Consider the following 69382-nt stretch of genomic DNA (forward strand, 5'->3'; position numbering starts at 1 on the left):
TGGTAGTCCCTTCTGAGGGCATGAAGCCTGCCAAGTTTCAAGGAGATAGGTTGAGGGGGGGGGGTTGGAGAAACTGCACCCTAAAGTCTTGAAAGCAAAAGTCATGGCATGTGTATGTGTTAAATCACAGTGAGGTCAAAACTGCAGGCTTGCTGAGGCCATGACACCTGCCAGCTGTCAAGGAGATAGGTGCAGGAGCTTCCTGGTTCTGGGGCCCTGCACCTCTAGCTGCTGACAGGCAAAACTGGTGTCATGGGTGCTTCTGCAACTGACTGTGTGTGTCTTGGGGCAGAGGGGGGTGAAAACTGCAGGCCTGTTAGGCCCTACTGTGGTCACGAAGTCTGCCAGCTATTAAGGAGATCGGTGCATTTTGCCTGTCAGCAGCTAGGGGTGAAGGCCCAAATTGATTCGGCTAAATCTGATTCCTGATTCTGATTGGCTGCTGCCAAATCAGCCAAATCTCCGAATCACACAGGCCCATCCCCCACCTTCTCTTCCAGCCCCTGCAATGGCTGTTCCACCTGCCCCAGCTTCTGGCACTTCAAAAAAAGAAAAAAAGAAAAAGCCCCAACTCACCAGCTGCTGCTGGGCCGGGGGGCGGGGGGAAGGGGGGCAATCCCTGCTGCCCTTTGCCAATGAATCCAGAGGGTTTTTTTTCTTAAAGGGCCAGGGGGAGCAGGCAGGGGTCCCCTCCCCAGAGAGCTTTGAATCAATTCAGATCTTTTTTTCTGGTAACTTGATTCAATTTGGAGATTCAGCCACCAGCTCGCACTTGAAGCTTTGCACAGCCCTAGTAGATATGCTGAAGGTTAAGGATAGGATTCTGAGTGACCTAGAGAAATTTGAGGATTGGGCAGCTTTTCTGCAGAGCTTCTACCCAGCTGGTCCTAGGGTATTGCTCTATCCTAAGCACAGGAATTTTCATTTGTGCTTGTTGAACCACAGGAGATTTTTTTCCTGGCCCAATCATGAATTTGCATTGTGGTGAAAGGTGACAAAACAGGCACTGTTGAGATCTAAACTCAGGTCCCCCTGTTTATAAGGTAGGTGCTTTAACCAGCTAAGCCACAGAGCTCATATACAGGAATGCTGCTTCTCCACCCCACTCTAATGACCTATTTGGTGACTAAGAGTTGTGGGGCTAGCCCATTGCAGAACTTGTGGCTGCCACCTATGGGCAGCAATGAGACCTAAGGCCACTAACTGAATACTGGGGACAACAAAATGAAAAACCAGGGTGTGCTCATGAGGTCATAGGGACAAAACAAGTGCACCCTGGGGAGACACCGAGCAGAGTACCCTGGCCAGCACCCAAGGGCTCTCAAAAGCAGCTAGAGAGCTGGTGGCTACTGCCCAGTGGTGCTCCGCCCAGATAAAGCAATGTAAGAGACCCAGGAAGAAGGCCCCACAGTCCTCAGGGACCCTCCTGGCCAGAGCCTTCCTCCTGGTCAGCCAGATGGCCAACTTGGCAAGGGCCAGGAGGAGGTTGGCCAGGAGGTCCCAGGTCTTAGTGGGGCCACAGATGGGGAATGCATAAACAAACGGTGTGGAGAGAAGTGCAGCAGGAAGTTCTGGAGGAGGAGATGCAGGGGCTGCAACCTGGCACACTGCAGGACCAAGTGTGCCAGGATCTCCCTCTGCCCACAGAATGGGCATGTATCAGGGGCCATCTTAAAGTGCACCAGGTACACGCCTGTTGTGACAGCTCTGTGACAGAGCTGGCAGCCTAGGTCCCCAGTGGCATGGGGGATCAAGGTGGAGTACAGGCTCTGCCACCAGGGTCCGTCGGCCTTGCCCTTGTTGAGGGTGTCCTGCCACTTGGTGTCTGGGTGGGACCTGAGGGCAGCGTGCAGTGGATGAGCATGTAGAGCTAGCACCAGTGGGCTGTGGAAAAGCGGACCGGGCACGTGTCCCCCAGCTGGCTCAGGTGGTGGAACAGGGAGTGCTGCGGGACCAGCCGGAGCACAGGCCCCACCAGCAGCTCTACTGGGCCAGAGGACATGGTGTGGGGGTGGGCAGAGACCACCCTTGCTCAGGACGTGCTCCAAGTGGGCAAGAGCGTCAACAAGCAGGGCAGCTTTCACTTCCTGGACTAGGCGTAAGCAGGATGTGCACCCTATGGCCAGACCCATGCACCGGGCCAGTGCAGTGGGGCCCAGCCACTTCCACTTGGCTTAGTGCAGAAGGTGTCTGAAGCGGGTGAGCCCCATCCAGCCCATCCTCTGGCATGCCCAGGGCGACACTGCTGCTGGGACTGCTAGCTGGGGGTTCCACAGCAGCGGCTTGGCTAGCAGATTATCACCCCAGGCCACCTGCAATGGGGACCTGGAGATGGACAGAAGCCCCCAGGCCCTGAGGAGGTCTTGGTAAAAGACTGACAGCTCCCCCAAACCCCACGTGGGGTCCAGCCTGTGCAGGTAGAAGAGCTGCTGGTCATATCGGAGCCCGCAGAGGTGGTGCAGGAAGGCACGCCTTAACTGGCTCCTGGACTGTGAGGAGCATGTCATTGGCATATATTGACAGGACCAGCCAATCCCACCGTGTCATGTATTAACAGATTCTTGACTAACAGATTAAGGGAGGTGATGCTCCCCCTCTATGCGGCATCGGTCAGGCCGCAGTTGGAGTACTGCGTCCAGTTCTGGATGCTGCACTTCAAGAGGGACATGAAGGATCTGGACAGGGTTCAGAGGAGGCCACTCACATGTTTAGTGGTCTCTGTGAAAGACCCTACAAAGGGAGGTTGAGAGATCTGGATCTCTTCAGCCTTCACAAGAGACAGCTGAGGGGAGAATTTGTAGCCACCTATAAATTTATCAGGGAAGGACAGCAGGGAATTGGAGATGTGCTGTTTACCAGAGCACCCCAGGGAGTAACTAGGAATAATGGGTGCAAACTAGTGGAGAGTAGATTCAGGTTAGACATTAGGAAGAATTTTTTTACAATAAGGGTGGCCAGGATCTGGAATGGGCTTCCAAGAGAGGTGGTGCTATCACCTAGCTTGGAGGTCTTCAAGAGGAGGCTGGATAGTCACCTGGCTGGGGTCATCTGACCTCAGTCCTTTTCCTGCCGGGGCAGGAGGTCACACATGATGATCCATCGGGTCCCTTCCAACTCTACAATCTATGAATCTATGAATAAAAGGATTACATTAAGTTTCACTCTTTAGTTCTTGTTCAGGGTGTGAACTGTTTCACACAGAAGAAATAAAGACTCTTCCTCAGCATGAGACCTAGAGCAGGGGTGGGCAAAATGCAGCCTATGGGCTGGATCTGGCCCACAACATGATTCTTTCCAGCCCATGGAGGGTCCTGCAGCCCTGCCTGGCTGACAGATGGGAACAGTCCAAACCATGGCACATGTGGCCAGTCCCACCACCCCTGGGCACATCATGGGGCTGGGGCAGTCACAGGCTCAGTTTTCCTCTGCCCCAGTGGCAGCAACACTGACAGCGGCAGCCAGAAGGAGCACCCACTGCTGTTGCTGCCTGACATGGCCGCAGTGCTTGGGCACCCCGACCCAGCCACCTCTCACTCACTGCTCGGGACACCGGATGGAGTGGACTGGCAAAGAGATGGGCAGGATCTCCATGCCTATGGCCTAGGTCCCATGAAGGCAGGACTTGGGAGGAGTGAGCTAATAAGGAAAAATTCCTCTTGCTGTGGAAAGGGGCCATGGTGTTTCCTCCCCCTCCAGGTACCTAGGCCATATATTTCTTTGTCCTTTGACATTTTGTATTTTGTGTCTTTTTATATTTCCCCAACCAGTATTGTTTGCTCTGCTGTTTGCGTTTTATATTTTGTTAACCCTGTCTTTTGTCAATGATTGTAAGTGTCTAACCTTTGTTGAATCCTGCCCGCTCAGGGCATTTTACTGTCCACTATACCCCCTGATTAGGCCTGTTATGTTCCCAGTATTGTTCCCTCATTAAAAGGTATGTGGTTAAGTCCCCAGTGGTGGTGTGGCTCTCCTCTATAGGGGGAGGAGAGTCCCTACACCTCCCACAGCACTTATAGATTCATAGATTCATAGATGTTAGGGTCGGAAGGGACCTCAATAGATCATCCAGTCCGACCCCCTGCATAAGCAGGAAAGAGTGCTGGGTTCAGATGACCCCAGCTAAATGCCTATCTAACCTCCTCTTGAAGACCCCCAGGGTAGGGGAGAGCACCACCTCCCTTGGGAGCCCGTTCCAGACCCTGGCCACTCGAACTGTGAAGAAGTTCTTCCTAATGTCCAATCTAAATCTGCTCTCTGCTAACTTGTGGCCATTGTTTCTTGTAACCCCCGGGGGCGCCTTGCTGAATAAATACTCACCAATTCCCTTCTGTGCCCCTGTGCTCAACTTATAAGCAGCCACAAGGTCACCTCTCAACCTTCTCTTGCAGAGCTTGAAAAGGACCAGGTTCTTTAGTCTCTCCTCGTAGGGCTTGGTCTGCAGGCCCTTAAACACACAAGTTGCCCTTCTCTGGACCCTCTCCAGGTTATCCGCATCCCTCTTGAAGTGCGGTGCCCAGAATTGCACGCAGTACTCCAACTGCGGTCTGACCAGCGCCCGATAGAGGGGAATTATTACCTCCTTGGATCTGTTCACCATGCATCTGCTGATGCACGATAAAGTGCCTTTGGCTTTTCTGATGGCTTTGTCACACTGCCAACTCATGTTCATCTTGGAGTCCACTAGGACTCCAAGATCCCTTTCCACCTCTGTGCCACCCAGCAGGTCATTCCCTAGGCTGTAGGTGTGCTGGACATTTTTCCTCCCTAGGTGCAGCACTTTGCATTTCTCCTTGTTGAACTGCATTCTGCTGTTTTCTGCCCACTTGTCCAACCTGTCCAGGTCTGCCTGCACCTGTTCCCTGCCCTCCAGCATGTCCACTTCTCCCCAGAGCTTTGTGTCATCTGCAAACTTGGACAGAGTATAGATTCATAGATGTTAGGGTCGGAAGGGACCTCAATAGATCATCGAGTCCGACCCCCTGCATAAGCAGAAAAGAGTGCTGGGTCTAGATGACCCCAGCTAGATACTCATCTAACCTCCTCTTGAAAACCCCCAGGGTAGGGGAGAGCACCACCTCCCTTGGGAGCCCATTCCAGACCTTGGCCACTCGAACTGTGAAGAAGTTCTTCCTAATGTCCAATCTAAATCTGCTCTCTGCTAGCTATTGGCCATTGTTTCTTGTAACCCCCGGGGGCGCCTTGGTGAATAAATACTCACCAATTCCCTTCTGTGCCCCCGTGATGAACTCATAGGCAGCCACAAGGTCGCCTCTCAACCTTCTCTTGCAGAGGCTGAAAAGGTCCAGTTTCTCTTGTCTCTCCTCGTAGGGCTTGGTCTGCAGGCCCTTGACCATACGAGGGGCCCTTTTCTGGACCCTCTCCAGGTTATCCGCATCCTTCTTGAAGTGTGGCGCCCAGAATTGCACGCAGTACTCCAACTGCGGTCTGACCAGCGCCCTATAGAGGGGAAGTATCACCTCCTTGGACCTATTCGTCATGCATCTGCTGATGCACGATAAAGTGCCATTAGCTTTTTTGATGGCTTCGTCACACTGCCGACTCATGTTCATCTTGGAGTCCACTAGGACTCCAAGATCCCTTTCCACTTCCATGCCACCCAGCAGGTCATTCCCCAGGTTGTAGGTGTGCTGGACATTTTTCCTCCCTAGGTGCAGCACTTTGCATTTCTCCTTGTTGAACTGCATCCTGTTGTTTTCTGCCCACTTGTGCAACCTGTCCAGGTCTGCCTGCAGCTGTTCCCTGCCCTCCGGCATGTCCACATCTCGCCATAGCTTTGTGTCATCTGCAAACTTGGACAGAGTACATTTGACTCCCTCGTCCAAGTCACCGATGAAGACATTAAAGAGTATCGGTCCAAGGACTGAGCCCTGCGGGACCCCACTGCCCACAGCCTTCCAGGTCGAGACCGACCCATCCACCACGATTCTCTGGGTGCGACCCTCCAGCCATTTCGCCACCCACCAGACTGTGTAGTCATCCAAGTCACAGCCTCTTAACTTGTTCACCAGTATGGGGTGGGATACCGTATCGAAGGCCTTCCTGAAGTCCAAGTATATGACATCCACCCCTCCTCCTGTGTCCAGGCGTTTCGTAACCTGGTCATAGAAAGAGACTAGATTGGTCAGGCACGATCTGCCTGCCACGAACCCATGCTGGTTTCCCCTCAGCATAATTTGTCCTGCCGGGCTCTCACAAATGTGAGCCTTGATAATTTTTTCAAAGGCTTTGCCAAGGATGGAGGTGAGACTGACTGGCCTATAGTTGCCCAGGTCCTCCTTCCTCCCCTTTTTGAAAATGGGGACCACGTTGGCCCTTTTCCAGTCCTCCGGGACTTGGCCCATGCGCCATGAGTGCTCGAATATTCCCGCCAGTAACTCTGCAACGATGTCAGCCAGTGCCTTCAGCACCCTCGGATGGAGCCCATCCGGGTCTGCCGACTTAAAGGCATCCAGTTCCTCCAAGTGACTCTGCACCATCTCAGGGTCTACGTATGGAAGTCTGGCGCCTTGCTGGTGTTTCTCTACAACCCCAGTGAGAGACTTGTCGTGCTCCTCGCTTAGGAACACTGAGGCAAAGAACTCGTTGAGGAGTTCAGCCTTGTCCCCCCTGTCCATCACCAATTGCTTCTGCCCATTTAGCAGGGGTCCTATTCCTCCCTGGGTCTTCCTTTTACTCCCTATATATCTAAAAAACAATTTCTTGTTGTCTTTTACTTGGGTTGCCATCCTCAGCTCCATGGTAGCTTTGGCCTGTCTAACTGCCTCCCTACAAGTGCGAGCAGAGGAGGTATATTCGTCTTTGGTGATCTCTCCCTGTTTCCACTTTTTATGTGCTCCCCTTTTGGCCCTTAGGCTGCCCTGGATTTCTCTGGTCAGCCATGGAAGCCTCCTGACCCCTTTCCCTTTTTTGCCTCGCTCAGGGATTGTCTTGCTTTGTGCCTGAAGGATCATTTCCTTAAGGCACAGCCACACTTTTTGGGCTCCCATCCCTTCAAAACTCCTACTCTGCAGTGTGTCCTTGACTAATCGCCTGAGCTCATTGACATCAGCTTTCCTAAAGTCTAGCACTTTCACCCTACTAGTTACGTTACCCACTCGACGTCTTATGATGAATTCTATTATTAGGTGATCACTGTCCCCCAGATGGCTACCGATCTGGAGGTCCCCTACCATGTCATCCCCCGTTGCCAATACCAGATCCAGTATGGCATTCCCCCTAGTGGGACCGTGTACCTCCTGTGTCAGGTGGAGGTCCTGTACACAGGTTAGAAACCTTCATGAGCGGTGGGACTTTGCTGTCTGCGACTCCCAGCAGATGTCCGGGTAGTTTAGGTCCCCCATGACTACCACCTCTTTAGCTTTTATGGTCTCTGAGAGTTGCCTCAGGAGCCCCGAATCTCTTTCTTCCCCTTGATGTGGGGGTCTGTAGCAGACCCCTGCCACCAAATCCCTTTCTCCTTGCCCTCCATGTAGCCTAACCCACAATCCTTCTACTTCCTCATCCTTGGATTCTGTCTTGATGATGGTTGATGTATATTGCTCACTGACATACAGCGCAACCCCTCCCCCTTTTTCCCCCACCCTGTCCTTTCTGTACAATCTATAGCCCTCAATATGTACTGCCCAGTCGTGGGATGAATCCCACCAGGTTTCTGTTAGCCCCACTAAGTCATAGGTGTTTAGTGCAAGCAGGAGCGCTAGTTCATCCTGCTTGTTTCCCATGCTCCTAGCATTAGTATATAGGCACTTGAGCCCTGAGACTGGTGCCTTTGCTGCCCCCCCGCTCCGAGTCCCAAGGGGCCCTTTGATTCTTACCTTCTCGTTTCTTACCTGTGCCGTAGTGCTGGCCTCCCCATGGCTTTCAGGTTCCCAATGCTCTCTTTCTTCAGGCTGGGCTGTCCTTGTGGGTCAGGCTGGGCTGTCCTTGCACCTTCTTGATCTACCCCCCCAGCACCTTCCTTTTCCCCTGCCCTGCTCCTCCCCTTCCCCCCGCCCACACTTACCTGCTGGGGTCGGTGTCAGTGTCTTTGTCTGCATGTCTGTGGGTCTGGGGGGCTGTTGTGAGGGGCATCAGGAAGGCTGTTGAGACTGTGGGTGGGAATGCAGGGCACCAACAGCACTGGGAGGGGCTGTGGGAGGCCTTTAATTTTTATCACGGATTTTGGGTTTTTAATCGGAGAATTTGTAGTTTTTAATCAGAGAAAACCAGGATCCCTGGTGATCAGGTGCAAAGAAGATAGTGAGAAGAAGGAATTTTGCATATCCTGCCATTTGCACTACACAATGCTTCAAGGCAGAGCTACCACCTACATAATGCTTCAAGACTGAAATAACAACTTGGAGATACCAACTTTACTGGAATGATCTCAAGTTGAGATAACCAGAAAAAACAACCTCTAATTAAAAATTGAGCATTGAAAAACCCCAATGTTGAACCAAGACCTGAAATCCCTATTAAAGTGAGATGCAGACAGGCCAAGATGGGGAAATCTGCTCTCTGAAACCTCGTGGAGCACAGGCGCATCTGTTCACCCTGGCTCATCACCCTCAGTGAGCCTGGACTGGCCACCCATTGCTAACATTGAGTAACTTCTGCTGGTAACTATAACATCTTACTGGAGTGGTTTTGTCTGTATGTCTGTCTATGCCTGTTTGTAGGTATGCTTGTGTATGTCTATTTGTATGACTGGTGTGTCCAAACTTATGTATCTGCTTCATGTAATCAATAAATGCAGCATTTTGCCTTATCCTGCTTTATAAGGTCTCACTCCTGATTTGAGCAATTGGCAATTTAAAGTAACACTTTTCACCCCACGATCATCTCCCGCCTCTTCTTGGCCTCTTGAGGGCCCATACCAAGTGTCCCTGCCCCTGAACGGGGCCATCCACTTTGGCCACTGGGACAAGAGGTGCCAGCAGTACAGCTACATGGCAGAGACCCTCCCCCATGTGCTGTGCATCTGCCGGCTGCACACCAGAGCCTGGCAGCCCTGACACAACACAGTCCAGGACCACCTTGTGAAGGCCATCCCTAGTACAGTGGGGGAGATCCCTGTGAACCGCACTGTCCTGGGCTGAGAGGGCCAGATACACCCCAACATTGTCATTACCCATGAGAAGGCCAAGAAAATCATGATTGTGGATGTCAGTATCCCCTTTTAGACACCAAGCCTTCACCGATGCCTGGGCTTGCAAGCAGGAGAAGTACGCCCCACTGGCTGACATCCTGATGTGACTGTCAATGCACTCATCATGGGAACGCTTGGAGCTTGGGACCCCAGCAACAAGAGTGTCCCATGTGTCTGCTGTATCTCCTGTCACTATGCCAAGCTGATGCGCCACCTCACGGTGTCTGACAGCATTCGTTGGTCCCGATACATCTACATTGAGCACATCATGGGACATCACAAGTTCACCGACTCTACCAGATGAACCGCCACCACCAGACTGGACCCAGAGGGACCGCCTGAATCCCCCTCTGCACCTGATGGACCCCGAGAAGAATCTTCAATGATGGACCCCTCCATTCCACCCAAAGAAGACCCCTGCAATATGACTTTGTGGGCAGAGCAACTTCTTCAACCTACTCCTTCCACCATTGTGGATCATTGTACCAGTGTAGGGATTGTGTGCGTCTTTCTACTTTCTCTCTCAGCATCATGACCCCCCTTCCCTCCCCTTGCCCCACCTCCTCCCCCAAACCCCAGGCTTAGTTGGCTAACATTGTATTCTCTGTAACCTAGTTTTGTTCCCCTCCTCACCCACATCCCTCTTATGTTAGTCCCTTGCTCAGACAACCTGTATTTTCCTTGTGGCTTTGTCATTTTTTGGTTCAGGAATCTTAACATTTACATCTTAACATTAACATTAAAATTCAGTTGCTTCTCAGCCTTTTCACTCAGATCAAGTGTAGCCTATGCTTATGTAGGGGAAATGCCATGATCACCACAGTGGCTTCCTAATGGCACCCAGGGAAGACTGCTCCGCTGGCATGGGATAGTACCCGCATAGGTGATGCATAGTTAACCTTGGCTTTATGCCCTCCTTATGGAACTGGGAAACTCCTGCCTAGTTTGCTTCTGGGGCCTTATGGCTATCGGCAAGCAAAACTTGGGGGAATACAAACCCAAAGCCTCTGGGCATGGGCCTGCAAGTAGGATGCCACCCAACCATTTTGGGAACATTTGAAGCCCCAGATGGGGGTGGATGATGTTTACTGGCAGTATGGTTCTGGACTGACTCATGGATTTGGGCTTGATTTGGCCAATTTGGCTAGGAAAATAGACAATTAAAAAAAAAATCTCCCTCCTCTTTCCCTGGGGCCAGGGAAGGATTCCTGCAAGAATCAATACAGAGAAAGGAAAAGGAACAGCCAAATGCCCAGATTATAGCACAGACACCACCCACATGGGCATCTGCTATGTCCATCCACCCCCTCTTGGGCTCCCACATTCCCAGATGCTTTTAATCACTGCAGGATCCCCTCAGCACCCACCCAGGGAAGGAGGGAGTCTCATGGAAAACAGGAGCTCACAAAGGGATTTGGGGTCCTTGTGGAAGCAAAGACAAAGAAACAACCACACCTTAGGTCGCCCAATCACTTCCCCATGGTTACGTTTTTTCCTCTCTTTCCTAGTGCAGGCTGTTTCTTTCAGTTCTGGCCAGTGCTTATTGGTCAGTTTGGACCATGAGATTGAAGAGCATCCAGAACCCTTGACTTGCTTCTCTTTGGAGTGAACTGGAATGAAGGGAAAGGTCACCATTACCTTTTCTTTTCTAAGGCCTCAACAAGTAGTTTACTCCTTGAGCCTGGGTGGTTCAGTGGTAGAATTCCTGCTTGCCATGCAGAGACATGGGTTTAATTCCCTGGGTTCAGTGCAGGTGCTGCAGGTAAATCCTTTGCATAGCTTGGCAGCCTAAAGTAGTCCTTCACAAAGGTGCCAAATTGTATCTTTCCCTCATCCCTTGAACTAAAAAAAACAGATCTTCCAAAACAAAGACAGCAGAATAAGTTAACCCATTATTAATTCCTTTTTTTAAACTTCTGCATTTGTCTAATGATTCATATGCAGATGTACACACAACTAGCAGGGTTAATATTGTGTGGCACTATTAAAAAAAAAATCTCATGGCACCCCAGAGTGCCCACTCACCCCTGCTCAGACTTACTCCTCTAGATTATTTCAAAAGCACGGAGAACATGCTACAAATACAAAGATGGACAAAAATGCATCCTTCACCTCATGTCTTACCTAGCAGGAACGTGAATAGTGCAAGAAAGAGAAACCCCATATATTTAATATCTTAATTTTTTTTCAGTCCGCACAAAGAAGGTGAGCTGTCCATTCAGATATTCATTTAGGAGAAAGAGAAGGAGAGGAGAAAATGAGAGGTAAGGCTAAAGGTGGATTCTGGCCAGGAAGGCCAGCACCCTGGACATTAAATCCTGCATTTCAGTTCAAAATTGAGTGGAGCCACAGTGCAGCTCTTTCTGTCCTGAATAACCTCTCCTTTGCTGCACTCCCCTATCACTGCCATTTTCTATTTTCTAGCCCCCTTCACACCTTGCTTGCCTCCCTTTGCTTTTTTTTTTGTTGTTGTTGTTGTTTTTTTGTCTTCAGCAAAACTCTGAGGGCAATTACAGAAAGGGTGTTGACTCTGTACCTCTCCCCAGGGATGGCTCTTTCCACAAAAAAATTCCACATAGGTTAGCACAAAAGGCCTTTTTATACAGAAATAAAATTACTCTTTGGCAAAGGAGAAGCTCTGCCCCATCCCTTCCTCCCCACCACAATCACAGAGCACTCTTCACTTCACCGGTAGATGAGAAACCCCAGGGAGACCCTTGTCTGGATGTGGACAGACATTACTGCAAACCCTACAATTAAACCCTGCTGCACAGCAAAGGACATGTCTGTGCTGCCCTGGGGCTGCCATCAGGAACAGGTCCCCTCCACACGCTCTTGCCCTGTGCTCACTTCAAATCAGGGCACCATGGTCCTTGGAGAGGGGAACTTGAGTCCATGACCTCAAAGCAAATAGTCTGGAAACAGGCTGGTACATGGCCAGGGCCTCCCCAAGAGGATATTGTCATCTTGCCTATAGGCTTGGGGGACAGAAGAGGCATTGGGACAAGTGTGCTGTAGGAGTGGGGTGGGGAAGGGCCTGGGAACCTGAGTGGACTTAGTCCATGGTTAACTCTGTGTGATGTGGGGACAGCAGGCTGATGAAATGTGGATCTTGGAGCTGAGTGTGGGGCTGGGCTGTGTGGCGGGAGGTGGGGTTGACAGTACACAACTCTGCCCTGGCTCACCGAAACCAAGTGCCCCTGTGTTACAAAGGGATGTATTTGGTACTTGCCACAGGCAATGACCTGGTGAGGGGTCTGTGGTTACTCAACCACCTGGGTGACAGTGATCATCGCCTGCTGGAATTTGCTATCCAGCACGGGGTGGTGAAAGCAAGCAGTAAGGCAAAAAGTCCTCAACTTCAGGAGGTCCAACTTCAATGGGCTAAGAAGATTAGTAGGAGAGGCATTGGGGTCTCAGAGCTTCAATGAGACGGGAGTTCAAGACGGGTGGTTGTTCATCAAGTAGATGATCCTCTGAGCTCAAAGGGAACCAGTCCCAATGCACACCAAGGGAGGCAGGAGTGCTAAAAAGCCCCCACGGCTTGGCAAAGATATCCAGGAATGCCCGAGGACAAAAAAAGGAGGCATACAAATAGTGGAAGCAAGGGGCTGTCACCAAGGAGGATTACTCCTCCTTTGCTCGTGACTGCAGAGAGGCTGTTAGGAAGGCCAAGGCAGAGATGGAGCTAGAGCTAATGACCAAAGTAAAGGATAATAAAAAGTTCTTTTTCAAATTCATAGGAAGCAAGAAGAAGGCACAGAGTAATGTGGGGCTCCTACAGGACAAGCTTGGCAATCTGGTGGTTGCAGCAAATGAAAAAGCTGACCTCTTTAATGAATTCTTTGCCTCCATATTCCTGAACAGGGATTGGGACATTTCCCCCACTAGGATTATGGATGGACCCAGAGGAGACACTACCATGCCTAGGGTCAGGGACAACCTAGTTAGGGAATTGTTGGAGGGGCTGGATGTGTTTATATCAGGTCCAGATGCTCTTCACCCAAGGGTGCTGAGGGAATTGGTGAGGGTCATAGCGGGGCCCCTGGCATGGCTGTATGTGTGCTCATGGGGCTCTGGCCAGGTGCCAGAGGACTGGAAAAGGGCCAATGTGGTCCCCATTTACAAGAAGAGGAGAAAGGAGGACCCCGGCAATTATAGGTCAGCCAGCCTCACCTCGGTCCTTGGGAAGACCTTTGAGAAAATTATCAAGGAGCACATCTGCAAGGGCCCAGCAGAGGAGGTAATGCTCGGGGCAACCAATGTGGGTACATTGAGGGCAGGTCCTGCCTAACTAACCTGGTTTCCTTTTATGATCAGGTCACAAAGTCCCTGGACGAGGGCGTCAAGGTGTATGTTGTCTACCTGGACTTAAAGAAGGCCTTTGACACCATTTCCCACTACATTCTCTTAAAAAAACCCAGGTGACTATGGCATTGATGCCTACACAGTCAGATGGGTGGCAAACTGGCTAGATGGTTGCATAGAGAGAGTGGTGGTGGACAGGTCACTTTCAACCTGGAGGGATGTGGGCAGTGGGGTCCCCCAGGGCTCGGTCCCGGGACCTGTACTGTTCAGCATCTTTATCAGTGATCTGGATGTGGGTGTGGAAAGCACACTGTCCAAATTCGCTGATGACACCAAGTTGTGGGGCGAGGTGGGGACACTGGAGGGGAGGGACAGAATCCAGCTAGATCTAGACAGGTTGCAGAGGTGGGCGGACGAGAATAGGATGGAGTTTAATGCAGGCAAGTGCGAGGTGCTGCATCTAGGGAGAAGGAACCAGCAACACACCTAGGGTGGTGGTGCTCTCTCCTACCTTGAAGGTCTTCAAGAGGAGGCTGGATATATATTTGGCAAGGGTGTTATGACCCTGGCACTCGTTCCTGTCTTGTGCAGGGAGTCAGACCTGATGATCTGTTTAGCTCCCTTCTGACCATAAGCACTATGAAACTATGGTAGCCGTGTTGGTCTGAGACAAACAGGAATGCAAAAATCTAGAGCTCTTGGTTCAGAGATGATAGCTTTCACTAGACCAACTAGGAATTTGAAAAAAAAAAATCTCTTTTTTTGCAAGCTTTTGGGCTCAATGGCCCTTCATCAGGTTCTGGGAAAATTAAAGAAGGTAAAAAGTCCCCTTAGATAGGAAATAAACTTCATTTTTGTACAGATGGAGCTGGAGCTCAACGAGTTCTTTGACTCAGTGTTCCTAAGCGAGGGGCACAACAAGATTCTTACTGGGGTTGTAGAGAGGCAGCAGCAAGGCGCCAGACTTCCATACGTAGATTCTGAGGTGGTGCAGAGTCACTTGGAAGAACTGGATGCCTTTAAGTCGGCAGGCCTGAAGGCACTGGCCGACATCATTGCAGAGCCACTGGCGGGAATATTCGAACGCTCGTGGCGCACGGGCCAAGTCCCGGAGGACTGGAAAAGGGCTAACGTGGTCCCCATTTTCAAAAAGGGGAGGAAGGAGGACCTGGGCAACTATAGGGCAGTCAGTCTCACCTCCATCCTTGGCAAAGCCTTTGAAAAAATTATCAAGGCTCACATTTGTGAGAGCCCGGCAGGACAAATTATGCTGAGGGGAAACCAGCATGGGTTTGTGGCGGGCAGATCGTGCCTGACCAATCTAGTCTTTTTCTATGACCAGGTTACGAAACGCCTGGACACAGGAGGAGGGGTGGATGTCGTATACTTAGACTTCAGGAAGGCCTTCGATACGGTATCCCACCCCATACTGGTGAACAAATTAAGAGGCTGTGATTTGGATGACTACACAGTCCGGTGGGTGGCGAATTGGCTAGAGGGTCGCACCCAAAGAGTTGTGGTGGATGGGTCGGTCTCGACCTGGAAGGGTGTGGGCAGTGGGGTCCCGCAGGGCTCGGTCCTTGGACCGATACTCTTTAATGTCTTCATCAGTGACTTGGACGGGGGAGTGAAGTGTACTCTGTCCAAGTTTGCAGATGACACAAAGCTATGTGGAGAAGTGGACACGCTGGAGGGCAGGGAACAGCTGCAGGCAGACCTGGACAGGTTGGACAAGTGGGCAGAAAACAACAGGATGCAGTTCAACAAGCAGAAATGCAAAGTGCTGCACCTAGGGAGGAAAAATGTCCAGCACACCTACAGCCTAGGGAATGACCTGCTGGGTGGCACAGAGGTGGAAAGGGATCTTGGAGTCCTAGTGGGCTCCAAGATGAACATGAGCCGGCAGTGTGACGAAGCCATCAGGAAAGCCAATGGCACTTTATCATGCATCAGCAGATGCATGACGAATAGGTCCAGGGAGGTGATACTTCCCCTCTATCGGGTGCTGGTCAGACCGCAGTTGGAGTACTGCGTGCAATTCTGGGAGCCACACTTCAAGAAGGATGCGGATAACCTGGAGAGGGTCCAGAGAAGGGCAACTTGTATGGTTAAGGGCTTGCAGACCAAGCCCTACGAGGAGAGACTAGAGAACCTGGACCTTTTCAGCCTCCGCAAGAGAAGGTTGAGAGGCGACCTTGTGGCTGCCTATAAGTTCATCACAGGGGCACAGAAGGGAATTGGTGAGTATTTATTCACCAAGGCGCCCCCGGGGGTTACAAGAAATAATGGCCACAAGGTAGCAGAGAGCAGATTTAGATTGGACATTAGGAAGAACTTCTTCACAGTTCGAGTGGCCAAGGTCTGGAACGGGCTCCCAAGGGAGGTGGTGCTCTCCCCTACCCTGGGGGTCTTCAAGAGGAGGTTAGACGAGTATCTAGCTGGGGTCATCTAGACCCAGCACTCTTTCCTGCTTATGCAGGGGGTCGGACTCGATGATCTATTGAGGTCCCTTCCGACCCTAACATCCATGAATCTATGGAGCTGGAAAATCTATCCCTTTGGGTCCATGAGCGTGTCTCTGTGAGAGTGACACTTTTTTTAGATGATCTTGGATTCTAAACTTCATTGCTGAACAACAAGAAAGATTTTCATACCTCCCTGCTTGCCGTCAGACACCACCCGGGAAAGAATCATACCTGATCTACACAACAAAATGAAACTCAGAAGTCCTTTCTCAGATGGGCATTGTAGCTTAGCTGGTTAAAGCAGCTGCCTTGTAAACAGGGGATCCTGGGTTCAAACCCTAGCAGTGCCTACCTCCTTTTTTTACCTTTCAGCACAATGCAGTCTCGTAATTGGGCCAAAACAAATCTCATGAGGTTCAACAAGGACAAGTACAATGTGCTGCACTCAGGATAGAGCAATCCCATGCATCGGGATGGGCTGGGGGCTGACTGGCTGGGCAGCAGCTCTGCAGAAAAACTACCCAATCCTTCAATACCCAATTCTTCAATTTCTTGAGGAGCAGGCAAGTCTGGAAGCAGCCCAATCCTCCAATTTCTCTAGGTCTCTCTGAATCCTAGCTCTATCCTTCAGCATATCTATTGCCCTTTCAAGAACTGCAACTGCATGTTTGTTTGCACGAACAGGATTTATCAACATTTTTTAAGTGTTTACAGCTTGTTAAAGTAAAACTGCTCAGACACAGTTTAGTTTGGCTAACTGCTAATTGCAGCATCGTGTCTATGGATTCATTGTGTGCAAACACAATGGCATTCGAAGACGTGCAATTGCCCTCCTTTCCCACCAGGTAAGGGTGTAGTTCAGACCTTTGTCTATTATATGCCACTTTCGATTGCTCCTGCTCATCCCATCCTGCTGTCTTGCACCACTACCCTGCTCACTGCTCTCACAGCCGCATGGAAACAGGGCTTTGTGAAGTCCCTGGCCAGGCGGGCATCTCATCTCCCTGTCCTGCACTGCAGGCAGGGCACATCTCTATAACCCTTGTACAAAAAGAAAAAAATGGAGCAAGGCCTTTGACACTGTCGACCACCCCATCCTCATTAAACAACTAGGTGACTGTGGCATCGATGCCTACACGGTCAGATGGATTGCAAATTAGCTGAAGGGTCACACTCAGAGGGTGGTGGTGGAGCGGTCAGCCTGAATATGACCCCCAGGGCTTGGTCCTTTGGCCCGCGCTGTTCAATTTCTTTGTCAGCGATTTGGACAACAGGGTGAAAAGCAACCTGTTCAAATTTGCTGATGATACCAAAATTTGGGGTGAGGTGGGCACGCTAGTAGGGAGGGAAAGACTGCAGAAAGACCTGGATAGGTTGCAGGGGTGGGCTGACAAAAACAGGATGCATTTCAATACGGACAAGTGCAGGGTGCTGCACTTGGGCAGTAGTAACCGGCAACACACTTATAAGATGGGAAACTTCCTTCTTGAGAGCACGGAGGCAGAAAGGGACCTTGGAGTCATCATACACCCAAATGTATAGAACAGGCATTCCTCTAAAGAGTCACAGAAAATTAGGTTTGGAAGGGACCTCAGGAGCTCATCTAGTCTAACGCCCTTTTCAAAGCAGGACTATCTCCAACTAGATCAGCCAAGCCAAACCTTTGTCACGCTGGGTTTTGAAAACCACCAAGGATGAAGCTTCCACCACCTCTTTGGGTAACCTGTTCCTGTATTTTACTACCCTCCTACTGAGATAATACTTCCTAATATCTAAACTTCCCTTCCTGTTAAGTTGTGAGGCTTGATTACCAAGGAAGGTGCTGCAGAGAATGGCATGAAGGAAAGGACAGCAGGAAGGAGGACAGCTGGCACCTGGTGATGCTGAGTTCTGAGGAGGGGCTGAGAAAACAAACAGGCAAACTGGGCTCATGGGGTGCCAGTAGCAGTTTCTTAAAGACCGCAATGGGCATCTGCAGGCCTGGAAGAAGGGGGTATGTAGCGGGGAGGAAAGGCATGGTCAGGGTGGAAGCCAGGAAATGCTACCCCAGCAATAAATGTCCTCCTTCCTACAACTCTCATAGAAGCCTCACATACAAGAACCCTGGGGCTAGCAAAGAAGTCAAAGGTGACAGTGGGCCAAAGAGAGTTCCTGAATGTCATTTGGAGCCAGCTGTCTTGGGGAAGGCACCTATTGTAATGACACTTCTTCTCCCCCTGGGAAAACAGCCTGCTTTTAGAGAATGATGGGGTGGCACAGACTCCAAGGCTGATGCAAAGATTATCTCTGTGGTGGGCCAGTAGGGGGTGCTCCTGCACTGAGCCATCCACCTCACTGCACCTGACCATCTTCCAGGCTCAGAGTGCCTCCCTGGGGGCACCTCATGTCTCGCCCACCCACTTCATGGAGCACACCTGCAAGCCTGGGGGTAACAGCTCCACCACCCAGGGTCTGGACTGATCCCGGCCCTGTGCCCCCTGGGAAACACAGGCCTAGTAGTCCTTGATGGGTACTTGACCCACTGCAAGAATCTGGGGTGCTTCCCTTAGTTTGAAGCACAAATAGTGGTTTTCCTCTGTCAGCCAAACCAAGGGGACCCCAAGGAATAATCTAGGCCCTCTCCAATAAGTCTCCCATGCTAGACACGAAGAACTTTATTGGTTACGAGTACGTTTGGAATAGCATACAGAGTAGAGCAAAATCAAAGAAATCTCATAGAGCAAAGAGCATCTATGTTACAGCAAGCTACGTATCTAGGTAGCTCTCAAGTAGTTTACTCATATGTATCAATAAAAAGAGGCAGATGAAGATTCTCTCTGGAGTTCATTGATTATGAGTTTCAGGAGAAAGAGGGAGTTTCAGATGGTCCAGCTTCTCTCTGAGTTCTCATCATCCTACTGCCCCTCCTCCTGAGCAATCCATTACTTATACAGACCTTATGACCTCATTTACCCGATCCAATGAAGGCCAGCAACTGTTGGGTGCCAGCCAAGCTATTTGAAACGCATCACTGGTTGCCAGGTAGACTGGAAGGGGCTCCAGTCCCCTCCCAGTCATGTTGGCATTGCTTGGAACAATAGGGAGCTTAAGCCCCCCACCCAGGTATGTGATGCCAGTCACATAGGCAGAGGGAGCAGTTTTCCCTCAACCCTCAGAAATGTATGGAGCTCAAGTTCCAACTCAAGGTTACCTGAAGCAGATGGGACCAGAGGTTTCTGCCCTCTGCAGTGACCATGGTAACCAAACTGTCACCTAGCAGAGTTTGGGGAGAGACAGAGATGGTATTCTGCCACAATCTCCTCACAGGTTCCCCCAGTATCCATGCTGGCCTCTTCCTGAGGTGTTTCCTTTCAACTCTTAACCCACATCAAACTGGGGAGGCCAGCCTCTGTCTCCTTTGGGTTTTGCAGTGCCCTACAAAGGCTGAACGAAGGGTGAACTGTTGCTGCAGTCCCCCAGCATGAGACTGCCTCCCTGGATGCAGACACTGGTGAGTGATGAGCCAGTATACATCTCCAAACCCTTCCTGTATTGCGGGCAGAACTATGGATGCTTCTGCATAGGGATGCACTGGTCTAGGCCAGTTTGGAGGAGTGGAGGAAGCACTTCCCACTCTCAGACCACAGAAGTGGTTTCTCCTCTGTGTGGATATGCTGGTGCCAGGCAGGTGGGAAGATTAGATGTAGCTCTTCCCACTCTGAGCGCTATTATGGCTTCTCCCTCATGTGAATAAGCTGGTGCCGAGCTAGGTGTGAGGACTGAGAAAAGCTCTTCCCACACTCTGAGCACTGATATGGCTTCTCCCCCAAGTGGATACGCTGGTGCTGAGCCAATCGGGATGAATAAGTGAAGCTCTTTCCACACTGTGAGCACTTATGTGGCTTCTCCCCCATGTGGATACGCCGGTGCTGAGCCAAGGTGGAGGAGTGAGTGAAGCTCTTCCCACACTCTAAGCAATGATGCGGCTTCTCCCCTGTGTGGATACGCTGGTGCTGAGCCAGGGTAGAGGACTGAGTGAAGCTCTTCCCACACTCTGAGCACTGATGTGGCTTCTCCCCTGTGTGGATACGCTGGTGCTGAGCCAGGTTGGAGGAGTGAGTGAAGCTCTTTCCACACTCTGAACACCGATATGGCTTCTCACCTGTGTGGGTACGCTGGTGCTGAGCAAGCTTGGAGGACTTAGCAAAGCTCTTCCCACACTCTGAGCACTGATGTGGCTTCTCCCCTGTGTGAATAAGCTGGTGCTGAGCCAGGGTAGAGGACTGAGTGAAGCTCTTCCCACACTCTGAGCACCGATGTGGCTTCTCCCCTGTGTGGATACGCTGGTGCTGAGCCAGGTTGGAGGAGTGACTGAACCTCTTCCCACATTCTGAGCACTGATATGGCTTCTCCCCAGTGTGGGTACGCTGGTGTTGAGACAACCTAAAGGAGTTAGCGAAGCTCTTCCCGCACTCAGAGCACTGATGTGGCTTTTCCCCTGTGTGGATACGCTGGTGCTGAGCCAGGTTGGAGGAGTGACTGAAGCTCTTACCACATTCTGAGCACTGATATGGCTTTTCCCCTGTGTGGATAAGCTGGTGCTGACCAAGGGTGGAGGAGTGACTGAAGCTCTTCCCACACTCTGAACACTGATGTGGCTTCTCCCCCGTGTGGATACGCTGGTGCTGAGCCAGCTTGTAGGAGTGACTGAAGCTCTTCCCACACTCTGAGCACTGATGTGGCTTCTCCTTCGTGTGGATACGCTGGTGCTGAGCCAGCCTAATGGAGTTAGCAAAGTTCTTCCCACACTCTGAACACCGATATGGCTTCTCCACTGTGTGGATAAGCTGGTGCAGAGCCAGGCTGGAGGTCTGAGTGAAACCCTTCCCACACTCTGAGCACACATGAGGCTTCTCCCTTGTGTGGATATGCTGGTGCTGAGCCAAGGTAGAGGACTGAGTGAACCTCTTCCCACACTCTGAGCACTGGAATGGCTTCTCCCCCCTGTGGATACGCTGGTGCTGAGCCAGCCTGCAGGAGAAAGTGAAGCTCTTCCCACATTCTGAGCACTGATGTGGCTTCTGCTCCATGTGGATATGCTTGTGCTGAGCCAAGGTTGAGGAGTGAGTGAAGCTCTTCCCACACTCTGAGCACTGATGGGGCTTCTCCCCTGTGTGGATACGCTGGTGCTGAGCCAGGTGGGCAGACTGAGAGAAACTCTTCCCACACTCTAAGCACTGATGTGGCTTCTCCCCTGTGTGGATACGCTGGTGCTGAGCCAGGTGAGCGGACTGAGAGAAACTCTTCCCACACTCTGAGCACTGATGTGGCTTCTCCCCTGTGTGGATACGCTGGTGCTGAGCCAGGTGGGCAGACTGAGAGAAACTCTTCCCACACTCTGAGCACTGATGTGGCTTCTCCCCTGTGTGGATACGCTGGTGGAGAGCCAGCTGGGAGGAGTAAGTGAAGCTCTTCCCACACTCTGAGCACTGATGTGGCTTCTCTCTTGTGTGCATGCACCAGTGCCTTGCCAGGTTGGAGAGCTGCCTGAATCTCTTCCCACACTTGGTGCAGTGGTGCTGCACACACTTGTGCTGGGACAGGTCTTGCAAGCACATGAAGTTCTTCCTGCACTCAGTGCAGTGGTGTGTCTTGCTCTCTAGGTGGATGCACAGGTCCTGAAACAGGGAGATAAATTGAGTGCAGGTCTTCCCAGTTATGACACAGCTGTGTCTTATACTTCCCCTTCTGCACATGCAGGTTCTTGACCAGGTTTATGAGGCGCACAAAGCTCTTCCCCCATTTGTTGAAGCGGTGGGGTTTTCCTGATCTACAGGTAGGGGTGAGCTCTGCCCGTGTCTTTGGCAGTGAGCTCTGGCTTGCCCCTGAGACCCTCCTCACCGCCCTCCCTTGGGTGCAGCGCATCTTTCCAGTGGCTCTTAAGGTCTCTGAGATCCACGTATTCTTGCCTGCACTCAGGCCTGTTTCTAAGTTCTACCCCTTCTCCACCCTCATGCCCAACTGGAGATACCTGGCTCAAAGCTACCTTCTCCTTCTGCTTTTGGGGTCTCCCTTGACTCTCGTGCCATGGCTCCTTCTCAGGTCTCAGGGAGTCCATCTCAACCAAACTCCTCGAGGACGTCTGTACTGGCTCCAGGTCTGCAGACCCTTCCACAGGAGGCTGCTCCTCAGCTCTGTTCAGCATCCTGGCACCTCCTGCATGGAGAAAAGAAACTCCAGATTAGTCCCTACCTTGCTGGTAAAGGGCAGACGCTACTATTTCATCTACTGGGATGGGCCTCAGAGTAGGCCTGGACTTTTGCATTCTGTTTCCTCAAGAAAACAAGGTGTTCCTGACAAAACCCCAAGTGCTGGGGTGAGGGCGGGGTAGGTCCCTGTCCTGGGCTATTACCTACTTGATGATACTCTCAGAGTATCTGGCCCAACTGTCCATACCATTAGTTCAGGCCCTGCTGGGGGAAGCACATGTTGCACATGTGCGTTAGGGCAGTGCCTGAATAGCTCCATTCTCTAAGGGGCTGAGCATGAGGGAAGGACGTAGAGCTCTGGCACTGTCTTGTGAGATAAGCAGGGCTGTGCTTCCTTCCTGCTTCCAGGGAAAGCTCTTGTGCAGGGAATGCACCCATGGAGCTTTCCTCTGCTCACTGGTCCCAGATGGCACCCATGTCACAGGAGTCTTCAAAGGGGCTAAGGCCTTGGCATGAACATGAACCAAGACTCTGTGCCAAGTCTCAGGCTTGGTGACACTCAAGGCCACAGAGAGGAAACAGGAAGGGCTGTTACCTGTCAGCTCTGTGTTCCTGAGGGAGCCCTGGCACCCAGCTTGATAGACTTACAAAGGAACTTTTCTATCCTCCCCCCTCCACACACACACCCCTCATCTCACCATAACTAAGCAGAAGAAAAGTTTAACAGGCATCTCAGGCGGTACATTCCCCAGTCCTACTATGGGAGGCTTATTCAAACTTCATTGACAAAAACTCGGTTGCCGGGTTAGGGAATGCTGAGGAAAGAGTTTGAATCAAAGGGGTTGACATTTGAACAATGGTTAAGGGTTCATCACAGCGTCCAGCCCTTTGGAGCCCTAACCACAAATACTGGCACACTTTTCCTGGGATGACTGGTGGAAGTCCTCCCCACAAAGTTTATGAACACTTCAAGTAATCAATCCCCTTAAGTCTGTTAAAAGACTACAGTAAGATCTGAAGGTCATGCTAAGCTGAGGCTTAGTCACAACAGGTAAAATACAAAACACGTATGCTGACTTCACAGTACAAGCACAGCTAGGCCATCTGAGAAGGCCTTCCAGTATATCTTCTATACTCATAAAAATTTCAAGCTGGCTCCTAGGTGTCCGGTTACTCCTTAAAACTTTATGATTTTCCTGGTTGTTAATCAGTTTCTTGAGATGTTCTAAACCAGATAACCCCATGTTACTGAAAAAGCTAATTCATTTAAATTGAAACTATTTATTTAACAGGATTTTCCTGTCAGTTACGGCGTGGGACCCTCTTGATTTACACAATTAAAGGAATGCAGACAGCTTTCTTATAAGGGTATAAGAAAACTTTAAAGCAGCAAACTGTGTTTCAAGAGAGAGAAATTTCTCTGACACCCACTGATGTTCTTGAGAAACTGTGAGAAACAGATCATAGAATCACAGAAGTCAGGTCGGAAGGGACCTTGCAGATCTTCAGGTCCAACCCCCTGCCTGGGCAGGAAGAAAACTGGGTTCAAATGACCCCAGCCAGGTAGGCATCAAGATGCTTCTTAAAGACCCCCAGGGTAGGAGCCAGCGCCACTTCCCTTGGAAATTGGTTCCAGATCCTAGCTGCCCTGACTGTGAAGTAGTTCCTACAGATGTCTAATCTAAACCTACTCTCCAACAACTTGTGGCCGTTATTCCTTGTTATCCCGGGGGGCGCTGGGGGAAACAAGGTCTCCCCCAAACCCTTCTGGTCCCCTGTAGTGAGTTTATAAAAAGTCACCAGGTCCCCCCTCAGCCTTCTCTTGTGAAGGCTGAACAGGTTCAGGTCCTGTAGCCTTTCATTGTAGGGTCTGGCCTGCTGTCCCTGGATCATGCAGGTGGCCTTCCTCTAGACCCTCTCAATGTTGTCCACATCCCTCTTGAAGTGGGGTGCCCAGAACTGGACACAGTACTCCAGCTGTGGCCTGACCAGTGTCACATAGAGGGGGAGGATCACCTCCTTGGCCCTACTTGAGATTCACCTGTGGATGCATGATAGGGTCTGGTTAGCCCTGCCAACCGTGACCTCGCATTGTCGGCCCATGTTCATCTTGAAGTCAATAATGACTCCAAGATCCCTTTCTGCCTCCATGCTCTCAAGAAGGGAGTTTCCCATCTTATAAGTGTGCTGCTGGCACCCTGCACTTGTCCGTATTGAAACACATCCTGTTTTTGTTAGCCCACCCCTGCAACCTATCCAGGTCTTTCTGCAGTCTCTCCCTCCCTGCTAATGTGCCCACCTCTCCCTATATTTTGGGATCAGTCACCAGTCACCAGATCAGATCGTCTCTTTCCGTTGCCTGTTTAACCTTCAACAATCATGCTAAGAACTTTCTTGTCAAGAAAACACCTGAGTCCCTTGGAATGGTGAGATCCCAGCCTTCGCTCTCTCTTTCTCTTTTTCTTTTTCTCTCTAGGCATAGCTTTCTGAACCTGAATTTTATTAGATAAGCTTGAGCTAGGTTTCCCCAAATACTCAACTGAACCAGGGTAATATTGTAATTGTTTTGTTTGTTTTCCCTTCCATGGCCATTATTACTAATACCATAAATTTCATATACTTAGCCATAAATAACTTTTATAGTCAAACTGGCGATAACCAGGTGATTTTTTCCTTCTCTACTTCCCCTTCCCCACTTGCTGTACAGTAACTCTTCTTTTACCTAAGCTAAAGATCCCTTTAAAGCCCCAAAATACTGTGGGGTCCGCTCATCAAGAAGCTATCACTACTAGGACAGTTAGGGCAAAAGATTGGGACATGCTGAGTTTGACACAGAAAGGGGATCAGCCTATATAGGCTGATTGACCCAGTTTATATCAGACGTGCCCTGACGAACTGAATGCTGGCACATGAGGGTGTCAGCTGGACACCCAGCCAGATTCAGAGGTCTTCTTAAAACTTGTGTGCTTGTGTCTGACTGCATTTTATTGTTATCTTAACTGATTCCTAGCATATGAGTGGGTCAGGCGTGTGACATGAGAGAGAGGGGGGGGAGGGAGACCGATTTGGTGACTGGAGGAGTCTGGCCCCATTGAAACTGAGTCCTGCAAGATTGCTCCATAGGGGGTGAGGACTTGCAGAAGGGAGAGAGACAGCTCCACACAGAAACACAAGTAACATAAACAGCACACTAACAGAATTACAAAGACACTAGAAATGTACCCCTAATATATGAGCAAACCCCGAAGTGATGGGCAAATCTGGTAATAGGGGGCTATTCTGGTGCAAACCACAGGGCATTCCCTTTCCACCACAACCTGAAAGCTTCTGAATCCCACCCGTGCCATGGAGCCATTTAATGCAGCCTGAGACCATGAAGAAACTCTTCCAGGGGTCCAGGTCAACTTGACTAGAAGCAGCCAGGGACAGCCTAGGTTTTTTCTTGACCAACAGGAATGGCTACACAAAACCTTTGTATACAATGCTGATTTCAATGGGGGACTACAAATCCCATAATGCCCTGGGAAAGGGTGGCTAGTTTGGGCTGGGGAATTAACTCTTACATTGCTGAGTGAAGATAGCAACTTAAGATCATGGCAACCCAGGGAAACTAGATCTGGGATGAAAATCAAGATGGTAAAACTAATCGTCTCCTAACATCTGTCATTAGAAGGAGAAGAAGGGAGAAGTTGCTTGTTTCCATATTGTTCAATTCCAGAGAGTGGGAACACCACCTGCCTGCACGCATTACAGCAGGGGTGGGCAAAATACAGCATGTCTAGCCTGCAGCAGGCTCCTTAGTCCCACCTGGCCAACGTGCTGCCTGGCTGTGGCACATACTGCTGTCTGCTGGGCATAAAGCATGGCTGGGATGGATCCACAGCTGGGCTAGGTTTCTAGGTTGTCTGGGCAGCTGCAACCCTTTCTGGCTGTCGCTGCTTTCTAGGTTGTCTGGGCAGCTGCAACTCTTTCTGGCTGTCGCTAGCGAGGTGCTGGTCCCCACTGCTACCATAGGGCTGGGGGCAGCTGCCAGAACGAGCTGTCCTACCCATGCTTCATGCCCAGGGGCGGTTGAATGCATCAAGCCTAGGTGGAGCTGGTGCAGACCATGCTGGGACTGTGCGCTGTTGACAGTGGTGGAGCACATGCCGCAGGGCGTGCAATCCCTGGGCTATTGTGGGGTGGGGGCAGGGCCTGACCGACTCAGCTGGGCTAATGCAAGCACTCCAATGCACACCCCACATACCCTTAAACCCTCTCACACAAAACCCATAATCACACCTTCCACCATACAATCATACACCCCACAAAGCCTGCACCTAACCATACCAATCCCTATACCCCCTAACACTCAAACCTACAAGCCTCTGGAGGAGGCCCCATTTACTGCTAAGTGCACACACCACACCCCCCCGCCACATCCCCCACAAACCCCATGCCCACCCACACATACACACAAACCCGACACATTGATATATACCCCAACAACCTCCCCCACACACCATATGCACACATCCATACACGTACCCACAGCCCTCCACAAACCACATACCCACACTCCGTAGGGGTTCATTAATAAGAGATCTGGGGGGCTCCCACCACTGTGTGCACCCCAGGATGGTGGGGGGGGCAGGGCATGTGCCCCTCTGATTCATGATCAGCAATGGCAGCACAGGAAAGACATGCAGTTTCCAGGTCCCACTGGCACTCTGGCCATGGAGCGTTACTGACAGCAGAGTCAACGTTGGGGGTGGAGTGGACAGACAGCCACAACTCACCTGGCAGCTGGTCCTTTGATCTTGAGAGTTCCCCAGTGTCCTCATCATCACAGACCCAGAGCTCCACCTGTCCTCGCTGGATGTTGCAGATTAAGTCAGGTGTGGGACCTCGATATCCTGTGTGGACAGTGGTTAAAGAGCATTTGTGACTGGGTACAGGATATAGAATCCAGCTGGGATTAGGGGAATGGATCCAATGAACTCAAGGTGTCTACTAGGGCCTTGATGGACAAGGGAGGATGGGCATTTAAGATGAAAGAAAAGGCACTGCAGGGAGAAGCCTTCAAGAGATAAGAGTCCTTGTTACCCAGGTGGATGAGGAATGGTCACAGGAAACAAAGCACCAACCACTCCTGATTTAGAAAGGGCATTAAACTGACAGTGTCACTAGGGACAGGTGAGGAAATGCATGATCCATGCATCTGTATTTCTACACAAATAATGACATCTCTCAGCTGGACCAAAAGAGGCACAAGAGGGACACCAGCTCATGAACAGTTAGCGCCGAGCTAGTGAAGGGACACTTGGGAGGGGTTGGACGTGTTCAAGTCAGCAGGCCCCGAAGATCTTCCTCCAAGAGTGCTGAAGGAATTGGTCTGTGTCACAGCAGAACCACTGGCATGACTGTTTGAGCACTTGTGGTGCTTAGGACAGGTCCCAGAGAACTGGAAAAGGGCCAATGTGGTCCCTATTTTCAAGAAGGGGAGGAAGAAGGATCTGGGTAACTATAGGCCAGTTAGTCTCACCTCTAGCCTTGGAAAAACCTTTGAAAAAAATTATTAAGGATCACATTTGTGCGAGTCCAGCAGGAAAAAATAATGCTGAAGGGTAACCAGCACGGATTCATAGCAGGGAGCTCCTGCCTGAGTGACCTTGTTTCTTTTTACAACTACGTCGGAAAATGCTTAGATGCAGCAGTTGAGGTACATGCCATTTATTTGGATTTTAAAAAGGCCTTCAATAAGCTGTCTCATCCCATTCTCCTAAGTAAACTAAGAGGCTGTGACGTAGACGATTACATGGTCAGGTGGGTAGTAAATTGACTTATGGGACTCACCCAGACAGTGGTGGTGGACGAGTTGGTATCAACCAGGAAAGGTATAGGCAGTGCAGTCCCCCAAGGTTCAGTCCTTGGACCAGCGCTGTTCAATATCTTCATCAGTGACTTGGATGAGGGCATGGAGAGCACTTTCTCCAAATTCAAGGACGACACTAAATTATGGGCCTAAGTAAACACACTGGTGGGCAGGAAACACATTCAGGGGGTTAAGGACAGGGTGGACATGTGGGCAGCACAGAATAGGATGCAGGTTCACAAAGACAAATGCAAGATACTGCACCTAGGGAGAAGGAATCTCCAACACACTTAAGAGACTGTAAGTGATCAGTAAAGCTATACGCACTGCATCATGCACTGGCAGGTGCATAACCAACAGGTGTAGGGAGGTGACACATCCCCTCTATGGGGCACTGGTAAGACCACAGTTGGAGTACAGTGTCCCGTTTCAGGTGCTGCACTTTAAGAGGGACGTGGACAACCTTGAGAGGGTCCAGAGGAGGTCTACACGTATGATGGTTAGGGGCCTGCAGGCAAAGCCCTACCTGGACAGATTGAGACCAGGATCTCTTCAGCCTCTGCAAGAGAAGGCTAAGAGGTGATCTAGCAGCCATCTACAAATTCATTGGAGGGAGACAGCAGGAATAGGGAATACTCTGTTTAGCAGGACACCCCTTGGAGTAACTAGATAAAATGACCACAAACTGGCAGAGAGCAGATTTGGGTAAGACATCAGGAAGAACTTTTCACGGTAAGGGTTGCCAGAATCTGGAATGGGCTCCAATGGAGCTGGTGGTCTCCCATACCGGGGGATCTTTAAGAGGAGGCTGGACATGCAACTGGCTGGGGTTGTCTGAGCCCAGCGCGCTTTCTGGCCGAGGGCAGGGGGTCAGACTCAATGATCTCCTGAGACTCCTTCTGACCCTAAAAATCTATGAAATCTTTGATATACTGAAAACAAAAGCAAAGCTTTCGCTGCTTTCAATGTACCAAAAAGAAGAGATATGGGACGCACTTATGGATGGATAACATTTATCTTATCAGTGAAACTGCATGAAAAGAAGTGAAGATGAGCTTAGTGAGGGGACTCATGGCAATGAAAAGCACCCAGGACAGGTGCTGACACTGAAACTTTTTTCTGGGAGAGAGATAAATTCATCATGCCGAGGGACAGCAAAGGGTGATTTCATTAAAAAAAATGCAGCTGAGAAATCATCCCATCCATTGGGAGGATCGTCCCAGGAGGGGTGATGAGGGCACTGGCTGGCAAGTACTGCAGGGTTGAACAACAAGTTCCTGGGCGTCATGGGTATGGACACAAGGAGAGTGAAAGAGATACATTGCACGGCACGTGAAAGGTCATAATATACAAACGGTCAAGATGATCTTTGCCGAGCAAGACAAAACATTGAAGCACTTCCCACAGGAAATCCTCTGGGGCAAAGAAAGAAAGCATCAGAAAAGCAAATTGACCTAGTAAAAGCTCAGTACCTCAACTCTGCACACATGCAAGTACAAACCCCTGCGTTAAACATCCTCTGGAAATGAAAACTGGTTCTCACTAGGTCCTGCAGCTGGCCCACTTCTTGTCATCACAATAATGGGCATCCGATCAGCAGAGGGATTTTAGGAAGAGCACAAGAAAGCTTCTGAGAGTGGGAGAGGGAGCTGGAGAGCACAGCCTGTAAAAAACCCAGCAAAGACCAAGTTTCTGGTCTATGGAGATGAAGATGTTAGGAAGGGATGTGGACAGCAGCTTCCAGGGACCCCTTGGCAGACAAACTGGGGTCACACAACGTGTACACGTGTTGCCAGAGGAGCAGTTGAGGAAACGCATCATCTCCTGTTGTAGCAGCAGAGGCTGGTAAGACTATCTATTGACTTGTGCCAGGTCCTAACTAGGGGAGAAAGGGAATTTAGATTTCACAGAACAGAGCATGCTAGGATCATTAAATGTGTCTGGAGAGGACACGCTAGGCCAAACAGGGAGGAAATCAGAATCTTCCCCCAATGAACAGCTCTTAGTGCATTCGTGCACAATGACCTGGAGATGGTGTGAACGTGCTGAGAAGGCAAAGGGAGATCATGTTGCCAAGAAACTGCTGCATATGGAAGAACCAGGAGTCACAAGAACAGGGAAAGCACAAGTGAAGGCGGCTGGAGGAAATGAAGGAGGAGATCTCAGTCTGAAATGTGAGGGAGGCCTGATCACTGACAGGGCAGTGGGGAGAAGGGGATTTAAACCTCCAGCCAAAAGTTCATGAAACTGAGATTATTGGAACAGGGAGGTGACTACAAAACTGTTCGCATATCTCCGGGGAGAAGCAAGACCCAGAGCTTTACCCAGGGAAATGAGGGCTTGGTGATTCTTCACCATCTGGTCCCGGTAAAGCACCTTGTCTTCATCGTCCAGCAGCTCCCACTCCTTCCGCGTGAAATACACCGCCACGTCCTCAAACATCTCCCGGAGCTGCAGGCACAAGCGTTGCACCATCAGTGTCTCCTGGGCCAGCTGCTCCCAGCCCCCACAGCCCTGTCTGCAACAGATTCATAGAAGTCGGGTCGGAAGGGACCTTGTAGATATTCAAGTCTGACCTCCTGCCCTGGGCAGGAGAGAAAACTGGGATCAAATGACCCCAGCCAGGTAGACATCCAGCCTCCTCTTAAAGACCCCCAGGGTAGGAGCCATCACCACTTCCCTTGGAAATTGCTTCCAGATCCTAGCCAACCTGACTGTGAAGTAATGCCTCTGGATGTCTAGTCTAAACCTACTCTCTAACAACTTGTGGCTGTTATTCCTTGTTACCCCAGGAGGTGCTTGGGGGAACAAGGTCTCTCCCAAACCCTGCTGGTCCCCCCTAGTGAGTTTATAGATGGTCACCAGGTCCCCCCTCAGCCTTCTCTTGCCAAGACTGAACAGTTTAAGGTCCCATAGCCTCTCTTCGTAAGGTCTGCCCTGCTGTCCCCTGATCATGCGGGTGGCCCTCCTCTGGACCCTCTCCATGTTGTCTGCATCCCTCCTGAAGTGCGGCGCCCAGAACTGGACGCAGTATTCCAGGTGTGGCCTGAGCAGTGCCGCATAGAGGGGGAGGATCACCTCCTTGGCCCTGCTTGAGATTCATCTGTGGATGCATGACAAGGTGCCATTAACCCTACTGACCGTGACCTCGCATTGTCAGCCTATGTTCATCTTGGAGTCAACAATGACTGCAAGATCTCTTTCTGCCACTGTGCTCTTGAGAAGGGAGTTTCCCAGCTTATAAGTGTGCTGCTGGTTCCCACTGCCCAAGTGCAGCACCCTGCACTTGTCAGCACTGAAACCCATCATATTTTCGTTAGCCCACCTGTGTAACCTGTCCAGGTCCTGCTGTAAACTGTCCTTCCATATTAGTGTGCCCACCTCACTCCAAATCTTCGTATCATCAGCAAATTTAAACAGGCTGCTTTGCACCCAGTCGCCCAAGTCATTAATAAAGAAATTGAACAGTACGGGCCCAAGGAACGAGCCCTGGGGGACTCCACTGCCCACTTCCCTTCAGGTCAAAAAAGACCCATCCACCACTACCCTCTGAGTACGACCCTTCAGGCAACTTGCAATCCATCTGACTGTGTAGGCATCGATGCCACAGTCACCTAATTTTTTAATGAGAATGGGGTGGGAGACAGTGTCAAAGGCCTTGCTGAAGTCCAGAAAGACCACGTCCACTGCGACACCCGTGTCCAATGCTTTTGTGGCCTGATAATAGAAGGCAATCACTGGGTACTACCACTAATTGCAATCTTAGCCATGACAGGTAAGGGGACACAACTCCCCACTTCAGCTGACATGCGACGTGGATGCAGCCACGAATACAGGAGTTCATGTGTCGCCCTTAGCCCAGGTCATCACGATCTATTTGCTCGGTCTTTTGAGGCAGCCTAGGCAGCACTTCTGGAGGCAGGGAGCCCGGCTCCACACACTGTAACCCGGCCTGCCCGCGCCAGCACCCCTGGTATCTGCATTCAGGAGGGAGCTTCTGTTAATGCAGCTTGGGGTGTCTGCAGCCTTCAACACTGCAGCCTACATGCTCTTCAGGTCTCTCCGCTCCCCAAATTCTTTGCAGCACCCCAGGGTCCTCCTGTGCTCTGCCCCACCTGTACTCCCCACCACAAGTGAACCGGGTGCCCTGCTCACCTCCGAGCTCTCCTCCTGATTTGGAGGCATGCCCTGCCCCTTCTGCACTTGGCCTGGCTCAGGGTTCGGGGACCTCCTTTCCTCCAGGCTCCCTGCGCACGTCCTCTGCAGCTCCAGGATCACCGGCCCCTCCTCAGCAGGCTGCTGCTCAGCTCTCGGCAGGGTCCCAGCACCTGCAGGTGGGAAGGGAGGGCACACGTGAGCCCTGGTGCTGCTGGCACGGGGAAAGCCCTGCGAGTCTCCTGCATTGGCCTGGGACTTCGGAGACGGAGGCTTCAGTGTGTGGAAGAGGGGGGAGAAGGAAGACGCAGAATCCCGCAGCTCTTGCTAGCACACCTCCACAGGCATGAGGCTGGAGATGAGCCCCAGTAACTCTGTCCCAGAGTGCGGAGGTGATCGCAGCACCACGACAGAGCCTGCAGGGACATCGCTCCCTGGGAAAGCAGCTCAAGCGATGCTGGGGCCGTATCAGATCCACATGCTAAGGGCAGGGGAGGGGAACGCAAGGTCGGTCTGCTCCTGGGCTGTGAAACGATTCCAGGGTCACCAGGAGAACAAGAACCGCTGATCTGTGGAGCACTGACCCCACCACCATGTTGTAGAAGGGAGATTTCTGCACGGAGGGACGGTGCTCATGCTGCTGGAGAGTGGAGACCCACCGCCCCCACCCTGCCCCCGGGATCGAGCCTTGTCTGAGCCACCAGCCTGAGCAGCTTTCATCTTCTGACAGCTCCCAGGTCTGCTCCAGTTCAGGGGAGTCTGCAGCAGGACACAGGCCTGGGTTAGCTGCACCCAAACCAGCCAGGTCTCATCTCCCTGTCACATGCACCAGCCACGTATTGGGCAAAGAGAGCTCATGGGTCATGAGGAAGGGGCTGTGAACTCTGATGTCTGGGATGTGAACTACATAATAGCTGTTATCGTGGCAGTACAAGGCCCAAGCATGATGTGGCCTCTGTGCGCCGGGTGCTGCACCCATGCAGGGAGAAAGATCAGGGTCTCAACCCGGAAGCAGTCCACCCCCAGGGATCATGTCTGTCCCAGCCTAGTCACATGGTTACGAACATTGCAGCCCTGTCGCTGTCACAGGCAGCAACTGAGTGTCTCCCCCAGGCTGCAGAACAGTCATTCAGGCATCCCTATCTCCATCACAGACGTCACCTGACTCCTGTGGGGGCTCCTCTATGGGGACGCGAGCTGGCCTGTCCCGAGGCCCCAGGGTTTCCATCTCTCCCGACTCCTCCAGAGGCCTGTCCACACGATGGGCCTTGGGCTGCTTCGGCCATGAATCACCAGGGTCCTGCAGTTTCCCCAGGGGCTTCATCTCATTGGAGGGCGCCTCTTCAACCTTCACCCTCACTGTGACCTGGGGACAAGATCAACGCATCACCGAGGAGCCGGGATATGCAAGAGATGGGGCTGGGAGGGGACACTGTGCAAGCACAAGGAGATGCAACACTCTCACCTGCAGTGTCTCATCCTCCTCCTGACCCGGCTGAAACCCCTCGGCCAGGGCCACGGCCTCGGCGCAGGTCTTCACACCACGACCCCACGCCCGGCTCCGCATCTCCGGGGGCAGGATGGCCAGGAACTGCTCCAGCACCACCAGCTCCAGCACCTGCTCCTTGCTGCGGCGCTGGGGCTCCAGCCAGAGCACACACAGCTCCTGCAGGCGGCTGCAAACCTCCCGCGGCCCCGCGGCTTCCCCGTAGCCCAGGCCCCGGAAACGTTGCCGCCAGGTCTCTGGGCCGGGCAGGTCGTCCCCCACTGCGAGCTGGGGAGTCTCCGCGGGGAGCTGGGCCAGAGCAGGGGGCTGCATGGCCGGCATGCCCTCCTGCCCCGCAGCCCCCAGCGTCGGCATCGGGCCAGCTCCTCCTGCAGTGCCTGCTCTCCTGCCCCCCGCAGCACTGGGGGCTGCGGGGACGCACGCCTGGTCCTGGGCTGGACGACACGAGGGACGTGTCCTGCCCTGCAGATGCTGCCCAGAGCCTCCCGCGCCCACCCGGCTCCCCAGCGACACCTGCAGCTGCGGCAGGGCTGCGACGGGAAGGGCTGCGGGGGCTGCACCGGGCTGCAGCGCAGCATCCATGTCTCCCCGGAGAAGCCTCCCCCGCCACGGCTGGGCTCTCGCTGCCGTATGCTCGCTCACGTGCCGCGCCTGCCCACAGCGTCTGGTCTGCAGGGAAGGAGAGGACACGGAGGTCACCACGGGGTGGGAGACCCAGGACACATCCCCCCACAGTCCCCCAGCTCCGCAGTGCCCCACGCCTGTGGGCTCCCTCTCCACAGGGCTGCGTGTCCGTCCCCCCCCGGGGCAAACGGCCCAATGTCTCCCAAGATCATGAGACACCAGGAAACCCTCCCTCCCCTGAGGTCCCCAACCCTGTCCTCGCGCAGAGGAGCCTCGCGGTGTCCTTGCTGCCCTGTACGGCTATGACCCCCGACCACAACTGCCCCCTTCCTGCCTTACTCCTGCCCAGGCCTGTGCCAGGCCCTGTAGCCGCTGCCTTGCCCCAGCATGGCCCCCCTCCACTCCCTTCCGCTCCCCACCCGCACCGCCTGCTCCGGGGCATGGGACCCCGGCACAGCTGCCCCCCCCAGCCCCGCAGTGCCCTGAGCCTGGGCTGCCCCTCCACACCGGGCACATGCACCCGCACACGTCCAACGTGTCCCGACAGCCCCGCACACCAGCAAGCCCCGCCCCGCCCCGCCCCGCCCCCGCGGCCCCCGAGCTGCGCCGGGCGTGAGACGCGCAGAGCCGCGCCCCAGACCCCTCCCCCCGCCGCGGGGGCTTCCGGGAGCTGAGCACGATCCCTCCCTCCCTCCAGGTCCCGCCCCTCCTCGCGTCACACGTGACATCACAGGCAGTCAGGGGCCCCTCCCGCCCGCATCCCCCCGCGCATTAACCCGTTGGTGCCCTGGCCGGCGGCAGAGCTGCGGGTTGCGGTGCGTGGAGGACGCGCCGTGTCACTGCTCCCCGCACCCCGAGCGCTCCTCCCGCGGCCGTCCCCGGCGGGGTCGGGCTGCGCCCCGGGGCGGGGCGGGGCAGGGCGGGGAAGATGCGGAGCCGCAGGTTTCCGCCGGCGCCAGCTCCCGAAGGGCGCGGACGGGACGAGGGGTTGCAGCCCGTCCCTTCGCCCCCGGCCGCCTCGTCCACACCTGGCCGCGCCCGCTGCGCTGCGCTGCGCTGGGAGCTCAGCCCCGCACACTGCCCCTCGCCGCAGAGGTGCGAGGCAGTCTTACAGGCGTTTGCTGTGCCGTTCAGCACCGCTCCCTGCTCCTCCGCGGGGACCAAACCCTCCCCTAGAGCCACCCCCTGGAAGAGGGGAGCTCGCCCTGCAGCCCCAGGAAGAAGCCTCCCCCCTCAGCTGCCGGCTCGCTCCCGGTGTGTGGGGGGGCAGCTTGTTCACGTGCCGCAGGCAGGAGGCAAACCCTGTGCCCTGCTTCGCCGGGCAGCCTAGGCCACGGCACTGACCCGGGCCCAAAGGGCTCCTTTCACAGAGCAATGCATAAACCAAGCGCAGCTGGCAACAGCTGACCCGCAGCGTGTGTTAGCTCCCTCCACCTTCTCCAAAAGCCGCCTGCCAGGAGCTGCGCCATCCGCCTGCACGGCATGCTGACCCGCTGCACCCTGGAGAGGACACTGGCCTCGCTCGTGTGAGCAGACCGGGCCTCCTCCACCGCTCCCGGCAGGACCATAAGCTACGGGGAAAAGCAAGATCCCTGCAAGGAACCAGCAAACTTTCTCTGCCTCCCTTGACAGGGGGTGGGAGGTGGAAGGGTTTCGAAACTGGCTGATCTCACAATACATTTCTGCGTGTCCTTAAGAGACGTGAACAGTCCCAGTGGCCCAGCCCACAAAACATGGGTTTGTAATACTTAGGTTCTGGAGCTTGAGCCCTATCGAGGGTGGAATTGATTCATGAGGCGAAAAAGGAAAAAAACAGTCAACCTTTGGTGATTAAAATCTAAGCATCGACTTGGAGCAAAAAGTACCAAAATGTCTACCTGCAAACACACACGCAGGAGCTGGGCTGTGGGGAACAAGAAGAGGATCCAGTCATGCAACTGCTGGGGACCATATCCAAGAAGGAGAGATGATGGACTTGAAGTCATCTCCAGAGGTCACACGTAATCCAAACCCCCTTCCCATGCACATTTCTGTCCCACCTATTCCTAAAACTACACAATCACCCCAGGAGTGCAACTCCCAGGCACGTTACCCACAGACACCAACAGTGCCCGCCCCGGCACCAGTCACTCAGGGAAGGAGCGCGGTCGTGTCTCTGCTGCTGCACAGGCTCTTGAAAGACACTGCAGAGACCAAAGGAGCACAGCCATGTCTCCCGCTACAGAGAAAGGCGACCACCAGTGCTTCATACCCATCTGACCATGGGCTTAATTCCCTTCCTGATCCCAAATAGGCCTGACCTGAGTGCAGGGGCAAAACCCGCAAGCCAGGAACTTTCCCATTTTGTTGCCTGCAGGGGCATTGGCATGTGTGCAGGTGGCTTCTTGGCGCCAACTGCTGCGCTTCCCAGCGCGCTCCAGTCACAGTGACTCCTAGACCCCCCCCGAGCAATGCCTCAACTCCCACCTGCCTACACCCACCACCAACTTCTTTAGACTTTGCGAAACACTTCTGCCACAATTCACAAAGCAAGGAAGTGCCCTTCACAGGAGTGTGGTGGAGGGGTTAATTCCTTTATGTGGGTACTGTGGCTTAGTTGATTAAAGCACTTCTCTTGTAAGCAGTGCATCCTGGGTTTCAGTCCCAGCAATACCTGCTTTTTCACTTTTCTATGCAGAGTCGTGATTGGGCCAAAAGAAATCTCATGAGGTTCAACAAGAACAAGTGCCAAGTCCTGCAGCAGTCCCATGCACTGTTACTGGCTGGGGGCTGACTGGCTCAGCAGGAGCTCTGCAGAAAAGCTCCCCAATTGTTTGAGGAGCAGGCAAGTCTGGAAGCTGCCCAATCCTCCAAGTTCTCTAGGTCACTCTGACTCCCAGCCCTACCCTTCAGCATATCTGCTACTTCCCCAGATTGGCGTCATCTGCAAACTTGCTGAGGGATCACTCTTGGCCATGGATAAAGATCTGAAACAAAACTGGCCCAAAGACTGACCCTGGGACACTCCACTTGATGCTGGCTGCCAACAAGACATCAATCCATTGATTACTACCCTCTGAGCCCGGTGCTTCAGCTAGTTCTGTCCACCGTATAGTCCATCCATCCAGCCTGTACTTCCTCAGTTTTCCTGCAAGAATGTTGTGGGGGACCATATCAAAAGCCTTGCTAAAATCAAGCTACACCACATCCATTGGCCTCCTCACATCCACAGAGACAGTCATCTCCTCCTACAAGGCAATCACGTTGGTCAGGCATGGCTTTCACTTGGTGAATCCATGCTGACTGTTCCTGATCACCTTCTTCTCCTCCAAGTGCTTAGAAATGGATTCCTTGAGGATCTTCTCCATGATTTTTTTCCAGGGACAGAGGTGAGGCCAACCCATCTGTAGTTCTCTGAATCCTGCTTTTTCCCTTTCTCAAATACGGGCACTAGAGGTTTGCCCTTTTCCAGTCATCTGGGACCTCTCCTGATCCCCTTGAGTTTTCAGAGATGATGGTCAGTGGTTCTGCCATCGCATAACCAAACCCCTCAGCACCCTCGCGTGCATCCTGTCCAGCCCCATGGACTTGTAGATGTCCAGCTTTTCTAAATAGTCCCTAAGGGTATATGTACACACCATGATATTTGCCCTTTCACGGCACTAAAACTGTGTGTCTGTTTGCACACAGCAGGATTTCCTGACACATTAAAAGTCTTTTCAGCATGTTAAGTAAAACTGCTCGGATGTACTTTAGTATGGTTCGCTGCAAGTTAAAGTGTCATATCTATGGATTTGTTGCGTGCAAGCACAAATGCACTCAGAGATGTGTACTCACCCTCTTTTCCGACCAGGTGGCACTTTTTGTTTTGGGGTTTTTTTGGCTCCTGCTCATCCTATCCCCCTGTCCTGCACCTCCGCCCCATTCCTCTGCTCACACTGCTGTGTGCAGGCAGGGCATGTTACGGGGGTCCTGTCTGGGCAGTGGGCAGCGCATTTCATCCCGCTGTCCTGCACCACAGGCAGGGCACATTCCTGTAGTGCTTATACAGAACGAAAAAAATGGAGCAAGCCAATACCTGCCCAATGCACACCGTCGTGTACTACCCCTTGGTACCGGTTGTGAACATACCACCACCAACACCAGTTCTGTATGTGCTACCCCCACCACACCCCCCCCGCCTCTCCCTGCACCCAGCACCTCGGTCAGAACTGTGGAGCAGAGCACAGTGTCAGCAGCAGCAAATGGTAAGTTTGCAACTGAGGGAGTGTGGCACCTCTTCTTAGCACTTTAATATTTTGGGGTAACTTTTCTATTTCTTATAATTGCCATTCCAGCAATATGACAAATAGTGCAGGTCGATGCTGCATGCCAGACCCGCCCCTCAAGCTATGTGGCATCCCAGATGATTCATAGATAATAGGGTGGGAAGGGACCTGAGCAGATCATCTAGTCTGACCCCCTGCCATGGGCAGGAAAGAGTACTGAGGTCAAATGACTCCAGCTAGATGGCTGTCGAGCCTCCTTTTGAAGACCCACCCCTCAGGTAGGAGTGAGCACCACTTCCCTTAGAAGTTGGTTCCAGATCCTGGCTGCCCTGACTGTGACGTAGTGCCTCCTGATGTCTAGCCTGAATCTACTCTTCATCAACTTATGGCCATTGTTCCTAGTTACCCCCCATAGTGCTCGGGGGAACAGGGACTCTCCCATTGCCTGCTGGTCCCCCTTGGCATGTTTATAGGCTGCCACCAGATCCCCTTTGAGTTTCAAAGCTCAACTGGGCTTGCCTGCAGGGAAACAGAAACTAAAGCAAGGAGATGGAGGGGGAAGAGGGGAGGGGCGGGATGGGGGGGACGAATTGCTCTCATTATTGACTGTGTAGCTGGCCAGTGACTGTCATCCTTTCCTGAGGTCCCTTCCAACCAAAGTGCTCTCGGGGAGGGATGGAAAAACTGCAAAGAAGGCAGCATTGTTTGAAATGCCCTGCTCTCTGCCTTGGTGTCAGTTGAGTGAGGGTGCATCTTAACACACACTCTGTGTCAGCTACCCATGTCATGAGTTTTGCCTGTCAGCAGCCAAAGGTACAGGGCCCCAGAACCCAGAGTCACCCTGCACTGATTTCCTTGACAGCTGGCAGGCATCGTGGCCGCAGCAGGGGCTACCATCCCTGCAGCTGTCACCCCGCTGCACCTGAACACGTGTGGGGTAACCCATGGCATGAGCCTCACCAGGGGCCACCACCACTGCAGTTTTCACCCCGCTGTGGCTTTATGCATACACAACATGAGTTTTACTTTCAAGAATTTGGGATGCAGTTTCCCCCACACCCCTGCAACTATCTCCTTGAAACTTGGCAGGCTTCATGCCCTCAGAACTGGTTACCACTCCTGCAAGTCTCATCTAAATCAGGCCAATAAATGACAAAGGTATAGGCTGTTTCAACCTTCCCCATTATAGCCTATGGGCAGAACGGCAAAACAGTGTTGAAACGGCAAAACTTTTTGACTTACCTCATTTTGTTTCAAGGCTGTTTCAACTATATCTGTTCCATTTCAATTTTGCTGTTTTTGACTTCAAAATAGGTCGAAACAGCGTCGAAACAAAACTGTTGGCAAAATTTTACACAGCCAGTTAGTCTGACCGCGGTCTTGGGGAAGACCTTTGAGAAAATTATCAAGGAGCACATCTGTGGGGGCCCAGCATGGGAGGTAATGCTTAGGGGCAATCAATGTGGGTACATTGAGGGCAGCTCCTGCCTGACTAACCTGCTTTCTTATGATCAGGTCACAAAGTCCCTGGATGAGGGTGTCGGGGTGGATGCCATCTTCCTGGACTTTAAGAAGGCCTTTGACATGGTTTCCCATCACATTCCCTTACAAAAAACTAGGTGACTGGCATTGACACCTACACAGTTAGAAGGGTGGCAAATTGGCTTGATGGTCGCACCCAGAGAGTGGTGGTGGACAGGCCGTTTTCAACCTGGAGGGATGTGGGCAGTGGGGTCCCCCAAGGCTCGGTCTTGGGGCCTATACTCTTCAACTTCTTTATTTGCAATCTGGATGTGGGTGTGGAAAGCACACTATCTAAATTTGCTGACGACACCATGTTGTGGGGCAAGGTGGGGACACTGGAGGGGAGGGACAGGATCCAACTAGATCTAGGCAGGTTGCAGAGGTGGGCGGATGAGAATAGGATGGAGTTCAGTGTAGACAAATGCAAGGTGCTGCATCCAGGGAGAAGGAACCAGCAACGCACCTATAGGCTGGGAACATTCTACTCAACAACACTTTGGCAGAAAGGGATCTTCGAGTCATTGTTGACTCCGCGATGGACATGAGCCGCCAATGCGAGGAAGTGGTTAGTAAGGCTAACCACACCTTGTCATGTGTCTACAGATATATAACAAGCAGGTCCAAGGAGCTGATCCTCCCCCTCTATGCGACACTGGTCATGTTATCCCCAAAGGACAGTGAGTTCGTGCCTGGTGCGCTTCTGCCAATAAACACACAGGGGTGGAGGATCCAACTTAATCTTTATTTCTGCGCAGAAAGCGGTGCTTGGCAATCGTTCACAAAGCAAGCACCCCCACCCAAGTGGGCATCAACCTTATATAGCTACGTGACAGGTTAAACTTGCTGATGTGATGAAATGTGCAGCAAGCCCAGCAAGTAACCCCTGCCCTTTTCAACTCCACCCGGGACCTTGCTGATTCTAGCAGGGCCAGCAATTAAGTAAGTAGGCAACAAGCGATCTCCCCCAGCCTAAACAACCTACTCTATGCCCTTGGTTAGATAAAATACTTTTTCAAAACATACAGCTGCTCCCAAAGTATAAAAAAACTTATAAAAATTTCAAGGGTACTCATCAGTCAAGCCGCAGTTGGAGTACTGCATCCAGTTCTGGGCGCCGCACTTCAGGAGGGATGTGGACAGCATGGAGAGGGTCCAGAGGAGGGCCACTCTCATGATCAGGGGTCAGAGGGTCACGCCCTATGAGGAGAAGCTAAAGGGCCTGAACCTGTTCAGCCTCCACAAGAGAAGACTGAGAGGGGATCTGGTGGCCATCTATAAACTCACCAGGGGGAACCAGTGGAAAATAGGTGAGGCTCTCTTCTCCCAGACACCACCTGGGATAACTAGGAATAACAGCCACAAAGTGATTGAGAGAAGGTTCACGCTGGACATCAGGAGACATCACTTTACGGTTAGGGCTGCCAGGCTCTGGAATGGGCTCCCAAGGGAGGTGGAGCTCTCCCCTACCTTGGGGGTCTTCAAGAGGAGGTCAGACAGATATCTGGCTGGGGTAATATGACCCCGGCACCCGTTCCTGCCTGGGGCGGGGGGTTGGACATGATGATCTGTTTAGGTCCCTTCCGACCCTAAGCACTATGAAACTATGACACGTGGAGTCTCAGGGCTGGGGCAGCATTTTGGATGCAAGGCCCAGAACAGAGACTGGAGTTTGGAAGGGGTTTTTGTAGGGAAATAACAATGGTTCAAGGGATAACACTAGGTTTGCTTATGGGTTTAATGATGAGTCTTATGCTGGTAATAGGAACTGACTGTAGGGAGACACTGAGAGGAGACAAATTTCTTCTTGGCCTCTCGTTGGCTCAGGCCAAGCGTAGCCTGTGCTTACCTAGGAAAATACCATGATCACCTAGTCATGCTCAGGGAAGACTGCTTTGCTGGCATGGGATAGTACCTGCATAGGAAAGGCATAGTTTACCTGGACCTTATGGCCACCTTATGGAACTGGGAGACTCCTCCTTAGCTTGCTTCTGGGGCCTTATGGATATGGGTATTCAAAACTTGGTGACAACCAAACCCGAAGCCTCCGGGCTTGGCCCTGTAAGTAAGATGCCAGCCAAAGGTTTTGGAAACATGTGAAGCCCCAAATGGGGGTGGAGGATGTTTGCCAGTAGTAGGGCCTCTTTATGGTTCTGGACTGACTCACGGATTTGGAACTGATTTGGCTGATTGGGCTTGGAACACGGAAAAATTTAAATGAAAGAATAAATAGATCTCCCTCCTCTTGCCCTTGAGTCAGGGAAAGATTTCTGCAAGAATCAGCACAGAAAAAATAAAAGGAAAAGCCAAATGCCCAGCCTGTGGCACAGACACCACCCATGGAGACATCTGCTATGTCCATCCTGCCTCTCCTGGGTGCCCACATTCCCAGATGCTTTCAATCACTGCAGGATCCCCTCAGCACCCAGCCCAGGAAAGGACAGGGCCACATGGAAAGCAGGAGCTCAAACAGGGATTTGGGGTCCTTGTGGAAACAAAGACAAAACACAACCACACCAAAGGTAGCCCAGTCACTTCCCCGTGGTTACATTTTCCCCTCTCTTTTCCAGGGCAGGCTGTTTCTTGCAGTTCTGGGCAGTGCTTATTGATCAGCTTTGGACTGAGATTGAAGAGCACCCACGACCTTAGACTTGTTTCTCCTTGGAGTGAGCTGGGATGGAGGGAAGGGTCACCATTACCTTTTCTTTTCCAAGGCTTCCACAAGTAGCTTGTCTCATCAAGCACTGGTGGTTCAATGGCAGAATTCCTGCTTGCCATGCAGGAGATCTGGGTTCAATTCCCAGCCAGTGCAGCTATGGTTTGAATGGCTACTTTGCCTACCTTAGGGGCCTCTGGTAGTCCTTGAGGAAAGTACTTAACTCAACTTTCCCTTATCCCAAAAATGGAAAAAAAATCTTATATAATAACGTGTGTGTCTGTCTGTTATGCTCTGGGCTGGATGTGCATGCACCCCTGAGAGTGTGGGCGCAGGCACAACTTTGAACCTCTGCTCGGGGGGAGGAGTTTGAGATGAGGGAGCTGCTGCACCTTGCTGGCAGGGAGTACGGGTCACTGTGGTGGTGCTCCCCCCAACACCATAGGCAGATTAATGCAGGGGCAGGGCAGGACCCCAGAAGCCCTTTGCAATTCAGGACCCAGGATCATCCGCAGCAGGGAAGGGAAAGCCACAGTTTTAATTTCCCGCACATGTTTGGTGCCAAGTTTAAAACTACAGCTTTCACGTTTGCTTCCCTGGGTGCTGGAAGTGCCCCCCTCACATGGGGCTGGGGGTAGGGGGGGCAAGGCTGGGGCCAGGCTGGGAGAGCTATGCCCCACTTGCTGAGGGGGAGTGGTTGGGGCCAGGCTGGTGGCACTGGGAGGGCCTTGGGGGCTAGAGCCTCTAAAAATTCATGTTAGCCCCTCCCGCAGCTGAGCTACTGCTCCCAGTACACCCCCACCCGCCCTGAGACACAGTGCGACCGGCATCTGCAGGAGCGGGGGTGAGGAGGCTGCCTCCGTGTGCTCGAGAGTGCGGGAGGGGCAGCCTGTAAGGGGAAAGTGTGTGTGTGTGGGGTGCGGGGGGACAGTTGTGTGTTTGGAGCTGTGTGTGGGGGGAGGCTGTGAGTGTGTGCATCTGTGTGTGTGTTGGGGGGGATGTGTGTTTGGAGCTTTATGTGGTGGGGGCTCTGTGTGTGTGTGTGTGTGTGTGTGTGTGTGTGTGTGTGTGTGTGTGTGTGTGTGTGTGAAAGGTGGTTGTGTGCAGCCAGACACGGAGCAGTGACAGCACAGGGAGGCGGGAGGTGTTACTTCGTCTCCGTCGCCCTCCCGTCATTCTTGACGGGCACTTGGCTAGTAAACCTGTTCAGCCTCCACAAGAGAAGACTGAGAGGGGATCTGGTGGCCATCTATAAACTCACCAGGGGGAACCAGTGGAAAATAGGTGAGGCTCTCTTCTCCCAGACACCACCTGGGATAACTAGGATTAACAGCCACAAAGTGATTGAGAGAAGGTTCAGGCTGGACATCAGGAGACATCACTTTACGGTTAGGGCTGCCAGGCTCTGGAATGGGCTCCCAAGGGAGGTGGAGCTCTCCCCTATCTTGGGGGTCTTCAAGAGGAGGTCGGACAGATATCTGGCTGGGGTGATATGACCCAGACACCCGTTCCTGCCTGGGGCGGGGAGTTGGACCTGATGATCTGTTTAGGTCCTTTCCGACCCTAAGCACTATGAAACTATGACACATGGAGTCTCAGGGCTGGGGCAGCATTTTGGATGCAAGGCCCAGAACAGAGACTGGAGTTTGGTAGGGGTTTTTGTAGGGAAATAACAATGGTTCAAGGGAGTACACTAGGTTTTCTTATGGGTAAATGATGATTCTTATGCTGGGTAATAGGAACTGACTGCAGGGAGACACTGAGAGGAGACAAATTTCTTCTTGGCCTCTCATTGGCTCAGGCCAAGCGTAGCCTGTGCTTACCTAGGGGAAATACCATGATCACCTAGTCATGCCCAGGGAAGACTGCTTTGCTGGCATGGGATAGTACCTGCATAGGTAAGGCATAGTTAACCTGGGCCTTATGCCCACCTTATGCAATCCTGCTTATGCAGGGTGTCAGACTCGATGATCTATTGAGGTCCCTTCCGACCCTAACATCTATGAATCTATTATGAAACTGGGAGACTCCTTCATAGCTTGTTTCTGGGGCCTTATGGATATGGGTAAGAAAAACTTGGTGACAACCAAACCCAAAGCCTCCGGGCTTGGGCCTGCAAGTAAGATGCCAGCCAAAGGTTTTGGAAACATGTGAAGCCCCAGATGGAGGTGGAGGATGTTTACCAGTAGTAGGGCCTCTTTATGGTTCTGGACTGATTCATGGATTTTGAACTGATTTGGCTGATTGGGCTTGGAACACGGAAAAATGTAAATGAAAGAATAAATAGATCTCCCTCCTCTTGCCCTTGGGTTAGGGAAAGATTTCTGCAAGAATCAGCACAGAAAAAGGAAAAGGAACAGCTAAATGCCCAGCCTGTGGCACAGACACCACCCATGCGGGCATCTGCTATGTCCATCCTGCCTCTCCTGGGAGCCCACATTCCCAGATGCTTTCAATCACTGCAGGATCCCCTCAGCACCCAGCCCAGGAAAGGATAGGATCACAGGGAAAGCAGGAGCTCAAACAGGGATTTGGGGTCCTTGTGGAAACAAAGACAAAACACAACCACACCAAAGGTAGCCCAGTCACTTCCCCGTGGTTACATTTTCCCCTCTCTTTTCCAGGGCAGGCTGTTTCTTGCAGTTCTGGGCAGTGCTTTTTGATCAGCTTTGGACCGAGATTGAAGAGCACCCACGACCTTAGACTTGTTTCTCCTTGGAGTGAGCTGGGATGGAGGGAAGGGTCACCATTACCTTTTCTTTTCCAAGGCTTCCACAAATAGCTTGTCTCATCAAGCACTGGTGGTTCAATGGCAGAATTCCTGCTTGCCATGCAGGGGACCTGGGTTCAATTCCCAGCCAGTGCAGCTATGGTTTGAATGGCTGCTTTGCCTACCTTAGGGGCCTCTGGTACTCCTTGAGGAAAGTACTTGACTCAATTTTCCCTTATCCCAAAAATGGAAAATAAATTCTTATATAATAAAAGACTTGTTTCTGTGTGTCTGTCTGTTATGCTCTGGGCTGGATGTGCATGCACCCCTGAGAGTGTGGGCGCAGGCACAACTTTGAACCTCTGCTCGGGGGGGAGGAGGTGGGGACCAGGCAGCTGCTGCACCCCGCTGGCAGGGAGTAGGGGTCTCTTTGGTGGTTTTCCCCCACTACCATAAGCAGATTAATGCAGGGGCAGGGCAGGACCCCAGAAGCCCTTTGCAATTCAGGACCTGGAATCCTCCACAGCAGGGAAGGGAAAGCCACGGTTTTAATTTCCCGCCCATGTTTGGTGCCAAGTTTAGAACTACAGCTTTCATGTTTGCTTCCCTGGGAGCTGGAAGTGCCCCCCTCACATGGGGCTGGGGGTAGGGGGGACAAGGCTGGGGCCAGGCTGGGAGAGCCATGCCCCACCTGCTGAGGCACTGGGAGGGCCTTGAGGGCTACAGCCCCTAAAAATTCATGTTAGCCCCTCCTGCAGCTGAGCTACTGCTCCCAGTACACCCCCACCCGCCCTGAGACACAGTGCGACCAGCATCTGCAGGAGCGGGGGTGAGGAGGCTGCCTCTGGGTGCTCGAGAGTGCGGGAGGGGGAGCCTGTAAGGGGAAAGTGTGTGTGTGGGGTGGGGGGGTGACAGTTGTGTGTTTGGAGCTGTGTGTGGGGGGAGGCTGTGTGTGTGTGCATCTGTGTGTGTGTTGGGGGGGATGTGTGTTTGGAGCTTTATGTGGTTGGGGCTGTGTGTGTGTGTGTGTGTGTGTGTGTGTGTGTGTGTGTGAAAGGTGGTTGTGTTCAGCCAGACAAGGAGCAGTGACAGCACAGGGAGGCAGGAGGTGTTACTTCGTCTCCGTCGCCCTCCTGTCATTCTTGACGGGCACTTGGCTAGTAAATCAATCAATCAATCAATAAAACAGATTTCCAAAACAAAGGTGGCAGAATAAGTCACCATATTTTTGACACTACCCATTGCTTTTTTTTAAACTTCTGCATTTATCTTATGATTCACATGCAAATATTCACACACCTAGCAGGGCTAATATTGTGCAGCAGCATGAACAAACAGCTCACGCACCCCAGAGTGCCTGATCACCCCAGCTCAGACTTCCTCCTCTAGATTATTTCCACAGCACGGAGACCATGCTACAGATGAAAAGATGGACAAAGGTGCAGCCTTTGCCCCATGCCTTGCCCCGCAGGGAAATGAATCGTGCAAGGAAGAGAAACCCCATACATTTAATACCTTAATTTTATTTCAGCCTGCACCAAAAAAAGGTGAGCTGTCCACGGAGAAATGCACTGAGCAGGAAGAGAAGGGGAGAGAATTAGAGGGAAGTTCAAAGCACGCTGGACATTAAATCCTACATTTCAGTTCAAAATCGAGTGAACCCACAATGCAGCTCTTTCCATCCAAACAGGTCCTGGGAGGTGATGCTCCCCCTCGATGCGGCATTGGAGCACTGCGTCCAGGTCTGGGCACCGTACTGCAGGAGAGATGTGGACAGCATGGAGAGGGTCCAGAGGAGGCTACTACTATAGTTAGGGGGCAGCGGGTAAGGTCCTAAGTGGGGAGACTGAGGGACCTGGATCTCTTCAGCCTCCACGAGAGAATGGGTGGTGCTGACAGGGGATCTTGGGGCCGCCTACAAATTCATTTGTGGGGGAGGGCCCGCGCTCCGCTGTCACTGCCCTTTTCTATTGTCTAGCCCCCTTCACACCTCGCTTGCCTCCCTGTGCTTTTTTGTGTTCGTCTTCAGCACAGCTCTGGGGACTGTCACAGGAAGGGGGTGACTCTGTACCCTCCCCAGGGACGGCTCTTTCCCCAGAGCCAGGCACCAACCACTGCACATGGCCTTTTCACATAGAAATAAGGTGACTCCTCCTCCAAGGAGAAGTGCCGCCCTGTCCCTTCCTCCCCACCATGACCCCTGAGTGCTCATCCCTTCACCAGTGCCGACAAGCCCCAGGCAGACCTTGTTGTCAGGACATGCGCAACAATTCCACCCTGCTGCGCAGCGAAGGATGCGCGTGTACTGCCCTGGGGCTGTCGTCAGGAGCAGGTCCCCTCCACCCACCCCTGCCTGGGGTCACTTCACATCATGGCACTGCGGCCCCGCACAGGGGAACTCGAGTCTGTGCCCCCGAGCAAAGCATCTGGAAACAGGTCAGGACATGGCCAGGGCCAGCTGAGGGGTTGTCATCATCTTGCCTCCAGGCTGGGGCAGAGAAGGGGCGTTGGGACACAGTCTGTAGGACTAGGCGGGAAAGGGGATGGGAACCGGGGCCCCAGTCCGTGGCAAGCTCGGTGTGATGTGGGGGCAGTGGGCAGGTGCAGGGCGGGCCCTGGAGCTCTGTGTGGGGCCAGGGCAGGTTAGGGTGATAGTGACCCCACAGAGGGATGACAGCACCCGCCGGCCTGCGCGTGGACCCCGCCACCCGTGTCCGCGCAGCAGGTGTGTGGCTGTGGTGGGCCAGTAGGGGGAGCTCCTGTGTTGAGCCTCCTACCGCACTATACCTGTCCACCTGCTGGACTCCACATGTTTCTCCAGGGGTGCCGAGGCCCTGGCAGACCCCCTTTCAAGCCCCACCTCAGAGTCCGGGGGTAGCGTGTGCTGCCACCACCCTGAGAAGGGACTGTCTGGTTCCTGTGTCCTTGGGAAAACACGGGCCTGATAGTCCTATGGATACTCGACCCAATACAAGAACTTGGGGCACCTCCCCAAGTCAGGGGCCAAAAAGGATAGTCTCCCTTAGTCCGCAGACCCAAGGGGCCTCCTGGGCATAATTAAACCCACCCCTCAATAAGTCTTCTACATCAGTCACAAAGGAGAACTTTATTGCTCCCAACACGATGAGGTAGAATAGGGTAAGAGGTAGAGCACTATCAAGGGATTACCACTGAGCAAAACAGTCTGGCTGAGGTAGCCGTTTGATACGGAAATGCACCCCTGTGACCTGACTAGCTCTCCAGAAACACAAGTATCATCCAGAAGATGGTAGAAATCTGGCTCGGAGGTTTCCAGAGAGAGAGCGTTTCAGTTGGATCAGACTCTCTCCCTGTGTCCTGATGCTTGTGCCATGCTGGAAAAATGGCTTCTCCCCCTTCTTCTTGGACCAGGCTCTTATATAGCCTTTCTGACCTCAGCAGCCCAGTCCAATAGAAGCCAGCAGTGGTGGCAACTAGCCAACCAATTTAAAAAGCATCACTGGCTACCTGGGAAGAGGAGCAGGGGCTTTTCCCTCCCCCCACTCAGGTGAGCAGAGGGACCACCCCCTGGGCACCAGGCTCTTGTCACGTAGGCAGGGAGGAAAATCCCCCTTCCCTTAGGAATTCGACCCCAGTGTCCCAAGCTGACCAGGACAGATTTCTGGAGAGAGACACAGATGGTGGCATTTTTCCCACATGGTTGGTCTGTGTTGGATGGACCCAGGCACGACACCACCGTTGGCCGCCCGTTGCCTCTCACTCTGACTGATGAACTATCCTGCGCCCCTCGCTGGGGCAGAGCAGGATAAAATCCACCAGCTCCTGACTGGTCCCCACCAGCCCCCCGAGACTGACGTGGGGAGCTGGGGTTGGGGGTGTAAGGTTTGACCTAGAAAGTACTATGCAAAGCCTAAGCAAAAGTGAATGTTATGTGTCGAATGCCCATCTGCAATGATAAGGGGCAGACAGTCTTAGATAGAGGAAGCTTGAAAACAAAAAACAGAATCAGAATTACTGGAACAAAGAGCTCATTAAAATACTAAAAATCACACCCCTAGGCGGGGAAGATATATGCTAATGGAACATATATGTACGTTAATGAGATACATAGCTAAAACACAGGTATAGAGACATGCTCAGTAAAGAACTCCTTGCGTCACTCCTTTATAACCAATTAGCAAACAAGGATGCTTATGAAGATTCAACCTCTGGTATATAAGGGGCTCAGTATTGAATGTGCGTGTGCTTGTCTTGTGAAATTATTCCGCTTGCACCTTTTATTGCTAGCAATAAATCTTTTTTATACTTTCACCCCGGTATCTTTATTGGCCTTTGCATACCAGGCACGAACCCAGACTTGAGCTGGGGCCTAACAGTTTTTGGCACCCCATATGGGACTGCCAGATAGCTTTGCCCCGACTAACTGACGACCAGCTTTTCTGCTTTTTCTTATCAAAAGTCGAGCGCGCCCCGGGATTTCTTTTCCCGGTGAGACTTTTGTTTCAGGAGGAGCTGGATTTCTAAGGCGGAAGTAGCCTAACGGTGCAACACCATAGAGTGAATGTATCAGTAACAGGCACCTGGGTGAGAGGGTAGAAAGGGCATAAGGCCTACCATCAGTACGTCTGCCTGGGATTATCTCTGTAAGTATTCTGTCTGGCCCGAGTCCAAGACCAGTGATTTTTTCCCCTGTGAGGACAAGGACTAAGAACAGATCCCTGGATCCCAGGTAAGTCAGACGGTCAGAACCGGGAATGCAGCCCTGAGATGGGTACTACTAACAGTAAGGTTAGGAAATGTACCCCCCTCTCTTGTGTATTGAGACATTGGGCAGAGTTTGGTGAGGATCCTATGACTAAGAAGAAAGCTAAATTCTTCTGTGAAACTGCGTGGCCACGCTATCAGCTAGATGATCAAGAACATTGGCCTCGGGAGGGAAGTGTTAATTATAATACCATCTTACAATTGATTTTGTTCTGCCGGCAGAATGGTAAATGGGAGGAATTGATGTAAGCGCAAGCGTTTATGTTTCTTTGTAGAGATAAAAAAGTTTTGGAGGAATGTGGATTGGGGGAGGGGGTTGGGATCTGTGACATGGCTGTGGCTCGACCAACTGCAAATCCTGTCCTGGACTGTCCGGAGCCGGAGGCTCTTCCCCCTGTGTTGCCTTTACCTTATCCTCCTCCTCCTCCTCCTCCTGATTCATCTGATTCCTCGTTGGCATCTGCTCTTCCTGCTTTTTCCCCCCCTGAGGCAGAAGTTGTAAATACTCCCCGACATAGGGATCTGGAACAGCGCCAACCATGGCCGTCAGGTGCTTGGCAATCTCCAGACTCCCCGACTTCTCCTGATATAAGCCCGGGAGGAGGATGGAGAGTACAGTTAGAAGCAGACTCCGGGGTTAAGGGAAAACATCACAGGGAATCTGATTCTGGCCTTGGGAAGGGAAATGGGGTATTTCCCCTAAGAGAACAAGTAGTACCCGGGCCTCTCGAAGATGACGGTGAGCCAACCTACCGTCGAACTTTTGTGCACGTTCCTTTTAATACCTCAGATTTGTATAATTGGAAGAACAATAAACCCAGCTTGAGAGAGAATTCTGAAATGGTACAGAACCAGTTTAAAATGATTTTCAAAAGCCATAACCCAACCTGGGCAGATATTCAGTCTCTTCTAGATATCTTGTTGACACCAGAGGAAAGGAGAATGGTAGTGAACAAAGCTCGTGAGTAAGTGGGAAAGGAAATTACTGCAGGGAACCTGCAAGGAAATAGAGACGATCATGTCCCCATCCAGGAGCCAGATTGGAAACCAGACCAAGATATGACCTCCATCCGTGCCTATTGAGAATATATCCTCCGAGGACTGAGAGATGCTGTGAAAAAACCTCAAAATCTCAGTAAGGTGTATGAGATTCGACAGGAGACTAATGAGACCCCGAGTGCTTTTTTGGAAAGAATTTACAATACTTTCAGACAATACACTCGTGAGGATCCGGAGGATGCATCGAACGCTCGCATGGTAAATATGATCTTTATGGGTCAGAGTGCAACAGACATTAGAAAGAAATTGCAGAAGGTAGACGGAGCAACAGGTATGCCTATTTCCCAACTAGTAGACATTGCTTACCAAGTATTTACTAACAGAGAAAGTGTTCAGGAAAAGAAACAGGACAAGAAAGAGGAGAGAAAGATGAAAATGCAGGCAGCCCTAGTGGCAGCTGCAATCACGAGAAAACCTAGAGATGAGGGATCCTGGAGACAGCCGCAGAGACGGGGTCCATTAGAGAAAGATCAATGTGCCTTTTGCAAGCGAAAAGGACACTGGAAGCGGGAATGCCCTTATCGAAAAGTTGGGGAAGGTGAAAAGAAGAAAGAGGAGAGCAGTGGATTGTTCGCTTTTGGAAGGGATTCAGATTGAAGGGGACTGGAGGCCTGGGAGGGAAAGATAACCCAGATCCAGGTGTCCCCTGATGAGCCTCTGGTTAAAATGCAACTAGGGGACAGAGATGAATTGGTAGATTTTCTCGTCAATACAGGTGCTGCCCATTCTGTCTTAACTCAAAAACTGAAACCTTTAAGTAAAAAGACTGTGCCGGTGGTAGGGGTTACAGGGAAGGCAGTAACACGACCCTTCCTACAGCCAATGACCTGTAATCTTGGGCAGGCCGAAGTCACCCATCAATTCTTGTACATGCCAGACTGCCCCGTTCCCCTTTTAGGGAGAGACCTCCTCTGTAAACTGCAAGCTACGTTGTCGTTCCGGGATGGGCAAATGTTTTTAACAGTGCCTCCTGAAAAGGGGTGGCATTTGCAGGCTTGCCTTCTCGGCCTTCTCCAAGAGGAGAGTACACCGGATAGTCCTCAACCCCTGCTCGATGCTGTTGTTCCATGGGTATGGGCAGGTCACCGACCCGGGAAGGCTAAAAATGCTGACCCTGTGAAGATTCAACTTTTGCCAGGGGCCCAGCCTCCATGTGTGAAACAATATCCAATGCGGATGGAAGCCAGGAAAGGACTGAAGCCGTTAGTTGAACGGTTCCTGGAGTATGGCCTTCTCCGTGAATGTACATCAGCTTTTAACACACCCATCTTGCCCATGAAGAAGCCTAAGAGTAATGAATATCGTTTCATCCAAGACTTGAGAGCTGTAAATAAAGTGGTTGTGAGTATATACCCGGCCGTGCCTAATCCGTACACCTTGCTATCTGCTTTGAACCCAGATCATAATTGGTTTACGGTTATTGATTTAAAAGATGCTTTCTTCTGTATACCGGTAGAGAAGGGATCTCAGGAAATATTTGCATTTGAATGGGAAGACCCAGATACTAGCATTAAGACTCAGTTGTGCTGGACTGTTTTACCCCAAGGATTTAAAAACAGCCCAACCTTATTTGGCAATGCATTAAGCAAGGATTTACACAGGCTAGAATTGCCACTGTCCTGTGCGCTTTTGCAATATGTAGATGACTTGCTTTTAACAGCCACCACTGAAGCAAGCTTCCTGGAGGAACAATTTGCCTCCTTAATTTTCTGGGTCAACAAGGGTATCGCGTTTCCAGGAAAAAGATGCAGCCCATATCCCAGAAAGTCACATATTTGGAATTTGAATTACAGCCTGGTCAGAGAGCCCTGTTGCCTGAAAGAAAAGAAGCTATATGCCGGCTGGCACCCCCAATAACAAACTATGAGGATTTTTAGGTACAGTAGGTTTTTGCAGGATTTGGATTCCAAATTTTGGGGTTATTGCAAAACCTCTATATGAGGCAACACACGGAGATGAAAAGGTACTCGAATGGACTGAAGAGTGTGAGCAAGCATTCTGCCAGTTAAAGCAGGCTCTCATTGAAGCACCCGCCTTAGGACTACCGGACATGAGTAAGCCTTTTTCCCTTTTTGTGCATGACCGAGGTGGGGTAGCCGTGGGAGTCTTAACACAGAAATTGGGTAGCTGGCAACGACCAGTGGCATATTTTTCAAAAAAATTAGACTTTGTGTCATGTGGATGGCCTGCTTGTCTCTGGGCTGTTGCTGCTACCTGTCTGCTAATACAAGAAGCTGAAAAGTTAACCCTAGGCCATGAAATGATTGTATATATTCCTCATGCAGTACTTACAGTCTTGGAACAGAAAGGAGGGAACTGGTTAACTCCGGGATGAATGGCTCGATATCAGGCCATCCTCCTAGATAAGCCTGAAATAAAATTAGCCATTTCTCGCAATGTAAATCCAGCAACACTGTTGCCATCTATGGGTGACACACCAGATCTTGTGTATGACTGTTTGCAAACATTGGAAACTGTTTATTCTTCAAGACCAAATTTGAGAGACAGACCTCTTGAAAAAGCTGACCTGGAGTTCTACACTGATGGCAGCTCGAGTATAGAGAATGGAATTCGAAAATCCGGATACGCTATCGTGACTGCACAGAATGTGATAGAAGCAGGACCTTTAAACCCATCTGTTTCAGCTCAAAAGGCTGAACTCATTGCTATGACTCGGGCTTTGCAATTGGCGGCCAACAAAACTGTCAATATTTATACTGACTCTAAATATGTTTTCCTTGTTTTACATGCTCACGGAGCGCTATGGAAAGAGCGAGGTCTACTTGATTCAAAAGGAACAGGCATTAAGCATAGCAAGCAGATAAAAGCCCTCCTTAAGGCAGTCTGGGAACCAAAAGAAGTAGCGATAATGCACTGCAAAGCTCATCAAAAGAAAAATGATGATTCATCCACAAAAGGTAATCGATTTGCTGATGCTACAGCAAAGAAAGCAGCTAAAAAACCTCAGACAGACTTGCTGCCCGAAGTAAGTAATCTGTTACCTCTCCTCCCAGACTTATACCAGTCTGACACATCACAGTACGGGGAAAGAGACAAACAATTGATAAGAGAGTTTCAAGCAAAGAAGGGGGAGCACGGTTGGCTAGTAGCAAAGGATGGCCGCATTATCATCCCAGCTGCCTGGGTTCATGTGGTAGTGAAGAGAGCTCATCATGGCACCCACTATGGACCCAGGGCCCTGATAAGGTGTATCAGTCACTATGTAACTGGAGTGGGATTAAGAGAGGCTGCCAAGAAGGTATCAGGGACACGTGAGGTCTGCCAGAGAAATAACCCAAAAGGAGGGAGAAAAGAAACTTCAGGACATCAGAGAATAGGCAATGGGCCAGGAGAAGAATGGCAGGTGGATTTTACTGAGTTACCCCGGCAACAGGGGATGAGATATCTCCTTGTCTTTGTGGACACTTTCTCTAATTGGCCTGAGTGCTTCCCATGTCGGACTGCCCAAGCCCGAGAGGTGGTCAAGGCACTCCTACGAGAAATCATACCTCGCTTCGGACTTCCAAAAGGAATAGGGTCAGACAATGGCCCACATTTCATTGCACAAATTACTCAGAAGGTTTCTGAGTTCCTGGGAATCAGCTGGCATTTACACACCCCTTGGAGACCCCAGTCCAGTGGAAAAGTGGAACGTATGAATCAGACCTTAAAAAGACACCTTGCAAAGATTTGCCAAGAAGCTCGACTCAAATGGCCAGAGGCCCTACCCTTGGTCGCACCACATTCTAAATTGGGATTAAGCCCATTTGAGATAATGTATGGTAAGCCTTACCCTCTGAGTCTGCCCATGGGTACTGAACAACAGTTACATGTTTTAGGAGAGGGAATGATTAGAGAATATGTATGGTCTTTGGTTTCTGTTTTGTCTTCCATCCATCAGCAGGTACGGGATGTGCTGCAGACAAAGAACCAGTCTCCTGCCCCGGAAAATCGATTATTACCTGGAAGTTACGCTCTTGTGAAAGATTGGAACGAGGAACCACTTCGAGCCAGGTGGAAGGGCCCATATAGAGTACTTTTAACGACCCCGACGGCAGCAAAGCTCGAAGGAATCAAGACTTGGATACATTCCAGTCGCCTAAAGCCGGTGGCTGAAACAGAACAAGAAGAAACTCCTGCAAACTCCAGGACCGGAAGCAGAGAACAGTGGAAGGTGGAGCCAATAAGGGACTTAAAATTCCTATTCAAAAGAAAGGAACTTTGAATAATTTGTCAATCTTTGATCAAGTTGTACAAGCCTTATTATGAAATTGTTCAAGGTTTTAGTGTGGGGCACCCTGATCTGTCCACTCCTACTTATAGGAGGGGAAAATCTTTTACCACAAGAATTTGACCCTCAGGAAAATGTCTGGATTTATCTGGCCCGGGAAATATTAAATAGAACAGACTTCTGCTTGGCAGGAGGGATCAATGCTCATCTGGTTTTTACCCCATGCTTAATTGCAGTACCTACCCCTTTGAAAATTTTACAGAATTATACTATGCTGAAAGATGTAGAGAAGGAAAGTACATATCAGGATATATATAAGTGGGGGACTATTGTAAAAGAGAAAAGCAGAGACATGTTTTCTGTACGGGTTCAGGCAACAGCTAATGCTTCTGAATGTTTCTTAATAGTGAATTGTACCAATAATTGCTTTAAATTGAACCAAGGAAAAAAAATCTTCTGTAATAAGACCAGTCAAATATCCTATGTATACACACATACCATCCTTCCTCGAGGATGGTTTCTGGCCTGCGGGAGAATGATATATTCATACCTTCCAGCAAATGCTACTGGGGGACCATGCACCATTGCCCAGGTAACTGCAGCTCTTCCAAGGAAATCTGACCTAATGCACGCTGAACAAACCCCTCTTGGTGGGAGGTTTAAATGAGCATACACTACTCTCACTGCTGATTGTGACGAGAATGATTCCCCTGGACTATTATCTAAGGCAGAATACATAGCATTAGCTGCATCTATGGTGGGGGTTCCGGGTCTTGCTGTAAGTAATAGCAGAAATCTTAATGCAGTAGCCTGTGTTTTAGCAAAAGGACTAAATGCTACATCTCGAGCGCTCTCAGCCCTGAATGCTGAGCAAAAACAACTAAGGGACGCTGTCTTAGAGAATAGAGCTGCTATTGATTATCTCTTGTTACGACACAACCTGGGGTGTGAAACCTTAGAAGGAATGTGCTGCTTCAACCTCACTGATAATTCTGTGCTAATTGAAGACAAAATTGGTGCCTTACAAAGATTGGCACAGACATTGAAAGAATCATCTGGCTTAGACTTTTCCTGGTTAACTTCCTGGCTTCCCAATTTTGGATGGTTGAAACAGTTATTTTGTATGGTTTTTCTGTTTTGTTTTATAGGGATTATGATCTGTTTCTGTATCCACTGTATACCGGTTTGTATCGCATCTATCTTCAGGCCTAAGGTAAATCAAATGATTTTGCAAACAAAGAAAGCTGAGAATACTAGATTAGTGTTAAGTCAAATTGAATGGAGCAATCATAATTAATAATAATTATAAATGCTCCAGATGAGGGAAATGTAAGGTTTGACCTAGAAACTACTATGCAAAGCCTAAGCAAAAGTGAATGTTATGTGACGAATGCCCATCTGCAATGATAAGTAGCAGACAGTCTTAGATAGAGGAAGCTTGAAAACAAAAACAGAATCACTGTACTGGGACAAAGAGCTCATTATAATACTAAAAATCACACCCTGAGGCGGGGAAGATATATGCTAATGGAACATATATGTACGTTAATGAGATACATAGCTAAAACACAGGTATAGAGACATGCTCAGTAAAGAACTCCTTGCGTCACTCCTTTATAACCAATTAGCAAACAAGGATGCTTATGAAGATTCAACCTCTGGTATATAAGGGGCTCAGTATTGAATGTGCGTGTGCTTGTCTTGTGAAATTATTCCGCTTGCACCTTTTATTGCTAGCAATAAATCTTTTTTATACTTTCACCCCGGTATCTTTATTGGCCTTTGCATACCAGGCACGAACCCAGACTTGAGCTGGGGCCTAACAGGGGGAGCTGAGGGTCAGGACAAGCCAGGGGTTGGGGGGGAGTTGGAGTCAGGGGGAGCTGGAGGTCTGGATGAACCGGGGGCCAGGGGGAGCTGGGGTCAGGGGGCCAGGGCAGGCAGCAGCAAGACATGATGGGAAGAAGTCTGGGCCGACAGGCTCTTTGGGAAACTGAGGCAGGGCACGGAGGGCTCGGGGGACACTGCAGCACGAGGCCTGGGGGTGACGGGCCGGGGGCACGGAGACACAGGGAGGCTGGGGTGGGGTGGCAGACTCGGGGAAACTGAGGCAGGGGCGGGGGGTCGTTGGGACACGGAGGCCGGGGCTGGAGAAGGCGGCGGGGGCGGGGGTCCCCCGGGGGAGCCGGCACGGGGCGGGGGGGGCAGGGGGGGATCAGGGGGAAAGCAAAGGGGGCTGGGGGCACCAAAGAGTTAATGTGCGGGGAGCTGCAGCCGCGTGACGTGGTGGGGAGGCGGGGCTGCCGCGTTTGCGTTCAGCTCCCAGGGGCGGGAGGGAGCGGGTCGTCGCAGCGCTGCTGCAGCCGGAGGTGACGTGCAGGGAGCAGGGCCGGGGGCTCCGGGCAAGAGCTGAGGGGGCAGGATACATCCCTCGTGTCATCAAGGCTGCAGCCGGGGGTGGGGGGGCATGTGTCCCCGCGGCGGTTCGCATCGCAGGCGGGAGAGCAGCAGCGGCGGGAGGAGCCAGTCCAACACCGCGTGTGGACAGGCGGGAGGAGCCAGGAGAGATGGAAATCCTGGGGGCTCGTGTCTCCACAGAGGAGCCCCCGGCCCCGCAGCACTCAGGTGAGGTGCAGCACGGAGCCGTCCGCGGGGTCCGGGTGCCTGTGCTGCGCCGGGGGCGAGGCTCGAACGTCTGCGCCTGCCTGGGACGGGGCTGCAACACTCGTACCCGCGGGGCTGGGCTGGGACAGGCCTGATCCCTGGGCCGGGCAGCTCCCGGACCGAGACCCCGATCTTTCTCCTTGCACCGCCCCAGCACAGAGAGGCTGCATCTGGCTTGGGCTTGTCATGCAGCTAGGGTAACAATCAGTAACCTCCTCTCTTATACCCCATGTGAGCTCTCTGTGCCCAATACGGACTAGTGCAGATGGGGAAATGACACTCCCCAGTGGCCTCTGGCGGTTCAGGTGCAGATAGCCGAGGCCTGTGTGCTGCTGCAGACTCCCCTGGACCAGAGAAGACCTGGGAGCTGTCAGCACACAAAAGCTGCTCAGGCTGGTGGCTCAGACGAGACTAGATCCCAGGGGCAGGGAGGGGGCGGTGGGTCTCCACTCTCCAGCAGCATAAGCAACGTCCCTCGGTGCAGAAATCTCCCTTCCACAGCATAGTGGTGGGGTCAGTGCTCCACGGATCAGTGGTTCTTGTTCTCCTGGTGCCCCTGGAATCATTTCACGGCCTAGGAGCAGACGAACCTTGCGTTTCCCCTCCTCTGCCCTTAGCATATGAATCTGATACAGCCCCAGCACCACTCGAGCTGCTTTCCCAGGGAGCGATGTCCCTGCAGGCAGCCTCGTGGTGCAGAGGACGTGCGCAGGGAGCCTGGAGAAGAGGAGCTCCCTCACCCCTGAGCCAGGCCAAGTGCAGAAGGGGCAGGGCAGGCCTCCAAAGCAGGAGGAGAGCTCGGAGGGGAGCAGGGCACCCAGTTCACTTGTGGTGGGGAGTACAGGTGGGGCAGAGCGCAGGAGGAGCCCGGGGTGTTGTAAGGAATTTGGGGAGCAGAGAGACCTGAAGAGCACGAAGGCTGCAGCCCTAGCTACATTAGCAGGAGCTCCCTCCCCAGTGCAGATACCAGGGGTGCTGGCACAGGCAGGCCGGGTTACAGTGCGTGGAGCTGGGGCTCCCTGCCTCAGAACGTGCTGCCCAGGCTGCCTCAAAGGACTGAGCAAAGAGAGCGGGATGAGCTGGGCTAAAGCCAGCACCTGAACTCCTGTATCCGTGGCTGCACTAATAGCTGTTCCTGGGGGGAGGATTCTGACTTCCTCCCTGTCTGGTCTAGAGAGTCCTCTCCAGACACATTTAACTATCGTAGCATGCTCCAAAGTCCTACATGCATAAAGACTGCATAGCAGAGCCAGAGAAAGATTGCAGTTCTACTGTTTCATAGCTTGGTGCCTTAATGTACCTGTCCAGCTTTCCTCCCCCTACTTAAATGTTGGCTACAAATGTCCAACTCGGGATCCTTAAAATTCTAGTTTATTAGGCGGATTGAAACACTGGTCCCCACACACACACATGCACACACATACACACACACAGTAGCAGGCTACAGAGTCAGGTATACCTATCCTACAAGCGATGGAGTCTGTCGTTGAGGATTCTTTCAGCGTGGTGTTATCTTCCAGAAGGGGGTCGCTGGCTGGTCCTTCTGGCTGGACAGGTCTGGTCGATTTGGAGGTCAAGAGGGTTCCACTGAGGGTCACTTTTCACTGCCTTTTATCTGTCCCTGGCAGACTTTGGTGACTCCCCAGTTTTCAGGTTTACCCAATCCAGGGGTCATTGACCCTCGTGGGACTTCCCCCGCCCCTCCCCGGGGGGCTACTGGACAGCATCTGTCAGCCCAGGGGTCATCCACAAGTACATGCAGGTTTGGGAGTCCGTTGATGAATTTTGAATAGGGCTCTGGGAGTGGTCGATCTGGAGATATTCAGCCCAAAAGTTGGTCTCTGGTGTTGATTAACTCAGACCAGGGCTTCTAGCTCTTGATCAGTGATGTTTAGAGATTTCCCGGTTGTTACATTGTCTTCTATTGAGTTCTGCCGTTGATCTGCAGCTTCCAGGTGATAATTGCTGTCCTCTGCTACTGTGTTACACGTTCAATCACGTTACACATTCAATCACTGATTCACTAGCCCTTTCAGGGGCCAGCCTGATAGAGAGAAGAGCAGTTTGATTCCTGCCCTTGTTAACATGTTACAATGTATAATTTACAAAACACATTTAGTTGAAAGTTGAAAGGTGAGGAGTATAAAATATAAGCTACAAATGCCATGGCACACAAATAGATAAAAATACCAAAATACAAGGGGAGATACAAAATGCACACATACATATTTTTAAAACACAATTCCTTATCTTAAAATGAAAGAGAGAAGAAGGAAGAAAAGGTAGAAAAAAAGAAACATATCCAAAGAGGGGAGAGCAAATGCAGGCAAGAGGAAAAGGGGGCTTTCTGCTACATAAAAATATATTGAGCTATTGAAGTTTGCCTTAATGCAAAGGCCTTTCACACGATTTGTCTTCTGTGGGGAAAACACACCCGGGGCTCATGTGAATGTACATTATTACAGGCTGTTAATTCCTCCCTTCACTTCCCTATCTAAATCCCCTTTCTCCTTTAGTTACGACCTGGAACAAGTCATAGTTAGCTTTACCAGCCTCTGCAGCTACAACAAGGAGATAATGCATTTCCTAAACTGCTCCTCTAGTGACGTGTACACGAGATGTAACCCAGGTTTGTCTGCCGAGAGGTTCCTGGAAGTTCCTGTCCACCTCCCTTCCTAACATCCGTAGACAGGAGACTCTGGCTTTGCTGTATTTTTTTAAGCCTGTGCTCTCCAGCTCCCTCTGCCCCTCTCAGAAGTTTTCTTGTGCTCTTCCTAAAATCCTTCTGCTGATAGGATGCCCATCATTGTGATGACAAGAAGTGGGCTAGCTGCAGGACCTAGTGAGAACCAGTTTTCATTTCCAGAGGATGTCTAATGCAGGGGCTTGTACTGGCTTGTGCATGGAGTTGAGGTACTGGGATTTTACTAGGTGAGTTTGCTTTTCTGATGCTTTTTCCCCCCTGTCTTTAGATTCATAGATTCATAGATGTCAAGGTTGGAAGGGACTTCAATAGATCATCGAGTCCGACCCCCGAAAATTCTTTGCCCCAGAAAATTTCCTAAGGGAAGTGCTTCAACGTTTTCTTTTGCTTGGCAAAGACCATCTCGACCATTTCTAAATTATGGCCTTTCACATGCTGTGAAATGTGTCTCTTTCTGCCTTCTTTTGTCCATACCCACGACTCCCAGGAATTTGGTGTTCAGCCCTGCAGTACTTGCCAGCCTGTGCCCTCCTCCCCCCTCCTGGGATGATCTTCCCAATGGATGGGATGATTGCTCAGCTGCATTTTTTTATGAAATCATCCTTTCCTGTCCCTCATCATGATGAATTTCTCTTTCCCAGAAAAGGTGTCAGCACCTGTCATGGATGCTTTTCACTGCCATGAGTCCCTTCACTGAGCTCATCTTCACTTCTTTTCCTTGAATTACACTGATAAGATGAGTGTTATCCATCCATACGTGTGTCCAATATCTCTTCCTTTTGGTACCTTGAAAACAGGGAAATCTTTGTTTTTGCTCCCCAGTACATAATGGATCATGCATCTCCACACCTGATCCTGGTGACTCTGTCAGTTTAATGCTCTTTCTAAATCGGGAGTAGCTGGTGCTTTGTTTCCTATGACCATTCCTCATCTACCTGGGTGACAAGGCCCGTTGTCTCTTGAAGGCTTCTCCCTGCAGTGCCTTCTCTTTCACCTTAAATGTCTCCCTTATCCATCAAGGCCCTAGTAGACACCTTGAGTTTATTGGATCTATTCCCTAAATCCCAGTTGCATTCTACATCCTGTACCCAGTCATAAATGCTCTTTAACCACTGCCCACACAGGATATCAAGGTCCCACTCCTGACTTAATCTGCAGCATCCAGCGAGGACAGGTGGAGCTCTGGGTCTGTGATGATGAGGTCCAACCACAAATCTCAAGATGGGAGGACCTGCTGCCAGGTGAGTTGTGGCTGTTCTGTCCACCCGACTGTGCTCTCGGTAAAGCTTCAGGGCCAGCCTGCAAGTGGGACCTGGAAACTGCAGGCCTGCCCTGCAGTGCTATTGCAGAGTGCTGACTGTGGATCTCGGGGCACGTGCCTCCCTGCCTACTCCTTGCCCTCCTGGGGTGCACACAGTGGCAGTAGCTGCCGTCCCTGTAGTGCCCTCAGGATGAGCCATGGCTCCATCTCATGCCTCACCCTGGGTGGGCACCGCCTGCTCCAGTCCCACTCCCTCCTACACTGTGGGGGCATTGATCTGCCCCCGCACACCCATTCACTCCCCACTCCCCTTCCACCACAGCAGACTTACCAGCTGAATGCAGCTGTATTGCAAATTGGATCGGTATCAGTTGATATGCCTCCTTAAAAATTGGCTATCAGTATAGGCCCCCCAAATCTCTATTGGTGTACCCCTAAGGAGTACAGGTGGGTGGGAATGGGGTTTGTGGGAGGTTGTGGGTGTGTGTGTAGATGTGTGTATATGGGGCGTGGGGGTATCTGTGGATGTGTGTGGGTGGGTACGGGTGGTTTGTGGGGATGTATGAGTCGGTATGAGGTTTGTGGGGTTTTATGGGGTGTGTGGAGGGGGAGGGTGACCGGGGGTGTGTCTGGGTGTTTGTGGTGTGTGTATGTAGCAGTGAATGGGGCATCCCACAAAGGTTTGCAAGTGTGAGTGCGGGGGGTGCTGTAGGGGAGGGTGCTGGTAGGTGTGGGGTTTGTATGGGAGGTGGGAGCCCCTGCATGAGCCCAACTGAGTCGGTCAGCCCTTAGCCCCCAGCCCACAACAGCTCAGAGTCCATATGCCCTGCTCTGCCTGCCCAGCCATTGCCAACTGGGCATAGCCCTGGCGTGGCCTGTACCAGCTCCACCTGTCCTTGGTGCGCTCAGCTACCCCTGGGCATGCAGCATGGCTAGGGCAGCCCCTTCCAGCTGCTGCCGCTGCTGCCCCCAGCCCCATGGTAGTATCAGGCAGCAGTGCTTGTAGCCCCTGTGGCAGGCCAGTGGGGGTGCTCCTGCATTGAGCCACCCACCTCACTGTGCCTGACCACCTTCCAGGCTCTGAGTGCCTCCATGGGGGTGCCTCATGTCCGGCTGACCCCCTTCCTGGAGCACACCCACTAGCCTGGGGGTAATGCTGCCACCATCCAGGGTCTGGACTGCTCCTGGCCCTTTGCCTCCTGGGAAACACAGGCCTAGTAGTCCTTGAGGGGATACTTGACCCACTGCAAGAATTTGTGGTGCTTCCCTCAGTCCAAAGCTCAAAGAGTGGTCTCTCTTAATCAGCTGAACCAAGGGTACCCCAAGGCATAATCTAGACCCGCTCCCAATAAGTCTCCCACGTTAGGTTCAAAGAAGAACTTTATTGGTGACAAGCAGGAGGCTTGGAATAAGGTACAGAATAGAGCAATGCCAGAGAAATCCCATAGAGCAAACAGGGTGGCTGGGTAGGCTTTGATCAAGTGTCCGAGTTATTGTAAGCTATATATCTACTTAGATCCCAGGTAGCTTACTCATGAATATCATCCAGAGGCAGGTGGAGATTCCCTCTGGAGGCAGGCAGTTCGTTGATCATGAGTTTCAAAAGAGAGCACGTTTCAGGTGGTCTAGCTTCTTTCTGAGTTTTCATCATGGCTACTGCCTTTCCTGGGCGGTCCTTCACTTATATAGCTCTTATGACCTCAGTTACATGATCCAATGAAGGCCAGCAACTGTTGGCTGCCAGCCAACCAATTTTTAATGCATCACTTGTTGCCAGGTAGACTGGCAGGATCTTTAGCCCCCTCCCAGTCAGGTTGGCATTGCTGAGAAGAATTGGAAGCTTAAACCCCCCACCCAGGTATGTGAGGCCAATCATGTAGGCAGAGGGAGCAGGTTTCCCGCCTCCTATACAAATGTATCCAGCTTAAGTTACAACTCAGGGTTACCTTTAGCAGATGGGACCAGAAGTGTCTGCCCTCTGCAGTGACCATGGTAACCAAACTGTCATATAGCAGAGTTTTGCGGGGAGACAGAGATAGCATTCTGCCACAGCCCCAACCCCACATGCCCTGTGCCAGCTTTGGGCTCTCCCCTCCAGCCTGAGCAGCAGCAGCTGGGCAGAAACTTTCTCTTTGCCAGGGGGGGCGGGGGATGGGGCAGGGGAAAGCAGCCCATCCCCCTCGCTGCTGCCAGGGAGTTTTTGGTGCAGCTGTGGGTGCCATTCCAGGCTCCCCTGAGGCTCAGTCACCACTGCATCTGGGCTGCCCTACGGATGCTCTGCACTGTCACCTCTGCTGTGCAGGTCAGCCCAGAGCTGGCAGCAATGGAACCACAGGGCAGCCATGCACAGTGTGGGCTCTGGCGGCTGCACCAAAAAGTGCCCAACATCAGGAAGGGGGAGGAGCCAAGTTTTCCCCACAATGAGCAACAGTTTCTTCCTTGTACAGCTGCCGCCACTGCTGCTGCTGCTGCTCAACCTGGAGGGGTGAGCCCAGAGCCAGCGCTGGGTCCAGGTTCAGCAGCAGCGGCACGGGGCAGAAACTGCTACTTAGTATGGAGTAAAAGCAACCACTCCCACTGCCGGTGATTCCTGGTGCATCTGCCCAGAGCCTGCACGGTGCTGTCCTGGGTCTGCTCTACACTGCCACTGCTGACCTGCTGGGCAGGTTGGAGATGGTGGGACATGGTGGAGACTCAGGGAGGCCCTGCACTGGCTCTGGATGGCTATACCTGGAAGCACTGGTGGCAGGATGGCCCGCATTTGTCCCATGCTGACCAGCATTTTCTCTCCCACTCTGCCATTGCTTAGCCCAGACAGCGAGCCTGCAACTGGTGCAAAACACATGGGATCAGGGCTGCGCATGCTGGTACCTGCTGCTTTGGCCCAGTTGTCAGCAGCTGCAAGAAGTTGCTGCTTCCCCGTGTGCCTGGAAATGCAGCCTAACTGCAGAGCCATACTAAGAAACCCTCCTTGGGGTGGAGAAAGCCCCTCCAAAGACTGGATGCAGCCCACGGGCCATGTTTTGCCCAGCCCTGCAGTAATATGTCCAGGCAGGTGTTGTTCCCGTTCCCATTCTCTGAAATTAAACAATGTAGAAACAAGCAACTGTTCTTCACTCCTGGCTCTTCACAAGATAAGGTACACTGGGGAGAAGTCCCATGTATGTACCAAGTGTGGAAGGACCTTCATCTGCCTCTCTGCCCTTGTTGCTCACTGCCAGACCCATTCTGGAGGGCTACCCCACCACTTCACCAAATCAGGGAAGAGCTTTCTGTGCCCCACATCCCTGGTCAGGCACCTACATGCGTAGGGGGGGAAGCGTCAGACACAGCTGTGCCACGAGTGGTAAGATCTTCACCTCTTTTTTCTCCATTTCAGGACTGGTGCATCCACCTAGGGAGGAAGACACACCACTGCACTGAGTGCAGGAAGAACTTCATCTGCTTGCAAGACCTGTCCCAGCACGAGTGTGTGCAGAACCACTGCACCAAGTGTGGGAAGAGATTCAGGCAGCTGTCCAAACTGGTGAGGCACTGGTGCATGCACGCAAGAGAGAAGCCACATCAGTGCTCAGAGTGTGGGAAGAGCTTCAATCGCTCCTCCAGACTGGCTCTCCACCAGCGTATCCACACAGGGCAGAAGATACATCAGTGCTCATATTGTGGGAAGAGCTTCACTCAGTACTCCAGCCAGGCTCGGCACCAGCATATCCACACAGGGGAGAAACGACACCAGTGCTCAGAGTGTGGGAAGAGCTTCACCCAGTTCTCAAACCTGGCTCAGCACCAGCTGATCCACACAGGGGAGAAGCCACATCAGTGCTTGGAGTGTGGGAAGAGCTTCACTCAGTCCTCCAGCCGGGCTCGGCACCAGCGTATCCACACAAGATGGAAACCATATCAGTGCTCAGAGTGTGGGAAAGCTTCCCCTTATCTTCTGCCCTGGTCCAGCACCAGCTTATCCACATGGGGGAGAATCCACATCAGTGCTCAAAGTACTGAAAGTGTTTCCTCCACTCCTCCAAACTGGCCCAGCACCAGTGCATTCCTGTCTGGGAGTGTCCATAATTCTGCCAGCAATACAGGAAGGGTTTGGGGATGTATACCTGCTCAGCACCCCCCCCCCCCCCCAGTGTCTGCATCCTGGGAAACAGTCTCATGCCACGGGACTGCAGCAACAGTTCACCCTTTGTTCAGCCTTTCTAGGGCACTGCAAAACCCAAAGGACAGAGAGACTGGCCTCCCAAGTTTGATGCAGGTGAAGGGTTAAAAGGAAAGAACTCAGGCAGATGCCAGTCTGGTTAGTGAGAGAGGCTGAGATGATCTTTGCATCAGCCTTGGAGCCTGTGCCATTCCCATCATTCTCAGAAAGCAGCCTATGCTTCCAGGGGAAGAAAAATTGCCCTCACCATAGGTGTCCTCCCCAAGACAGCTGGCTCCATGTGACACCCAGGAACTGTCTTTGGCCGACTATCAGCTTCGACTTTCCAGCTGGGCCCAGGGTCCTTGTATGTGAGGCTCTAGAGTTGCAGGAAGGTTGACATTTATTGCTAGGGAAGTATTCCCTGCCTTCTTCCCTGACCATGCTTTTCATCCCGTCTGCATCACCCACCTCCCAGGCCTGCACATGCCCATCACGGTCTGCAAGAAAGTGCTAGTGCCACCCCATGAGCCCAGTTTGGCAGGTTTTGCTTCTCAGCCCTTCATCAGTACTGAGCACCACCAGGTGCCAGCTCCTCCCCACCCTTCCCTCCTTCAGCGGGGCTGGGGGCATCTGCAGGCAATGCTCGGCTCAGCCTGTGTGCCCAAGTGAAGAGATGTGGGGTTTGGACTGTGAGTGGTCTGGGCTTGCCTGTGAGCAGGGGGTTTCTGTGCCCAGTCCCAGCAGAGGAAGATGAGGCTGACCCTGAAGGGAAGAGGCTATGTGAAAGGGAAAGTGCCGTTCAGGCTGTTGGACAGACAGATTCGATGCTGAGCATCCCTGGGCTGAGTGCCCACAGTGTGGGGAAGATGGGTTCTCCCTTTGCTAAATCCCTGCATGGCTGGGCCCCCCAGTACAGGGAGTCTTAGCTGGGGAAGGGCACAGGGTGTCTGAAAACAGGACAGACCCCAGGGCAGGACACGGCCAAGGAAGCAGCATGGGCATGTTGAGCCCCAGGTCAAGTCTGGGTTCGTGCCCGGTATGCAAAGGCCAATAAAGATACCAGGGGTGAATGTATAAAGAAGATTTATTGCTAGCAATAAAAGGTGCAAGCGGAATAATTTCACATAACAAGCACACCGATTTCTAATTCTAAGCATGTTTTATACAGGGGTTCTGGACCTTCATAAGCATCCTTGTTTGCTAATTGGCTATAAAGGAGTGACGCAAGGAGTTCTTTACTGAGCATGTCTCTATACCTGTGTTTTACCTATGTATCTCATTAACATACATATATGTTTCGTTAGCATACCTTTTGCCCACCTAGGGGCGTGATTTTCAGTATTTTAATGAGCTCTTTGACCCAGTACTCTGATTCTGCTTTTGTTTTCAAGCCTCCTTTACCTAAGACTGTCTCCTCCTCATCATTGCAGATGGGCATTCGTCACATAACAGAGACTTTTGCTTAGGCATTGCATAGTAGTTTCTAGGTCACTCCTTACATTCCCTCCTCTGGAGCATTTTTAATTATTATTATTATGATTGCTCCATTCAATTTGACTTAACACTAATCTAGTATCCTCAGCTTTCTTTGTTTGCAAAATCATTTGATTCACCTTAGGCCTGAAGATAGATGTGATGAAAACAGGTATAGATTGGATACAGCAACAAACCATAATCCCTATAAAACAAAATAAAACAACCATACTAAATAACTGTTTCAACCATCCAAAATTGGGAAGCCAGGAAGTTAACCAGGAAAAGTCTAAGCCAGATGATTCTTTCAACGTCTGTGCCAATCGTTGTAAGGCACCAATTTTGTCTTCAAATTAGCACAGAATTATCAGTGAGGTTGAAGCAGCACATTCCTTTTAAAGTTTCACACCCCAGATTGTGTCGTAACAAGAGATAATCAATAGCGGCTCTATTCTCTAAGACAGCATCCCTTAATTGTTTTTGTTCAGCATTCAGGGCTGAGAGCGCTCGAGATGTAGCATTTAGTCCTTTTGCTAGAACACAGGCCACTGCATTAAGATTTCTGCTATTACTTACAGCAAGACCCGGAACCCCCACCATAGATGCAGCTAATGCTATGTATTCTGCCTTAGATAATAGTCTGGGGGAATCATTCTCATCACAATCAGCAGTGAGAATAGTGTATGCTTGTTTAAACCTCTCACCAAGAGGGGTTTGTTCAGTGTGCATTAGGTCAGATTTCCTTGGAAGAGCTGCAGTTACCCGAGCAATGGTGCATGGTCCCCCAGTAGCATTCGCTGGAAGGTATGAATATATCATTCTCCCGCAGGCTAGAAACCATCCTTGAGGAAGGATGGTATGTGTGTGTGCATAGGATATTTGACTGGTCTTATTACAGAAGATTTTTTTTCCTTGGTTCAATTTAAAGCAATAATTACTACAATCAACCATTAGGAAACATTCAGAAGCATTAGCTGTTGCCTGAACTCATACGGAAAACATATCTCTGCTTTTCTCTTTTACAATAGTCCCCCACTTACATATATCCTGATATGTACTTTCCTTATCTCCATCTCTCAGCATAGTATAATTTTGTAAAATTTTCAAAGGGGTTGGTGCTGCGATTAAGCATGAGGTAAAAACCAGGTGAGCATTGATCCCTCCCGCTAAGCAGAAGTCCGTTCTATTTAAAATTTCCCGGGCCAGATAAATCCAGACATATTCCTGAGGATCAAATTTTTGTTGTAAAAGGTTTTCCCCTCCTATGAGTAGGAGTGGACAGATCAGGGCACCCCACAATAAAACCTTGAACAATTTCATAATAAGGCTTGTACAACTTGATCAAAGATTGACAAATTATTTAAAGTTCCTTTCTTTTGAATAGGAATTTTAAGTCCCTTATTGGCTCCATCTTCCACTGTTCTCTGCCTCCGGTCCTGGAGTCTGCAGGGGTTCCTTCTTGTTCCGGTCCAGCCACCGGCTTTAGGCGACTGGAATGTATCCAAGTCTTGATTCCTTCAAGCTTTGCTGCCGTCAGGGTCGTTAAAAGTACCCTATATGGGCCCTTCCACCTGGTTCGAAGTGGTTCCTCGTTCCAATCTTTCACAAGGGCGTAACTCCCAGGTAATAGTCGATTTTCCGGGGCAGGAGACTGGTCCCGTGTCTGCAGCATGTCCCGTACCTGCTGATGGATGGAAGACAAAACAGAAACCAAGGACCA

General features: G+C 51.6%; 3 protein-coding genes and 2 non-coding genes across 11 annotated transcripts; 4 read left to right on the plus strand and 1 right to left on the minus strand.

Moving 5' to 3' along the window:
* Positions 1-18560: 18560 nt before the first annotated feature.
* Positions 18561-34832, minus strand: LOC109284324 (zinc finger protein 420). 4 transcript variants are annotated; one of them, XM_059721168.1, is made up of 8 exons: positions 34757-34832; positions 33584-34294; positions 33280-33484; positions 32119-32291; positions 30288-30414; positions 26888-27004; positions 21947-22116; positions 18561-21578 (listed from the first exon to the last, which is right to left on the minus strand). In XM_059721168.1, the coding sequence occupies exons 1-8, from the start codon at positions 34763-34765 to the stop codon at positions 19629-19631; spliced, it is 3462 nt and encodes a 1153-aa protein (XP_059577151.1). In that variant the 5' UTR covers positions 34766-34832; the 3' UTR covers positions 18561-19628. The 4 variants fall into 4 exon arrangements, with proteins under 4 accessions (XP_059577151.1, XP_059577154.1, XP_059577152.1 ...); XM_059721171.1 differs by lacking the exons at positions 33280-33484; positions 33584-34294; positions 34757-34832 and adding an exon at positions 32455-32575; XM_059721169.1 differs by lacking the exons at positions 33280-33484; positions 33584-34294; positions 34757-34832 and having other exon boundaries at positions 30288-30481; positions 32119-32202.
* A 7926-nt stretch (positions 34833-42758) lies between these two features.
* TRNAG-GCC (transfer RNA glycine (anticodon GCC)) lies at positions 42759-42829 on the plus strand. Its single transcript has one exon. It is a non-coding gene; the product is annotated as a tRNA-Gly (tRNA).
* A 2639-nt stretch (positions 42830-45468) lies between these two features.
* On the plus strand, positions 45469-45539 carry TRNAG-GCC (transfer RNA glycine (anticodon GCC)). Its single transcript has one exon. It is a non-coding gene; the product is annotated as a tRNA-Gly (tRNA).
* A 3845-nt stretch (positions 45540-49384) lies between these two features.
* LOC132248248 (uncharacterized) lies at positions 49385-57177 on the plus strand. 4 transcript variants are annotated; one of them, XR_009459440.1, is made up of 2 exons: positions 49385-50091; positions 55087-57177. XR_009459440.1 is itself a non-coding variant. In XM_059721256.1 (2 exons), the coding sequence occupies exons 1-2, from the start codon at positions 53521-53523 to the stop codon at positions 55215-55217; spliced, it is 1575 nt and encodes a 524-aa protein (XP_059577239.1). In that variant the 5' UTR covers positions 51869-53520; the 3' UTR covers positions 55218-57177. The 4 variants fall into 4 exon arrangements, 2 of the variants coding, with proteins under 2 accessions (XP_059577239.1, XP_059577238.1); XR_009459441.1 differs by having other exon boundaries at positions 55090-57177; XM_059721256.1 differs by lacking the exon at positions 49385-50091 and adding an exon at positions 51869-54967 and having other exon boundaries at positions 55090-57177.
* Positions 57178-57750: 573 nt separating this feature from the next.
* On the plus strand, positions 57751-67555 carry LOC132248250 (zinc finger protein 664-like). The gene is made up of 3 exons (XM_059721275.1): positions 57751-58041; positions 61909-62025; positions 65425-67555. The coding sequence occupies exons 2-3, from the start codon at positions 61978-61980 to the stop codon at positions 66313-66315; spliced, it is 939 nt and encodes a 312-aa protein (XP_059577258.1). The 5' UTR covers positions 57751-58041; positions 61909-61977; the 3' UTR covers positions 66316-67555.
* The last annotated feature ends 1827 nt before the right edge of the window (positions 67556-69382 follow it).

The sequence above is a fragment of the Alligator mississippiensis genome, chromosome 2, assembly GCF_030867095.1.
Source record: "Alligator mississippiensis isolate rAllMis1 chromosome 2, rAllMis1, whole genome shotgun sequence".
Lineage (NCBI taxonomy): Eukaryota > Metazoa > Chordata > Crocodylia > Alligatoridae > Alligator > Alligator mississippiensis.

What these genes read in the sequence shown, in the direction of transcription:
- LOC109284324 (XM_059721168.1), bottom strand. An exon ending in AGGAGGATGAGACACTGCAG is followed by an intron (nt 33,485 to 33,583) that starts GTGAGAGTGTTG and finishes TCTTGTCCCCAG; the next exon opens with GTCACAGTGAGGGTGAAGGT. An exon ending in CCAAGCCCTCATTTCCCTGG is followed by an intron (nt 27,005 to 30,287) that starts GTAAAGCTCTGG and finishes CTGTCCACACAG; the next exon opens with GATATCGAGGTCCCACACCT.
- LOC132248248 (XM_059721255.1), top strand. Translation starts at nt 53,521, where the DNA reads ATGGCTCGATATCAGGCCATCCTCCTAGATAAGCCTGAAATAAAATTA. An exon ending in CCCATTTGAGATAATGTATG is followed by an intron (nt 54,968 to 55,086) that starts GTAAGCCTTACC and finishes TCCATCCATCAG; the next exon opens with CAGGTACGGGATGTGCTGCA.
- LOC132248250 (XM_059721275.1), top strand. Translation starts at nt 61,978, where the DNA reads ATGATGAGGTCCAACCACAAATCTCAAGATGGGAGGACCTGCTGCCAG. An exon ending in ATGGGAGGACCTGCTGCCAG is followed by an intron (nt 62,026 to 65,424) that starts GTGAGTTGTGGC and finishes TCTCCATTTCAG; the next exon opens with GACTGGTGCATCCACCTAGG.